Source organism: Labeo rohita, chromosome 7, assembly GCF_022985175.1.
Source record: "Labeo rohita strain BAU-BD-2019 chromosome 7, IGBB_LRoh.1.0, whole genome shotgun sequence".
NCBI classification, from domain to species: domain Eukaryota; kingdom Metazoa; phylum Chordata; class Actinopteri; order Cypriniformes; family Cyprinidae; genus Labeo; species Labeo rohita.
This window is the reverse complement of record NC_066875.1, coordinates 18,456,886-18,528,974: the sequence shown is the minus strand read 5'-3', so window position 1 is coordinate 18,528,974 and position 72,089 is coordinate 18,456,886. Positions and strand designations below refer to the sequence as shown.

At 38.0% G+C, this 72,089-nt stretch overlaps 1 protein-coding gene across 1 annotated transcript; it reads left to right on the top strand.

The window, feature by feature from the left end:
- The first annotated feature begins 37,555 nt into the window (after positions 1-37,555).
- Positions 37,556-71,836, top strand: lrrc4cb (leucine rich repeat containing 4C, genome duplicate b). Its single transcript, XM_051115203.1, has 2 exons — positions 37,556-38,535; positions 67,458-71,836. The coding sequence occupies exon 2, from the start codon at positions 67,508-67,510 to the stop codon at positions 69,401-69,403; it is 1,896 nt and encodes a 631-aa protein (XP_050971160.1). The 5' UTR covers positions 37,556-38,535; positions 67,458-67,507; the 3' UTR covers positions 69,404-71,836.
- The last annotated feature ends 253 nt before the right edge of the window (positions 71,837-72,089 follow it).

The window sequence follows — 72,089 nt, the reverse complement described above, 5'->3', positions numbered from 1 at the left end:
CAAACGTCCTTTACAAAAAAAGGTAAAACAGTGATGTAGGATGATTTTGACGTTGGAGGAGAAAATGAGATGGGAATTTTTTCGACATACCCTAACTGTATTGACCCGGATTACACAGAGTACCCATGCACATCACAGAGCTAGACAAGATGAGCATTTGAGGTTAAAAAGTGTATAAATTTAACATTTTTTTTTTTTTTTAGAAAAAAGCCGATCGTTTCACTAGATAAGACAATTCTTTCTCACCTGGGTTTGTGTAGAACACTTTGAAACTGCATTTAAACTGAACTTTTTTGCAGCCAACATTGAAGTCCACTATAATCCTGAAATGCTTTCCTCAAGAAATATAAATTCTTTATGACTTCTTGGTTTACAAAGGGATGAGTAAATTATCTGTAAATTTTTGTTCTGGAAGTGAACTTCTCCTTAAATGCAAAGACTAATTTTAAAAAAGTAAGTAAACAACTCACACACTTAGATGTAACCACACTAAAATGGCATGAAAACATGATCTGTGGGAATTTTTAGTGAGTAATATTGTTTAAATTGTTACTGCCTTGAGTTATTATTTTGGAATAAATGTAAAATGCTTAAAAACACTAACTTGATGAGATTCATACTTGGCTTTAATAAATAGAATATTAACTGTGTTGTTAATTTAAAAATCTAAAATAGGTATTTTTTTCTGATAGTGTAAGTAATGTTTATTTAATCAAGAAAATGTGACTGAGACATTAATTTACATTTTTTTTTTTTAAAACCACTTTTGTATTTACATTTTTGCATCTTGTATGCATTTCAAACAACCTCCTGAGGTTATTGAGCGATTGGATTGCTATCCATCTTGAATGCTTCTCTGAGGGCATTTATGCTTGTTTTTGTTTTTTGTTTGTGTTTTTCCATGATGATAGTTATTCAACCAGTAAAAATGCAGTAAGTGTAAATACCACCTCAGAAATAATGCTTAAAAGCCAAAATACAGCATCTTTTCACAGGAAAAATTAACATGTAAATCACATGCACACATATTAAACTACCAAATCAGGACAAGTGGAGAAAACTGATTGTCCTTGAAGGTTTTTATTTACCAGAGTACTGATAAATGGCTCAATATGTTATGAGCATCAGGCTTGTTAAAAGCATCTTGACAGGCCAAATCGTCAAGTACGTATTCATGTAAATCCAAAATCAAGCCTATTCTCAGCCAGACTTTAATGAAAATGTTTGCTGCAGCAGACTGGCAGACTGGAACAGAAAACAAAGCCTGCTGTTAAAAGAACTGTGCAAAGGGAAGCCAGGAACAATAGCTGGGTGCCCTAAAGTCTACTGAACATGTATCTAACAAGAAACCAATTTATACTGCTCCCAGTTTTTCCGATATTTTCTTTTGTCAACAAAATGTAGCCCAGGCTTTCTGCACTGTAAATACCAGGATAAAGAGAATCCAAGTTTATAAAGAGTATCACTGTACAAACAACATAGCGAGGTTTTTAAATGACTATAAAATGTAAACGGCTATAAAGTGAATCTTTTCAATACTCATAAAGCATGAGCTCTCAGCTGCTCTCTTATCAAGTGAAAAACCGGAAGGAATGTTTTTACAGTTTTATTTGCATAACTCTATAAGAACATTTTCCTTGCTAATGGAATCGTAGCCAGTGCCCATATGCACATGACATTAGCACGCTTGAGAAATCAAAGCCAATGATGTCATCAAAAAGCTCCCAGCTGGCGACTGCTACTCTCATTACGCTCTGCTGTAAAAGCTCGCCACTCTCAGACGTGCATCAAAGCATTTGTTCTCCTTACTCTCTCCACTGGCACTCTCTTTTAATTATCGGTTAATGAGACAAATGCTTTGTCAGATATAGTTGGGATCAAATCATGACATGGGGCGTAGTGCACAAGTGACCGTCCTAGACCGCATGATACCTGCTTAACCCTAAGACAGACAGGCTGTGCTCTTCTCTGCTGGCTTGCTGAGTGGATTAGCCTTCAGACAAGATCCTAAAATTAGCCTTCTGTCCAGTCCATCAGCCGTTGGATAAACAGGTTTAATTTTGTTTGGCAACATAATCCAAAACATAGCTTTAATTAATGGAAAATGAACACAGCTTTAGCAGAGGTAGGGTTTTGTGAACGGACAGCATGGTAAATATAGTATCTTTGTTTTCATAAGCTGTGTGTTTATCTTAAACTGTTTATATTGTGCTTAGGGGTGTTGCAATATACCAGTATTGACAGTGAAATGAAATAAAGCCAATAAAGCTGAGAACTGTGTAGTGAAAATCCGGTGTCACAATATATCAGTAGTGACAATAACCGTGATTTTTTTTATATGATTGTTTCAGATAATCCAATCATTGTCAATTATAGCAGGCATTGCTATTTGAGCTGTGTGAGCTAAAGCTGGAGGGTGAATAAACAACAGTACACTGAAGAGCTTTGATAGCAGTTACTTAACTGCATCCAACACATTCAAATGCATTAGTTATTCACAAGATACTTCATTATTTATATAGCAATATGACGGATAGTATTATTATTATAAACAATGACATTTTCAAAATGATTTTGATTATTATTGTGATTTTTTAGGCCATGATAATCGTACTAAAGAGTATTTTTATTGGTTAAATCAGGTAAAAATTAAAGGTTACTACTTGTATAATATTTACAATGTATAATAATCTATGCTTTAATAATCTATGTAAAACCTAAAAAAGTTGGCTCAGTGTGGAAAACAATTCACTTGAAGGTGACATCAGATGCAAAAAATCTCTTTTACATGGTGTTTGAATATAAATGTTTCTTAGCAGTGTGTGGACACAACCATCCTACAATGATAACAAATGGAGTGTCTATTAACACTATGTGCAAATAGCCCTCTTTGTTGGCAGAGGCTATTTACAGTAACTCCGCCCACCATTGTGTGATTGGTCTAGTCAACACTGCAAAAAAATGATAGTAATTCATCAGCTCTAGTGGCACAGAGGATAAAGTGTGTATTCTACATTTTTTAACGCGATCAACCCTGGTTCGAATCCACCTTCTGGCGAACTTTTTTTCTCCCTTTTCAAATCTCATATCATACCAAAAAGGCATTTATTTTCAATTTATATTTCAATAAAAATGAAGAAAATAACTGAAAAGTCGAAAATAAAGTATCAGTTAGGGTTAGGCTAGGTGTAGGGAAGGCTTATTGCCCCAATATGGCAGCATCCATTTAATAAATTGAATTAAAAGTATAATTTACACTCAATACATAATTACTGCATACTGTTTTAATGTACTACAATACTGAAAACACTGTATATACTGTAAATAGCATCTATCGCTATTTGCACTTGGTGTAAATAACATCTATCGTTAAGAAAATGTGCTATTTGCACTTAGTGTAAATAGCCTCTACCGTTATAGTAGCCGCAGCCTCGATTCATTCCTTTTTTAATCCCCAAAAATCATAAAAAAGTACCAATTCTCAAGGCATTTTGATTTTCTGAGCAGTATGATGTCATAATGCTTAAGCCCCACCCACAGCCACTGACAGACTGTCCTGTATTAGCATATTCCCGCTCTCAGCCAGTACGCTATCCGCCATTTTCTCCATGCTGTAGTGACAACGTCTTGTAAGCAATGCAGGTGTTTTGTAGTTGGATGTAAAAATGAACATAAAATTTTCTCAGAATATTTTTTGCACCACCAAATACACAAAGAAATGAGTGAGCAGTAGCTCATTATCATTTAAGGAGACATGCACCAAAACGGATCACTGTGAACAGAGCTGTTTTTGACAAGGTAAAGTGTGTGGTTTTACATGACCACTGAGTAATTTTGCAGACATTTCATGAAGACCCGAAAGAATCATACCAACTTGTGGAAAATGGGCATCTGATGGCCTCTTTTAAAGGTACTAATTGATAGATTCTTCACTCGTTTCATCAGCGAATACAGTGCAGTTCTGTATTCAAATAAGAAGTTCAGGAAAGCTCAGCTCAGCCTGGGAAATTGTTTAACATCAGCCATTGGAGCAGACCCAGTGCATTTTACATATTTAATTTAAGAGAGCCCTGCAGGCATAACATGGTCTCCAGACAGCATCGGCTATTGTGCTATCCACTGAAATGCAGTGCTTCTGCAAGTGACAATTGCTAGTTTCAAGACATCTTAATACACACAGTCAAACTTGGAAGCGTCACTGCAATACAGATTCAGAGGCAGCACACAAATCCATTACTATCCATCTTCGCACGTCTTTTGCCAGGCAGGGGATATATCTATGTTGTCTTCATCGCTGGGGTCTGTCAATGCTGCTGTGTGATTTGGTGGAAATCCTTCTGTGCTCTTGCTGTTTTGGTACTGTGAAACTCTCCAGTCTGCCAAAGCTATGACTTCAAGTCAGCTCTTAACACAATTGTCGTCTCAAAGACAAAAGGTTCTTGTCACAGCCGTGAGATGCAGTCACATCGTAATTCAGTCACAGAGGCGCGGTTGCATCCACAACCTGATCTGTGCTTTCAACAACTTGTGTCCTTGAGAGGCGGATGTGCTCTTCTTAGATTTCCTCTTTTCTATTCGAGACCACCATTTTGCCAATCCTCAGCAGGTCAAATGTTTCTTTTATTCGTTTACCATCATCGTTGCTCTATTTTGTTTTCGTGGATAGCAAATCATTTTGCACATTCTGCATTTTGGTTTGGATTTTGTTATCTATAATTTTCCCAAATACTATAAACACACACACTTGTCAGGACAACACAGACGCAGGATGACAGTGAACCTGATTTTTTTGCAGGTTTGGAAAATGATACAGGTGAGTAAACAGATCAACAGTGGTACTGGAAATGACTTGGCTAGGTGAATAACACCATCTTTTTGCAGGACAGTCAGCAGAAACACTCAGGGTTTCACACAAAGATAACAAGGAAGAATACCACAATAAGGATGGAGATACAGGTAAATGCAGAGGAGACTGTGTGACCAGAGTGAATATTTGTGCAGCTACTCATTGTAGGTAAAATGAGGAACTGGTGTGAAGTGTTTAATAGTGGGTAGAGTGAAGAGTGGAGAGGGAGAGCCCGGTGCAGGCGTGACACTAGAATTTGTGTAAAATTGTGTAAAGTTGTAGCATGATCAATATTATGTGTTTGGTAATTAAAACAGTTAAAAATGTTCCACCTACACTAAACCCTACCATAAACCTAACAGTGTTACCAAAAGCAAATGTGTTAACAAAAGCAAATGCTCAGTGCATTGTTGTGCCAGGTGAGCTCCTGAGCAATTTTACTACATCAGAAAAGCCATATGGAACTGGTTATGTGAAGCAACTGTCAGAATGTATTTGTTTACAAGTCATGCAGTGAAAATAAGTCTTTATCAATCAAACATTTGCCTTTGTTATCATAATTTGTGTGGAAAAGTATAAAAGTTGGTGTTTTGCTGTCACATATGGCCATTTCAGCTAGAAACTGTAGTGAGTTTCATAGGTAGGGAAGAGTGGGCTAAGTTGAGCCAGTGGGTAGGTTGACCCACCCCATGTGTCTTGGCATCTGTACACTTTTACTGTCATGTGACCATGTTTTTTTGGAATCACACATCATTTCTTCCAGACTGTGACAAGGAGAAACACATGGGAGTGGAAGGCACCCATTTACTATTTACTATTTTTTGGCTTGACAAATTAAAATTTTAGCATAACAGATGCTACATCTAAGCAAATCCAGGTCTAAAAATATTTATGATGCATATAGGTGATTTAGCAACATATAAAACCATGCAAATCATTTGGCTAAATATTAGCCTGAATTTGTAAGCTAAATAGTTTTTTCCAAAATGCCAGCTATGGGGCAAAGTCAGCCAAATGCTGTGGGTTAAGTTGAGCCAGCACTTTACCTTACCCCACCATAAGGCATTGAAGTTAAGTTAAATCTCTGAAGTGTAAATTGGTATTTTAATGTGATATTACACAACTGGTTTCGTTGATCATATACCGTATATACAAACTATTTGTAGTTTATTTGAGAGGGACAGTGTACAAGTGCACCAAATCCTTCTCTAAGAGCCAGAAGATGCTTTTCATCACATTATAATCAAATATATCTTTCCACCTGTAGTCCTTAATGGTCTGTTCGACATTGCAGAAAAGCTACCCTGCCAAGAATCTTTTGTCTAAAATGTTTTATAGTTTCAGTGACATTTTTTCCTTCATTCTAATTCAGTTTTTATTTAATTTTACTCAACAAACTCTCTGTTTAGAGTGTTTTTGGGAAAGTTAAAACTTTGGTGTTCGACATAGTATTTCAGAAATGCAAACAATTAAAGATTAAACTTCATATTGGCTTCATTTTGTTTAGGTTAGCTTTAAGAAATATGGCTGTTGGTAAAATGAAATTTGATTATTAAGTTAGTTTTTAAAAGAGGTAAGTTATCTTTAAAATTTCACATGGGTTTGAATCAAATTCAGTCAGATGGTCAGTTTTCACCCAGATGGTTCACCTTATCCACTGACTCGGGTCAACTTACCCCTAACTTGGGGCAAATTGAGCCACAGGAACACTTTTTTATAAGAAGCCATAATTTTAGAACCCTTTATCATAGATACATTCTGATCATTTAAAATGATAGGAAACATCCTAAAATTACTTTAGATACTTTCATTGTACTTCTGCCTCATTTTTCCCTATGAGGACCACATAAGTAAAAAATGGCTCATCTTACCCCACTCTCCTCCAAAAATGGCCATAACACCAAATGTAACAAGCTTGCTCAGTAGCTCAGCTGGCACAAAATTGGACTTAGGATGTGGAATCCTTGGGTAAGAATCCTGTGAAAAACATGACTCACGATGAAAGAGCTGAAAGATGAGAGATCAAAAAACAAGCTAAAACAGCATGCTTGCAATTGCATTTTTACGTCACATCTGCTTTTGTTCATACTATCGGGTAGATTTAGGTGTAGTGCATATGGTACGTTACAGACATTTCAAGTCAAAAACAATGTAACATTGTACATTTATCTGTCACAGGGAAAAATAACGAACACTATTTAGCGTCACTCAGTGGATATTTCACAGTGAATATGTCACAAAACGCACATATATTTTGCGTCTTGTGAAAAAATTTCCCACAGGTCATTTTGAGAACAGGCTGATTTTAACTTTCACAACAACAGAAGGAAATCAATCTAATGTTACTATATTTGTGCAATATCTAAATGTTCAACTGGCTTCTGGTGGTAAAAAAATAACTGACTACAGTATAGTGACAGCCTGTTAATTTTAGCTTGAGGTAATTTAGATAATTCTAACCACTGTTTTATATTACACACCTCCTTCCATCAAATGTACTGCCATTAATATGAAATTACAAAACAGTTACAAAGCCAGGAAATACATGAATTTTATCCAAACTGATTATCCTTAGTTTGGAGTAGCAAGAGAGTTAATTAAAATGTGTTATTGCGTAATATTTTAATGTTGTATCTCTCCTTGTGTATTCTGGGGTGTAAGCAGAGAGTCGGAGCAAATAAGACAAAATAATGTGGAGGCTTATATAATATGTGATATAATTCAGCATTTCTCTAAAGTCTGCAGATTCATCTGATAGCTGTCTGTTATCAGCAGTCTGGTTGAGCTGAAGCTTCATGGGTAAATTCATCGCTCAGTTTGGATCTTGATTCAATTCTCAGGTGAGAGGTCCTGATGGGCTCCTCTAGTGCCTTATTTAGAAGTTTTATCATTGCTTTAGGGTAAAGAAACACAGACAGAGATAAAGAGAGAATAACACTTCTCTGTTTCCCCACCACAGAGACATGTTGTCTTTTTTAGCAGCATGCACTGAGATTCCTTTCTAAACAATATGAGAGAAACGGGTAGATGTTTTTTCTTGCAGATTATTATTTACTGTATTAAAGGAGTGTTTATTATTCTTCCAATGTAGCATTTGTCATAAGCTGTTTTAGAATCCGGTCTGGAAGTGTTGGATTTCCATTTTTTGTTTTTGCTATATCAAGCATAAAATTGACAAGCTGGTCAGAGCCATGGTTCAACAGTAGCACATTTGGTTGGTTTGACTTCTGGTGCTTCAGTGTTGGGTATGCAGGTTGAGTCTGTCTTTTCTACTGTATCTACCAAAAACAAGGCCAAATGCAGAACAAATGCAAGAACAAATCTTTTAAAAAGAAAAGACTATACAAATAAATGGTGAGTGATGTAAAATTCTGTTGAATGCCTTACATGATAAAACACAGCAGTGAGCATTAACATAAAACAGATTGGTCCTGGGGAGTGCTAGTGGTCGTTGACTGAATATTTTTTCTCATGTAAAGCTGCTTTTATACATAATTTAATCCTACATTGACTGTGTTTTTTATTGCTCTGCTTGTCAAACAAGCTGTCATAAATATTTCATATCGTTCTGTTCTCTAGCCAAAACTATGAGGCGGTATATATTGAGGACTTCAGAGATATATCAGTAGTGATGTTACTCTTGAAAGAGTAACTGAGTAATTGCCTGGCACATTCTCCATTGGTTTTAGTGCTAATTATTTCAGCTTGAAGAATGAAGCTCCAGAGGATAAGCGCAAGCACAATGAGCAAATGTTGGTGAAAAACAGAAAATGTCTGCATTTATAATACTGTGAGCAGAGCTGCAATCGCTCAGCTAAACTCATTTGTGCTTTATACACAGAGTTGGTAATGGGAAATGAGCTGAGATAGTGCAAACATATTGTATAAATCTTATGAACCAGACATTTTGTGCAACATAGTGTCTCAGGGGTGATTTCCCTCTAATGTTTGATTTCCCTTAAAATGCAATTTTGTCCAAATGAAAATGCAATTGCTTAAATATAACAGGTTCCTAACTGCCATTTGGGGCTAAATGTAATCTAGGGTGTAAAGATGCACTGTGTATCGACACGTCTCACAGTAAACCCTTTGACATGCTGTCGATTGCATGCTGTCAGAAGATTATCTATCTGTCAAGGTGAAGCCAAGGTCAAGACAGTACACATGTTCACAGGAGGTTGAACAAACAAGACAGGACCAAGGGGGCTTTCCATGATTGCTTTGCATGTGAAGAAACAGAGTGTCATGCCCTGAGAGCCACCATGTCCATCTGTGACACACAGACCTTCATTTGGCAACTCCCTTTCACACTCTTGTGTCTCTGAACAACAGCCAGAGGAGTTGGATGGGTTAGCTGTGAATTGGATACTTGGAAAATTCAGCTTGACCTTTTGCTTAAGTAAATTGTGTTACATTTTCATAGGTCAGAAATGGTGACGCTGATCTGTCTGCAAAAGATGTAGCAATAGAATTTGTTATAAGAAGTCGATTTATTATACGGCTCTCTACTTTATTCTGATTGCTCAATTGCACCATTTGCTGGTTAGTTATTTCCTTATATTCTCAATTATATCCAGTAGCTATATATCTGTCTGCTCATCCAGGTAACTGAAATCAGTGCTACTTTCATGTTTCACGTATCATGTGAAAATGACCTTAGATGACTACTGTAATTAAGCGCATAGGCTTTTATTTGACATTAGTGTGGACATAAAAGTAGATTTTTTTTTTAATGATGTTGCACATCACTTTATTTTAAAGGCATCCTATTATGACTGTTGTACAAGATGCAATGTAAGTCTCCTCTGAGAAGTCCCCAGAAATGTATTATTCAGTGCTGTAAATATCCCTTTACCCATTCAGTTTAACAGCATCAAGGTAAAGATAAACATACATGTATTAAACACTTACCTTATGTTCTTACTCCATCCACGCATTAAATGCACTCCTAAAAGAGTGCATTTTCTGGCATTTTTACTTTAACTTTTTCAGGTAATGTCAATGGTATGACCCATTTCAGTGGTTGCATATTATTTCTTTGATCAAAATGATTTATATTGGTAGGGCATGTCCCTGTTGTCTCTATTAAATTCTGCACGCTTCACTGTAATATTGTTGCACTTTGCATCTATTTGTTCAGTGTTTTCTATGTTTGTAGTGGACTATTTCATGTTCTCAATGGAAACATTAAAGCGTTAGCTCACCCAGAAATTAAAATTCTGTCATTAATTACTCAACCTTGTGTCGTTCCAAACCCATGAATCCTTTGTTCATCTTCGGAACACAAATTAAGATATTTTTCATGAAATCCGAGAGCTTTCTGACCCTGCATAAACAGCAAAACAACTGAATTTTCATTTTTGTGTGAACTATCCCTTGAAGGTAATAAATGTTTATTTGTTTGTTTGATTGGAATTCATGTTGCGCTCCTGATCACCCTGTTTGGTTTATTTTGTGTTAATAATAGACTGACTGTACATTATTCATATGTACTAGTGAGTATCAGGTAGTAGACCGTTTACAGTAAAACAAACAAACAAAAAAAATATTGTTGTCCCTATTGTACTGGGAAAATGCATGGAGCTTCCTATTATGATCAATTACAGCTATAACAGCTCCCTCTGTGCTCCCTACAACCCTATATCGTACATCTGTTCCTCTTCTGATCATGTCTTTCTGCAAAATAATTACTAATCTACAAAACTTCTGAATTGAATACCTCATTCAACTACTCAGTCATTTCAAGGCTGTCTGGTTCCATGTCACCACAGTTCAATACATAGGGTATTCCCTCAGCTATAATGAAAGGAGGGGCAAAGAGCATGAATTAGTTGTTAATAATAAATTTTGTCACTCTCTGTGTCATGCATGGTCTCATGGGTCTGTATGTCACTGATGAGTGACACAGTGACTCATACTATTGAATTTCTTGCTTCCAACAAACTACTGCCACTATATGTTTTTTTTTTTTTTTTAATTATTATTATTTGTGGTGGAAGACAAAATTTTAAAGGCTTGAAGTGAATGTCTGAAGCCGTGTATTTAACTATATGTTGATTTAAATAAATCATTTAATACAATACTTACTATGTACGTTATGTTATATTTGAAAATGATTACTGCGTACCTGCGTATGATTACATCTGTAAATAATTTCTGTAATTACTTCTATAATTACACTGTAAACACTGCTCCTACCCCTTAACTCACTTTTAAATATAATCATACCACAAAACCTGTTCATAACCTTACCGTATCCCTCAACAGCAGAAGAGCATTTTGCAATACCACATGAACACAATAAATACATTATACCAAATAATACATTTCTTTACTTTATTTATTTACTGACATTGCATTATAGTTAAAGACAGCTGGTGAACATTCAAAATATTTAAGAGATTAAATGAACACTAAACTTGAGATTTAATTTTCACCTTGTATTTCTGTCGCCCACATTTCCACAGACTTATTTGTATGCCAAGGATAGGTCCTTATCTCAAGACGTATATTTATTGGCACCGTTTCAAATTTAAAAGAGAAGTATGCCAAAACACAGGTAAAAGCCTTCTTGAAAATGTTCCAGTTTTTCTCTCTGTAATGAGAACGCTGAACAAATAGAGCCACTACAGAGTTCATTAAGATTGCCTCACAACAATAACTTCCTATCAGGCTTAACTACAAAACGCAAATCGGCTTTTCCACATTTCTATGGGGTTTGAGAGCAGCTATATAAATAGAGGTGACTGCTGAGCAATGGGTCTGTGATTTGACCTGGTTTACTTGTGTTCAGGCTAAACAGTGCAGTTATCTTCTGCCTGCACCATATGATGACCATATGCTTTTCTATGAGAAGCCATGCCAAGAACCCTACAGCTTCGCCCTAGAGGTTGTGCTTTTTGCTGGCCTACTTCACACATTTAAATGCGTAAATCAAATATTTAAACGAGTATACTCTGACTGGACATAAGAAATATTATGGTTTATATGTAAATTACTGTGTTGTAGTACTAGTTTGTTGCAGGTGCAAAGATAAACAGATCATATCATTATACCAAATATATACAATGGCAAGGTCATGGGTTCAGTTCCCAGGGAATGTATGAACTAATGTGACGTGATGCTTGAATGCAAAGTCAACCACTTTGAATAAATGTTTCTGCCAAATGCGTAATAGTAAATATAAGTATTTAGATATCTCAATAGGCTCTGTTTGTTCAATTATTGTCACACCCTTGTGGACTGTTCTGTTGGTTTTTCCCTCATGTGTCCTTATTTGGTCTTTCCTGTTCCGTTTCTTGTTATGACGTCATTGTTTAATCACTTTCACCTGTCCTGTTCTCATTAGCCTGGTTATATAAGTTTGATTCAGTTCTTCGTTTCTTGTCGGGTCTTAAAGTCACTTCATGTTACTTTTCATTGTGTTAGCGTGTGGTTTCCCTGCGTTTCCTGTTCGTTCCTGTTCCCTGGTGTGGATTATATTAATAAAGTGCGTGTTCCTGACTCCCTCGTCCCTACTCCTCCTTCCCGTACACGACGCCTGACAATTATAAGGAAGTGGAAGCTATATTAAACCACCTACACTGTCTGGATGATGATGTTAGTTGTCACTCCCTATATTTGCAATTTGAAATCACTGTTTTAATACATTTAAAAATGTAATTCATCCCTGTGATAGCAAAGCTGGATGCTTCAACTGTTTTCAGAACTGATAATAATATGAAATGATTTTTGAGAGCAAGTCAGCATTTTTAGAATGATTTCTGATCATATGACACTGCAGACTGGAGTAATGATGCTGAAAATTCAGATTTGCCAAGACAAGAATAACTTACATTTTAATGGAGGTCCCCAGAATGTGTCTGTGAAGTTTCAGCTCAAAATATCTGACAGATCCTTTATTATATCATTTTGAAAATGCCCATTTTGAGTGGAAGCAGATGTGTGTCCCCTTTTCCAGAATAGGGGTGTGCTTTTACAGCTCCTGCCTCAGATACTCTGCCAAAAAACATTTGTTTGGTTTTGATTATCAAGTCTATCGTGCTGTTTAAACTTCTGATGTACGTTTTTCTAAGCGCACAGAAAGCGGCTGTTACGCGCAATGTAAGTACTAAACTAAGTTCTCTTCCATGTCTTATTGCACTTAAACTGTCAAATACACACAAGTTTATGATAAAAACACACATTAGTTGGTTGGGAAAGAAACTGAATGTTTATATTACATCTGTGTATTAAGTTACAACAGCATAATATACAGTACTTATACTGCTATCTACGCTGTTAATATGACCCAAACAATAAAATAAAAACAGAAAATTTGAATAAAGTTTGAATAAAGTATCGGGTAGGGTTAGGTGTATCTGAGCAGCAGATACGCTCAAACGCTTTGTTTACTTTGCTGTGTTTTGGGAGTGCAGCAGACGCGAATAACTTGTGAAAACACAAAATAGAATTTAATTAACACGCAGTGGTGTAATGCAGGGTATACCCACGTATACTAAGTATACCTACTTCTTTATCAGTCGGCTTTGCGTAGCCTACACCCACTTCTAAGTCCCCTCTGATGCGCATCGTACAGTAGTATCCTGTATTAGCCAAAATCATAACAGTCCACCAGTAGCTAATAAAATCGCATGTGAATAAATGCAAATATTCCCTAAACACACCCAGTAAAGACAGTAATGCGGTCAGAACCGTGGCGCCAGCTTCCTTTGAAATATGTTTGATGATTGCACCTGATGTGCCCACGCCCACGCCCGCTCCATCCACTCCTCTACCCCAGTTGCTGCCTGTTAATACATGTGAGCATAGAGCTTAATCTATTAGCGCATTCGTCATGTGGAATGGATTTGACTGATAGCGCTCTAAAAAGTGCGCAGACATATTCGCTAAATTAGAGACGGTAAAAGTGGGTGGGTCCGATATCATAGGTCTTCAAAAGTGGGTGGGTCCTGTCCCACCCACATTCAATGGTTCCGAAGCCCATGCTTGAATGCTGCTTTTGTGGGCGGGGCCTGTAAAATGTGATGTCACTTTTCTATGGATTCTGTGAATGGCTTGTTCTGAGACACTGCTTATGATTTATGGGAATAAAAAGAGGAGCGGGTGGATTTTTGTCATTATAGGGTGGTTGTGTACACACACTGACATTTATGTTCAAATAACATGTAAAAGTTAATTTTCCATAAAAGGTGCCCTCTAAAATATATTAAAATAGATAACAATTAGTGAAATTAGTAACAATTAGTTTTTTTAGGGTTTTAAGAAATTTTTACATTTACAGCTATGTTTAATTAATATTTTCTGTGGTTTGCAATAGATCTTTACATCTTGGACCAGATTTCACCATACTTTGCCAAATAAATCATTAAAAAATGGTGGATAGTATATTTATACTAGAATCATATATGATGTACACATATTGGTGCTGCGATGACACCTTCTGCTTCTCAGCACTGACACTCATCAATCACTATCATGGCTGCCATTTCTCATAGCTTGTCATAAACACATTTATCATGAAAGTAAAAGGAAATGATAAATACTTGAATGTGTTTGCCTCTCTCTGCAGTCACTTTCAGCATGCGAACCAAAGGACCGTAGTTTCACCCATGGCAGGGAGATCTGTCTGGTGAGTTCACGTTCTGCCCATCTAGGCCTGCACTGTTGAATGTGCATTTTTGTGAGATTTATATCAGTCTCTCTGTGAATCTCTGAGGAGGAAAAAAAGAGTAAAGGTGCCTTTCATTCCCCAGGCAAATGGTAGGAGGGAGATTCAATGACAGATAGTTATGGTTCACAGCAGACAAGACACTAAATAGATTTATAGAAGTCTACAGATGTCAGGTTGAGCCAGACTCCTGAACATTATGATTGTGGCAATTTTGTGATGATATAGTAGATGACACCCTGATTTAATGAGTCAGATCTTATCACTGATATCTTCATGCTTTTGTTTCAAAAGCAGACAAGACCTGAATCTAATTTCACCCATTTCACGCTCAGACTTTCATCATAAAGACCGCTTTGACGTCTGTTTGTGTGTGCACAGATAACGCTCTGTTCACCAAACAGGAATAAACAAAATTTATGCGACATGTTATGAATTCACCCAAATCTTTTGTAAAGTTCTGGTCAAGTTAGCATTACGCAATTTCATTCATCACTGAGAAGCAATTTCGCTTTTCCTCTTTCTTCCTGACTGCACAAACAGCACCCAAAACATAAAATTTGATCTCAAAGACACGGTGATTGCAAACATCCAAACAGCTTCTCGAGAAAAGACAGTGATATCTATTCAGAGGTGCCTATCGCGAGCGATGCACTGGAGAGCTTGATGTGTAACAATCATTTCCATCCTCCCCTTATTCAGCCCGAGGTCTGTTCTCTCCTGCTGAGAACAATGTGTTTGTCAATTAGCTTAGGAAGGTGTTTTTGCTCTGTGGGGACAATTTCTGTCTCCGGGCAGCAGACACCTTATAGAGTCCACCGTAATAAGGCTGAGATAACGCAAATGAGATCACACTGCATATGATTGTAGTGATGAGTGACTGAAACTCCCCAGGGTGTGGAAAGCCTGAGAGAATAGTATTCCCCAGTCTCTCTTCTAAAACAAACGCTCTGTTCAGTGAGACCTTATAGAGATGTTCACAAACCAAGGCAACACTGGGTAATTTCACTTGGGCACAACAGATAATGAATAACATCTGTGCTTTTGGGCTTGATAGGATGTTACCGAACAGGTTAGCACCTATGAATCAGATTTGGATAATTTGTAATACTAAACTCCCTCAGCTGACCCAAACCCAAAGCAGAAATTATGTTATATTGCTTTGAGGACTGAATGAGAAAATGATGCCAATTGTCCATTACTATGGAGCCCCCAAAGAGACATTTGCAAGATTAAAAAAAACAAACAAACAAACCTGAGGCTGAAAACACTTTAGTCAGGTTAGATGCTATATTGAATTTTACACGGCAAACAAGGCAGTGAGGTATTCCTCACAGACTTGCAGTCTTTTATTTTCACAACTTTCAAAACTGTTTTAGGGATTTTTGTCTATCGAAGGTTTTTTGGAAGTATTTTTCATCAGCTGAGCTACACTGACCAAAATTATAAACACAACACTTTTGTTTTTGTCCCCATTTTTCATGAGCTGAACTCAAAGATCTAAGACTTTTTCTATGTACACAGAAAGCCTATTTCTCTCAAATATTGTTCACAAATCTGTCTAAATCTGTGTTAGTGAGCACTTCTCCTTTGCCGAGATAATCCATCCACCTCACAGGTGTGGCATATCAAGATGCTGATTAGACAGCATGATTATTGCACAGGTGTGCCTTAGGCTGGCCACAATAAAAGGCCACTCTAAAATATGCAGGGGGGTCCGAAATCAGTCAGTATCTGGACCATTTGCCTCATGCAGTGCAACACATCTCCTTTGCATAGAGTTGATCAGTTTGTTGATTGTGGCCTGTGGAATGTTGGTCCACTCCTCTTCAACGGCTGTGCGAAGTTGCTGGATATTGGCAGGAACTGGAACACGCTGTTGTATACGCCGATCCAGAGCATCCCAAACATGCTCAATGGGTGACATGTCTGGTGAGTATGCTGGCCCTGCAAGAAATGGGATGTTTTCAGCTTCCAGGAATTGTGTACAGATCCTTGCAACATGGGGCTGTGCATTATCATGCTGCAACATGAGGTGATGGTCATGGATGAATGGCACAACAATGGGCCCCAGGATCTCATCACGGTATCTCTGTGCATTCAAAATGCAATCGATAAAATGCACCTGTGTTCGTTGTCCATAACATACGCCTGCCCATACCATAACCCCACCGCCTCCATGAGCCACTCGATCCATGACGTTAACATCAACAAACCGCTCACCCACACGACGCCGTACATGCTGTCTGCCATCTGCCTTGTACAGTGACAACCGGGATTTATCCATGAAGAAAACACCTCTCCAAAATGCCAGGCGGCATCGAATGTGAGCATTTGCCCACTCAAGTTGGTTACGACGACGAACTGCAGTCAGGTGCAGTTTTTTGAGGAAAACATTTCAGGATTTTTCTCCATATAATGGACTGGTGTGGTGCCCCGAGTTTGAACTTCTAACATGCAGGTTAAATGCGGCTTCAAACGATCCCAAATGCGGTTGTAAACGATCCCAGCCGAGGAAGAAGGGTTTTATCTAGCAAAACGATCGGTTATTTTCATAAAAAAAAAAAATACAATTTAAATACTTTTTAATCTCAAACGCAAGTCTTGTCTTGCTCTCCCTGAACTCTGTGTATTCTGAATCATGACAGTTAGGGTATGTAAAAAAACTCCAATCATATTTTCTCCCTCAACTTCAAAAATCATTTCAAAATCATCGCTGAAGAAGTACCAACCCAGTCTTTGCAAAGTGAACATGCAAAGAAGATCAAACACCCTTAACAAAAAAGGTAAAACAGCAATATACAATGATTTTGAAGTTGAGGGAGAACATGAGATGGGAGGTTTTCGGCATACCCTAACTGTCATGAACCGGGAAAAACAGAGGTCGGGAAGAGCAAGACAAGATGAGAGTTTGACATTATAAAGTATATAAATTGTATTATTTTTATGAAAATAACCTATCGTTTCACAACCCTTCTTCCTCAGCTGGGATCATTTGCAACCGCATTTGGGATAGTTTGAAGCCGCATTTAAACTTGGAATTTCAAACTCGGGGCACCATATCAGTCCATTATATGGAGAAAAATCCTGAAATGTTTTCCTCAAAAAACATAATTTCTTTACGACTGAACAAAGAAAGACATGAACATCTTGGATGACAAGGGGGTGAGTACATTATCTGTAAAGTGTTGTTCTGGAAGTGGACTTCTCCTTTAATGAGAATATTCATTTCATTTCATTTCCTTTTTCATTTCATTTCATTTTATTTCGAACAAAACATAATTTAAAACAATACATATAACACTAATACACATATATACATGTGTTGCCGCGACAACAAAAACATCCCAAAAAAACTTCATACAGTACAAAAAAAAATGTGGGATGAAGTGGGATGAAGCTAAAGCTTATTTATTCCCACCCCCTATACACGTACAAACTGAAAATCTCACATAAAGAAGAGAAGATAAAGTGTGAGCATGCATGTGCACATATAAAGGTTTCTTGTGTGTGTGGGAAAGCCTAGTGGTTTCGGATCCATGCGTTTCTTATTTTTAAAAATCAAAATAACATGCAGAGCCATCTGAAACAAGGGCAGTTAATAAGAGTCAAACGAAAGCCCTTATTGAGCACCGTGCTGTGATTCTATAAAACACTAAAAGATCCTCAAACAGGCCAGGCCGTTTATGTTGTGTGCTGAATGGTAAGAGAGAGATTGCTTGGCTAAATGAGTCTATGAATTTCTCATAACCTGGGACATTATTCTGCAGGCATTTTCTTCAATCTGTGGCTTTGTGCTGCTGTTTAACAACTGCAATAAAATGGTGCATTTCCTCAACTTCTATTGAATTACTTTTGCATTTGCAGTTACGTTTGTTCCACTATAGGCCACAGAAAATCATTTCACACTGTGTGTTTACAATAAAGTTTCATGATTCATATTTAAAATTAAACTGGACAGGTTTTCTATGTAAGCGTTTTCTATGTTTCTTCCATAAAATAAAAAAAGGTAATAGAGAATGCGACTTTATCTCACAATTTAGATTTTGTTCGGTTTGAAATGTGAGATACAAATTCAGAATTCTTTTTCTTGCAATTTCGGCACACACAAGTGTACATCTCACAATTCAGACTTTTCAGTTTATCTCATGATTCTGCTTTTTGTTTCTGCCACATAATGAAAAAAAAAAAAAAAGTGATCTTTTTATCTCACAGTTATCTCTACTTGCAATTATAGTCCCGGTGTAGTATATACACCGATTAGGCATAACATTATGACCACTGACAGGTGAAGTGAATAAAACTTATTTACTCTTTATCACGGCATCTGTTAAATGGTGGGATATATTAGGCAGCAAGTGAATATTTTGTCCTTAAAGCTGATGTGTTAAAAGCAGGAAAAATGGGCAAACGTAAGGATTTGAGTGGGTTTGACAAGAGCCAAATTGTGATGGCTAGACGACTGGGTCAGAGCATCTCCAAAACTGCAGCCCTTGTGGGGTGTTCCTGTTCTGCGGTGCTCAGTATCTATCAAAAGTGGTTTAAGGAAAGAACAGTGGTGAACCGGTGACACCGGCCAAAGCTCACTGATGCATGTGGGAAGCAAAAGCTGGCCCGTGTGGTCTGTGCTTATGCTGACCCCTGTCAAGCACCGAGAGTGCCAACAGTGGGCATATGAGCATCAGAACTGGACCACGGAGCAATGGAAGAAGGTGGCCTGGTCTGATGAATCATATTTTTTTTTACATCACGTTGATGGCCGGGTGTGTGTGATTTGCTTACCTGGGGAGCACATGGCACCAGGATGCACTATGGGAAGAAGGCAAGCCGGCGGAGGCAGTGTGATGTTTTGGTCAATGTTCTGCTGGGAAACCTTGGGTCCTGCCATTCATGTGGATGTTACTTTGACATGTACCACCTACTCAAGCATTGTTGCAGACAATGTACACCCATTCTTGGAAATGGTATTCTCTGCTGGCTGTGGGCGCTTTCAGCAGGATAATGTGCCTGCCCCAAAGCAAAAATTATTTAGGAATGGCTTGAGGAGCACAATAAGGTGTTGACTTGGCCTCCAAAATCCCCATATCTCAATAGAATCGAGTATCTGTGGGATGTGCTGAACAAACAAGTCCAATCCATGGAGGCCCCACCTCGCACCTTACAGGACTTTAAGGATCTGCTGCTAACACCTTGGTGCCAGATACCACAGCACATCTTCAGGGATCTAGTGGAGTCCATGCCTCAAAAGTGGGACCAGCACAATATTAGGAAGGTGATCACAATGTAATGCCTGATTGGTGTATATATATATGTCATCATAATTCTGACTGATTTCACAGAATTGCAAGTTTATTTCATTATTATAAGTAATATAATTGGGTAAGTAAAAAAAAGTTTGGTATGAACCTTTGACATTCAAGTGTAAATGTCATGAATTTAATATATTGAACACGCGTTTTCAGTTAGAGATTTTCTTGAACAAAACTCTTAGCACAACTACACTCCACAGGCAACTCTCAAACTCTCTATCAAAATGTAACTTGTTAAGCCATTTGAAATTCAAAACAAAAGTCATATTTAAGAATACTGATGTCAGACTTGTCATAACAATGTATGGGGGTTGAAGGCACGCTATAGGTTCGATCATACAGATCTCACTGTTCTATATCACTCGTTTTCCAACCTGGTTGGAAAGCTGGGCTAGATTTGAAATTTGCTGTCAGTTTATGTCCATGTCGTTTATCTCGAACTGTGTCACCATCAGGTCTGATCAAACTGATGAAAGAGTCTTCCGTCACCAGTCCGTCCTTCCCTGTCCAGACTGAGGGGAAATAGGGGAAGAATGGGTGCCTGCATCTTGATTTAGGCATGATGGCAGTGGAAGGACCTGACTGAGTCTCTGGGCTTTCAAGAGGCCAAGGAGGAGGACATCCATCATCTAGCGCTGAGCTCAGCCGGGGAGTCTCTCCTCCAGCCACTCCATGCAGTGATGGATGAGCATATCACATAGGATTCTTATTATTTCAAAAGAGGCCAAAGGAAAGGCCAGTGAGTTCAAATACTGAGCGATCAGTCGCAGTGGTGGATCAGAGTTTTATCTCAGAATCTAATCCATTTATGGGCCACTTACAAATTCTTGAAGTGTTAGTTGGTTAAGAACCGATATTGTGTGTCGAGGAGAGTGAGAGAAGTACACTATTCTTCAGAGAGCAAGAACGGTGTCAGGAATAGCCCAATGCTTCCTGTAGCACTGCTGTGTACCAGGGTTATTTTAAAAAATTTTATTTAGTTTTTATTTCTAGTTTATTTTCAGTCCGTCCTTCCATTTTGTTTTACTCTATGACAATGATTTTTTATTTTATTTTAAATTATTATTTTAGGTAATTTAGTTTTTAACTTATGTTTTACACTACTGTGCAAAAGTCTTAGGCCACTAGTATTTTCATTAGCTAAAAAATGGTTTAAAGTCAGTTAAAGTCGGTCTTTTGCTGTAGTGTGTCAGTAGGAAATATCAGATTACATTTCCAAACATTCATTTTGCCATTAATCGTAATAATCCAGTGAGAAGGAGTCTGACAACAGCGAGTGCTCTGCACAGAGATCTGATCTCATCATCATCCAGTCTGTCTGGAATGACATGAAGAAACAGAACAAACTCAGACAGACTAAATCCAGAAGAACTGTGACAAAGTCTCCAGGATGCTTCAAGAAACCTACCTGCAAAGCTGCAGCACTGTTAAAAGTTTTAGGCACTTGTGTAAAAATGCTGTAAAATGAGGATGCTGTCATAAATAGTTTTTCTTTATCAATTACCTTCTATTATCTAAATGAAATCAACATTTGGTGCGACCATTCTTTGCGATTACAGCAGCTTTTGCCCTAGGTGCAGTTGCGCTAAATTTTTCAGGTAGCTTTGCAGGTAGGTCTCTTGAAGCATCTTGGAGACGTTGCCACAGTTCTTCTGGATTTACTCTGTATCAGTTTGTTCTGTGTCTTCATGTCATTCCAGAAAGACTGGATGTTGATGAGATTAGATCAGTGTGGAGCACTGGCTGTTGTCAGACTCTTTGTGCAAACAAAAATCTCACTAGGTTATTACAATTAATGACAAACGGAATGTTTGGAAATGTAAAGCGATATTTTTTACTGACACACTACAGCAGATAGAAATAACTTACTTTAAACCATTTTTTAGCTGGTGAAAATACTAGTGGCCTAAAACTTTTGCACAGTACTGTATATTTTTGTGCTGCCAAAGTTAAAGAATTAGCTTACCCAAAAATGAAAATTACTCACCCTCATGTTGTTCCTGTCCCCTAAGACTTCCGTTCATCCTTGGAACACAATTGACCCTTTGCAAAAAAACCAGCCCTCCTTCGTTACTGTTACTATGTCCGACAAACAATGCTGCTCTCACACTACACATCATGTTCTAATGCAAAAGAGCAAAGAGGAAACTGTCGACATTCAGCATTATGATTGGTCAGATCACCTGTCAATCAAGCTGTTTGTGAATGGTCAATTGACCCTTCACAGGGAGTTTTACTGACAGACGATCTGACCAATTATAATGTTGAATCTGCCATTTTGTCAGACAGGGGAGTAGATTCATGTTGGTAGACTTGAACTTGAAAAATGATGTGTATTGACATTATTCCACGGTTAAAACCAGATACCTTCTGATGCTCATTCATGTTTATTTTGTGCTATAACTAGTAAAGATGAAGAAATGATCGGTTCACGTGCCGCTTGAACTGAGGCACAACAACGCCACAAAATAGTATTTATTGTTTGAATTTCTTAAAAAATGACAACATTTGAAAGCTAAGACTTAGTTTCATACCAACTCAGTTTCATTGCTCTGCAATGTATTTTTCACTACGTGAGAAGGTGATGTGTGGCATGAGCACTTGTTGGATATACCAACAGTAGGGAGTTATTTTTCCTCCGAAACATCCTGGCCAGGATTTCTATATTGCCTAAAATATACAAGTTTTGGCTTAGTTTGCACTGCGCAGACAGATTGGTGTATGACACGAAATTACCGTGAGAGCTATAGAGAGCAGACGGCTCCTTATGCTTTTGAATCGCTCTCGTGGTACTTCAATGTCAAACACCAATCTGTCTGTGCAGTGCCGCTTCGAATTGAACACACGTAATATGTATGCGTATTTGCATCGCTTTGACCATTCTCTGTTGATTCTGCCTTCTCATGTGCCATGACTGGTCGATTATATACAATGCCTGCATGTTATTGATCAAACTACTGTTGTATCATTACCTTCCACAAGTATGAAAACAGGAAAACAAAGCCAAAACCTGGATATTTTAGGTAATATAGAAATCCTGGCCAGGACGTTTCTGGACAAAAATGGCACATATGGTCACCCTAAGCAAGAATAACAAAGGGGAGCAGGTTTTGCAAAGGGTCAGTTGAAGTTGTTTTAAAGGGGTCATCGGATGCAATTCTCACTTTTACATGCTGTTTGAACATAAATGTGTGTTGGCTGTGTGTGTACACCACAACCCTATAATAATAAAAATCCACCCAGTGCTATTTTTTTTAAACTTTATAAGAAATATCCCCTTTTTCAATTCAACTGAAGACACAGAGGATTAACGTTACTTTTGTTTTTGAAGGAAATGTGCGATCCCCGATCATTCGTGATTCAGTTTCACAGCAGAAGTGAGTATAATGGTTATTATGCATCTTTGCAAATCGCCTTTCTTAATAATGTGCTAGTTAGCAAGTTTTGCGGCTAAACCCGGCTAAATGTGGCTAAAGTAAACAGACCAGCTCATCACCCCACAGAAGAGAGGGGCGGGGTAAGCAGAGCTCATTAGCATCGAAAGGAACATGCAATAGAATGGCTCGCTCTGAACAGGGCTGATTTTGACAAGGTAAAAAGGGTGTTTTTTACACTACCACTCTGAAATTTGAACCAAAGTATGTTATAGACTTCTCATTAAGATCTTAAAGTATAATATCAGCTTGTGGAGAATGAAGAAGCTTTCGTGAATGCAAGTTGGAGATTGAATCAGAAATGAAGAAAACGTTGAATATAGTCGCTATTTTTTTTTTTTTTTTTTTTTTTTAGCAGCAAACAAAAAGCTTTCCCATCACTTCAGAAACTGTTGAACCACTGGAGTAACATGGACTACTATCTACTATCTTTCTGGTCCTTCGAGGTGAAAGATGCTTAGGCTGTCAATGGAGGGCCCGAAACCTCTTGAATTTCATTTAAAATATCTTCATTTGTGTTCCAAGCATGAAGTTTTAAGGCTTTGGAACAACATGAGGGTGAATAATTAATGACAGAATTTTCATTTTTGAGTGAACTATGCCTTTAAATACCTTTTGAATTGTTGCATTATATTTTCAGGGACACTTTTGTTTAATTGATATAGTATTAATCAGTAGCGTTGTTATGTTTAATGTTTCATGTTTATAAAGAAATAAAAAAACCTTTATAATATATTCTATATATAAAACCTAATTGTGTTGTGACTGTTATTTTATTTGACTTAGTTATGGAGTCATGAACCATTTTTTTTTTGTTTGTTTGTTTCTGTTTTTCCACTACTATTAACATTCCTGTGCATAAAAGCCTTTTGCTTCTTAAACAACCTCAGACAGCTTTGTTACAAAGTGTATTATTAATGCCAGTGTATTATTTATAGAAAATTCAATAAGTATGAAAATACAAGGAGTATAAAAAAGAAAAACAAATGCCTGTGAATGTAAAAATGTGTGACATTATTTAACTCATGGATCACAGCAGCTTCTATACCTGATGATCCATGAAGTCCAATGCACTAATTAGCACCCACAGTATGCAGCATCAGTACTATAAAAATAGACTACGTGTCCTCTAAATCAGGGTTTATGTATTATTCTTTATAGTCTGTTTAATAAAACAAAGCAATAGAATATCCTAATTCAATTTGTTTTAAAAAAAATTGTTCTAGTTTTTCTAACATAATGCAATATGGCTGGGAGAAAAGAAGCCTTAGTTGTTTTTGAGACATATGGGCCACAGATCTGATTTGTAGTCTAGACTGTCCCCTCGCGTCCTCACATGTTCTTGAGTGAGAGAGCGAGCAACAGAGAGACATAGAAAGCGGGCAATGGAGACGGTTGGGGATTTGGGGCAGAATGCAATGCAGCACTATGTCACAGAAGTGATTCTCCAAGAGCTGTGGCATTCTAATAGTGCCGCAGTGCTCAGGTAACGTTATAAACCAAAGAACGGATTATTCCACGGTTCACTTCGGCGAGTACAATGTTTCTTTCTTTCACATCTCATTTTTTCTCTTCACATGCTCAATTGGGAATATCTTAGGACAAGTGTAATTCAGAGTAGCAGCAGTTCTTGTTATCTTGAGTTGTAAGGCTGTGTCACCAGAGGACTGCTTTTTTGGGGGAAGTGTTCTTTGATTCTAGTCACCATCTGGTATGCCTTCATAGCCTGGGGATACAACTGATAAAAGGCACCATCCCAGATGAAAGTTTCATGGGCTACTGTACCTGGATGGGTGAGACGGAAAGAAAGAGAGAAGAGCTGGGAGAATGATCCATGCCCCGAGGTAAAGATTTGAATGATTTATTTTGCCAGTCTATTTAGTGGGCCGGAGAAGCTTTGTGGATTTCTTTAGGGGCTTTGTTGTGTTATTGTATGTCCTTTGCTGATGAAATTGTATGTGAAGGAAACCAACCTGTTCAGGACTAACTAACTCCTGTTTTTGAACATAGGTTTGCTTTAGATTTAAAAAACCTTGGAAATAAAAAACGTAGTTGTTATTTTTAAATTGCTTATTTAAATGTAATGATTTAATGATATTATGATCAGCATTGGAGAAAATTACTTTTAAAAGTAGCGCATTTAGTCCCTAAATTGCATTACTTAGTTACTTTACATTACATTACTTTTGTGTTATTTTTTCGCATCTGGCCTGGGCTTGCTTGTATGTTTTTAATATTAAAAAAGCTATATTTTTGGCATATGTAAAAAGCACTTTCACACCAAAAGTGAAATGAATAAGACCCAGGCTGAAGGAAATGTAAACTCAGTTATTAACATATTGGTCACACTTTATTTTCATGTCCAATTCTCGCTATTAACAAACCATTAACTATGACTTTTGTCTTAATAAACTACTAATTTTCTGCTTATCAGTAGTTAGTAAGGTAGTTGTTAAATTTAGGTATTGGGTAGGATTAGGGATGTTGAATATGGTTATGCAGAATATGTGCTTTATAAGCACTAATAAATAGCCAATATGTTATGAATAGGCATGCTAATAAGCTACTAGTCAATAGTGAGAATTATATCTATACTAAAGTGTTACCAACATGTTTAATTATTGCAGGTTTGCATATTATTTGAAAAAGTAATGCATTACTAGTTACTCGAAAAAGTAATCTGATTACATAACTCAAGTTACTTGTAATGCATTACCCAGTATGCATTATAATTTGATGCTTGTATTTGTATTTTCAAATCATGCTTTAAAATATGTGAAAATAATTAATAAACAATCATGATGTTTTTTTAATCTACTGAAATCCACTCATCCTTACTCAACTTACCGTCTTTAGATTCCAAGTATCTCATTTGAATATGTTTTTACCTCAGAAAATTAATACCCAACAAAAAAACGAATGCCAATCAAGCTAATTTGAATAGGCTCCTAAGCTTAACACCATTAGCAATTAAGCGCCAGAAATCCAGAGATACAAAACACTTCTGCGTAAAGATCAAAAGCACTTTGCCTTGATGTACAGGAAGAATCAAGGACACAGACTTGAATAATTCCAGACGTTGACCAGAAAGCTGTTCCCATGTGTGAAACATCAGTTTCACAGCCCACTTGTTCTATAATACATTGGGTACCTTTTTGAATTGGAGGGGTGATTGTGTAGTATATTACATCTCAAGGCAAACAGAATAAATCAAGGACTGAGAATGAGAGATGGAAGCTTTGCTTTTCTTTTTAAAGTTACTTTAATTTCATAACAGTCTCTAGGGAAGGCAAGACATGTTTCACTGCAATATAGAGCAGCCTAGACCCACAAAAAAAAACAAAAAAAAAACAGGTGACTGAAGACAAAAGCTAAATGCTCTTTTCCTTACTTCTTTTTTTATTTTATTTAGTTCATTTTGTCTTCATGCTCCAGTAGAGAGGTCACAGCTGCTGTAATTCAGAAAAACTGATAAGACAGAATGATCAAAGAAGGATGACACAGACAACATTAGATCTGTTCAGCTCTATGGTGCAGTTATTTTAGGATGAACAGGAAAGGTTAGTTTCACTTCAAACAATCCAAATTTTATCGTCCAAACTGCATCAGCAACATTTAAGTAAACCGTAAATAAAAAGCACAAAGTGATGATATTCAATACCATAAAACTGTTGACCCATAAGATGAGATGTACTCCAATTATAATTGCATTGAATTCCATAATAAAAACATATCAAATCCAAACAGAATATCTTCATCAGCTAAAGATGATGAAAATGTCTTTAATATTTTGCAAGGAAAACTTCAAAATGTCTTAAAGTTCATTATGCAATGCATGCAGTAAATATGCAAAAGACACTGGTTCAGCAAAATGAACAGAAAGGCCCTCTAGGGTCCACAGTGTGTTAGATCTAGTACTCCATTAGGATAAGATTAGAGCAAAAGCCCTGCACTTAAAATTCCATGCTGGTTTTATTTGGAAAAATCGTTGGTTTTTAATCAAGTTGCTAAATATTTGCAATATTTTGATAAAGCCACAACACATCATTGGCATTCCTCTTCCACCTTAGCACAACTTTACTTAGAACTTTTTGAGAAGTATGTACTTTGCCTTAAAATGAATTATAGATGAAATGTTTGGTTCTTTTGATTTGCTGCACCGTTCAATGCTAATATGCTGAATGTGGTTGCTGTTTTCACGTAGTTCAGTGCTGTGCCGCTTTGTGCCTTTGCTTTCCTCTTATCGCTAAACTCTAGCTAGACCGCAAAAGTGCAAGTATTCCTTTTAGTTTTTGTTTAATTTACTGTTGTCTTTGTTCTAGTTTTTGCTGTCTATAGCAATTCATTTGATCATCACACCTGTCTTTTAATGCGTTATCAGTGTATACATATGTTCCTTTGTTTTCCTTAGTTCATTGTCAGTTGTTTGTGTATTCTACACACTGTTACATTACCTTGGATTACCCTGTGTTTATTCTTTTATTAAATGCCTTGGAACGTTCTGACTCATCTTTTGAGACTTTTAAAACTGTGAAATTAGCACTTGCCTGTGTTCATTAGTGACTCATCACCAGCTTTAAACAATATAAGATTTAATCTCGATATCATAGGACCTACTTTACTCTTAGTGACTAGACTTTTTTTTGTCCAAAATGCAAAAAAAATGGCTGACATATTAGTGCTGCATATTCATAAGAGCACGTTTGATGAGTTAATGGCTTATTACAGAGGGAGACATATAAAGGGAAGAGGGTTTCATTCTCCACTGAAAAGCCAGCCAAGTCTAGTAGGGAATATAATTAATTTTGAGCTTACCCACTTCCACCAACTTCAGCCTAACGTGGGTCACAGCTAATTTACAAAGTAACTCCTACGAGGCATCACATCAGAACTTTTTGTTTAAATTTAAATAATAAAAAAAAAAAGTCAAACAGCTGAAACTCCTATGGTCTTACTCAGCATAAATGATTTTTACTTAGATGAGTACAATATTACAGCTTTAAGCAATCTGCAGTGGATTAAGACATTTCTCTGTTACCCAGGTGATTATTTTTAATGTCAGGGCCAGTGGCCAATCTTTCATTGCACATTACTGTAAGTGAAATGTCCACGCCAGTACTGCAGTATTATTTTTATGTGGCATATTTTCCATGCCCATTTTTATTTGACGTATAAACCAATGTGATTATGATAAATGAATTATAGAATATGTCAAAAGCATTTTTAAAAATAATTAATATAAACCTGTTAGTAGATAGCAGTGGGAACTGAATCAATTTACTGACTGAAGTACCTTCATCTCAAAGATGTGCACTGTTTAATTCAGTTCCTTATTTAGGTGTATTAGCACACTGATTTAAACTCACATGCCTCAGAGGCAAGAGGAGTATTTCTACAGTGAAAAAGAAGAATGACATTTCAATTTATTAAATTAATAAATATACTGCATTAGAACATTTAATTTATCACTAAAATGAAAGCAATAAATTAAACTATCTATGTCCTCAAGCTAGTTTAATGACACATTGAACATTGAGTTATAAGTTTAGTTATAAGCGGTAAGCTGCTGGATTCTTTGCTTCACCAAAAAATCACTGATTCAAGCAATAAATGAGTACCATAGTAATTTTCAGGATCCAGTTTAGTTCCTCTGGTAAATTATAGCCTTCCGATGATCCTAATACCTAATACTCCTAAACTGCACACCATATGCACGTCCTAGTGATTTGGCATTCACCTTAAATGTGTGCTTCAAGCGAATTTTCATTTTCTTTTCAAATTAATGTTCTTTCTTTGTGAAATAAATCATTCTACACAGCACAAAATAGCTACTTGCAAAGCCAGCATGTCAATTTCTAGTTGTCTAGGTCTAGGATTAATAATGGCATGTTAAATATAAAAAAGGAAAGGAAAACTCTGAGTGAGCAACTCTTTTTTCTATACTGCAGTTCAACTGTTTTTATTTGTTAATATTATGCAGTTGTCCACATGATGTAGCCTATCTGAGTAAACACTGTTAAATATAGCCTAATAGCACATCATTGCCTGCTTTTTACCTCTTTTTTTTTTTTTTTTTTTTTTTTTTTTTTTTTTTTTTTTTTTTTTTTTTTTTACATCCTGTCTATTAGTTACTCCAACTTACACTTTATTTTGATAGTCTACTTTAGACATTCTACTAATTCTAAGTAAGGATGTGCCAGAAGCAGAATAATGTGTTTGGAAAGGAAATTACATGTACTACAGAAAAATATATTTCAATGCTTCCTTGCAATTATATGGTTAGGTTATTATACTGTATAGAAATGTCAGCCATCAGGAAGACGTTATTAATATGTGGGACATCGCTTGAATGCACACTTGCTTTTTACTTTCACTTTCGAGATTCGCAATCACATGTACTCTGTGTATACTATGGAGTGGCAGTACTTACCACACATTTTACAAGATTAGATGTTTATCACTGGTGCTCTGGATCTGCAAATCATTCGCCATTGTGCTCAGTCATCTCTCCTTACTCTGTTTATGTGGTAAGTGGAATTTTATGTCCTGTGATGTAACATGTAACACTCCCAACACTGGAAACTGGAACTGGAAATTTTATCGTCATGATTAAATTATTTATTGTGTAATAATATTGCCATTATTGCATATATGTTGGGGCGTGATTTTTAAATGTAAACAGTCACAACAGTTTTATTTACATTACATTATTTACATATTTATGAGCACGTAACACAACCTGCCCCTAAACCTACCATTTGTCAATAAAACACAAGATATAACAGACAGATACAGATATGGCTACAGTCATAATTTATTCAAAAAGTAGTCTCAATTCAAAAAAATGCCGCCAGAAGAAGCGTTACGTCAGCCTTGGTTGTGAAATGTCATTGGCTCTCATTTGTCTCGTGACCGACTGCATCATGCTAATGTTCTGGAGTATTTTTTTTTAATCAGATGTGAGCATCTTAAAGGAGCGGGATCATTTTCAGCGATTGAAACCTTATGTTTTACTCTCTTCTTCGCATAAAGATATTGTGTGGCTTCAGAAGACTCGGAATGCAACACGACTTGTTTGTAATGCTTTTATACTGCTTGTTTATGGTCCGTTTCTGCAATAAATACCTGGGACTGTACTTACATTTGCCTGTTGTGTGTTTTATATTGTTCAGAAGTGGGTAAGTTTAGGGTAACCATGTCCCTTTAGTGGCTCCATAGAATGCTTTATTAGTTTTCTGTGCCTTTGCGAATTCAGATTCACTATTCGTGCACATCCCTAATTATACGCAACTTTGTAACTACATGTCAAATAACTTTATTTAATTTGCAACTACATGTCAACTAACTCTCATTAGAGCATTAGTAGACTGTTAGGTTAGTGTTAGGTTTAGTAGAGTAAGCTGACGTCTTGCAAAGTTATAGTCAGTAGTGTTGGGAGACGATTGAAATAAACTGTTAGCAGACAGTCTACTAACTACTCTGGAAATTGACATGTAGTTATTTATTGTATATAGAAGTGGACTGTCAAGGTAAAGCGTTACCGAACTATATATAAAACTTTGCTCACTCGCAAATCCCTGCTGGTTTATGTAAGTTACTGTGACTTATTACATGACCTGCTCATTATTTGGCCTTTTAGGCTTCTGGCCAAAACTGCACAGTGTCGTTAAGCATTGAATGAACTCCTGACGTTTTTCACACTATATTTAGGAGAAACGTTTTCTTACATAACCGAAAGAATTATTACACTAATGATAATTTTATAGAGTCAAATTAAGGATAAAACGAATCCATCATCATTTAATAGTCTCTTCGTCAGTTTCCAATTTTATACAATTAGGTTGGTCATGAAAGGTGCTCCTTCTTCAAGTTGTAACATTATGTTTTGGTATTTGTATGGTACAAATCTGAGTTTAGGTTTGGCAGCCTCATTTCTGCTCTCTGCGTGGTCCTTATCATATGGATATTCTACACTGAGGTATAAGTCATTTAATATTAAAGTGAGACAGGAAAAAAACAAGAGCAGTGGGACAGCAGTGTTAATAATTTAAAGCTATAGCCTTAGCAGCTTTAGAAAGTCTCTCCTCTTGTCTTTCTGTCTACTTCTTGAAGTCTGTCCCAGAAAGCTGACAGGTTTCTGAATGCAAGCTAGCTGGCTCTGAACTTCAGATGTGTGGGATGTAGCAAAAAAGGCTTAAGAATTAATGCTTGAGGTACAAGAATGCTAGAGAGTTCAATCACAGAAGCAACTGCTGGAAAATGACAGATTTTACAACAGATTTTACAACCCATCCGTCCGTGCAGCTCTTCAGCCACATCTGACAAACTGCATTGCACCATATAGCAAATTAAAATCATAAAGCCTGTACCTGCTGTACCATTTTCTCACTCCATAGAATTTTATCAGAAAATGAATTCATTCATTTTGTCAACATACCATAAACTGCTGAGTTTCCGAAAACGTATTCAAAGAAAGCAAAATAACTCTGCATTTTGAATATTAAAGTGTTATCAATTCAAGGTACAGTCTTATAGATGCATTTCATTTCAACATTTGCTTTTTTCATTCAGCACAGTCTTTTCCCCGTACTACAGGTATTACAGCCTAACTCCCACCCCCATAAAGAGTAAAAAAAAAAAATCTGTTTATTTGCAAAGCAGATGAACCATAGTAGTTGAGGCAGCATTTTTCCTGCTGTCTTCACTTGCAGCAGAACCAGCAGAAAGGAAACTTCCTATAGCCCATCCTGTCTATTAAATCATTATCAGTGAATGAAAACGCAACAGACGCATAAGACAATAGGGGGGTAATGAGGTTTGATGTACACTAACAGTCACCCGATGGCCTTCACTGGATATGGGGGAAGGATAAAAAAAAATCACCAATGATGTGAAATCATTGAAGGACAGTTACAAATTCAAATTCAATATCAGTTGTTTGTTTAAAATAAAATCTGTAAATATATAGAATACCTAAAGCATTAGGAGGATTATGAGAGAAATTTGCTTATTAATAGTATTAATACATTTGTAACAACATTTTGGAAATAAGTGAATTTTTTTTTTTTTTTTCCCACTACTTTAACATTTAACCACTTACAGAATCAATCAATAATAATTAGATTTACATTTGATCAGTCTTCTTACAGAACTATTTATTGACTATGTATCATTTTAAAGAAATGGATACTGTATATAATTGCCATTTTTTAACCTTCCTCCTGTGGTCAATTTTTCAGCATCCCTCTGAACTTTAAACTGTATTCTGTATTCATTTATTTCATGTAATTATTGCTGCTATATTTGAAGAGAAGGCAATACTTACTACTATACTTACAGTTTAAGTCAAAAATTTACATACACCTTGCAGAATCTACAAAATGTTAAGGAAAGGAAAAGGAAAAAACGTGACGTGTGGCCAAGTATGGTGACCCATACTCAGAATTTGAGCTCTGCATTTAACCCATTCAAGTGCACACACACAGTAGTGAGTAGTGAACAAACACGCACACACACCCGGAGAAGTGGGCCACCATATTGCTATCGCTGCGGCGCCGGGGAGCAGTTGGGGGTTCGGTGCCTTGCTCAAGGCCCGACTCCCTAACCATTAGGCCACGGCTGCCCCCTGAAAAAAAATTGTCAAAAGAGCCTGAGATGGGATTCAAACTCCAGAACACAAGTTGTCAAAGCTGCAGCTGCACTGTGGGTCAGTACGCTAACCACTAGACTATCAGCACTGACATAATTACTAACGTTAATTATTTTACCAAAATACCAAAATGATGTCTTGTGGACATCATTCAAAATGTACTGACCTGAATATTTCACATAAAAGACGTTTACATATAGTCCACAAGAGAAAATAATAGTTGAATTTCTATAAATTACCCTGTTCAAATACTGTTTGCATACAATTGGTTCTTAATACTGTGTTGTTACCTGAATGATCCACAGCTGTTTTCTGTTTAGTGATAGTTGTTCATGAGTCCCTTGTTTGTCCTGAACAGTTAAACTGCCCACTGTCATTCAGAAAAATTCCTTTGGGTCCCACAAATTCTTTGGTTTTTTCAGCATTTTTGTGTATCTGAAACCTTTCCACTGTATGATTTTTACATTGAGGACAACTTAGAGACTATTACAAAGCTTTTTAAATTTGAAGGTCAGGGTATATTTAACTTATTTTATCTTTCTGGGAGACATGTAAGTATCTTCTGTAGCTTTTGAAGAGCAGTACTACTTGAAAAAAAAAGATATTTAGACAAAATAAGAAAAATGTACAAATCTTCATTATGTTCAAACGTTTATACCCCTGGCTCTTAATGCATTGTGTTTCCTTCTGGAGCATCAGTGAACATTTGAACCTTCTGTAATAGTTGCATATGAGTCCCTCAGTTGTCCTCAGTGTGAAAAGATGGATCTCAAAATCACACAGTCATTTAATGTAAAGGGTTTAAATACACAAAAATGCTGGAAAACCAAATAATTTGTGGGACCTGAAGGATTTTTCTGAAGAAAAGCAGGCAGTTTATCTGTTCAGGAGAAACAAGGGACTCATGAACAACTATCACTAAACAAAAAAACACAGCTGTGGATCATTAGGTAAAAACACAGAATTAAGAATCAAGTGGATGTACCTTTGAACAGAGTCATTTTTATAAATTCAACTATTATTTTCTCTTTTGGACTATATGTACACATCTTTTATGTGAAATATCTTATTCAGGTCAGTACTATATAAAAAATAAAATGCATTTTGTATGATCCCTCGTATTTTGGTAAAATGATTAACATTTTGCAGATTCTGCAAGGTGTATGTAAACTTTTGACTTTTGACAACTGTAGATCCACACTTTTCACTGAATAACTAGACAGTCAAGGTGAGACTTCTGGAACATGTTGAATCGATGGCCAACCCAAATGCTAAAAAGCAATGTATAAAATCATGGTGGATGGAGATATCTTGCTATATATTATATATGGTTGTATTATGTATGATATATTACAAATGGTTAAAAGATTTAGGATTGAGTTTTCATTAATTCCTATTACAAGACTGATGGTAACCCACTAGTAATGACTCAAGTGTTACTACATCCTTCTAATGGAATTACTAGCTAAAAAAGTAAATATCATCATAGTAATGACTCAAATCCATCAGTAGGAATTGCAATAGGAAATCCAAAAACCTTACAAAAGCCTCAAAACCTTACAATGACTTCAGTCATGCATGCTTTTTGTGCTCCATGCATTATTTGCATTAATCACAAAACTGTATATAGTTTCTTAGTAGTTCTCTGGCAGGTATGAAAAATAGTACAGAAGTTATTAATTAGCTAACAGCGAATTCACACATTTAGCTGAGTGCTATTATTTACTTGTTCATTAACTGGAGATTGTTGTTAGTTAATAATAGCTACAGGAATGTTAATATCGCATTATTCATTTGTTCATGTGTAGTTATTCATAAATGTTGGAACAGTATTCTGTAGTGTTAATTAAACTAAAAAAGGAAACCATAGCTGTATACTAACACGTTTTCTCAAACACATTTTCTTTTTGACGTAATTGTTACATTAAGTATTACCTATTATTTGTGGAGTTAAATCACAAAGAAACATCAGAGAATGATTTCATCTACAAATAAGGCAGGAGAATGATTATTTAATGTCAAATTTCTTAGTTTTCATCTGTGATTTTGATTTGTGCCTTTGACCTTGTTCTAAGCCAACATGCTGCGCTTCAGTTTACAGAGTGTATCTCTGTTTGGTTGCATCATTGAAAAGGTGTATTGGGACATTACTTACATTAAAAAGTTACCACTGGTTTTATGGATGCTGCAATAAAAAATTGACTAGAAATATATACAACATCGCAAGGTTTTTCACCCATGTTCAAACTTACACAGACCACATTATATAAACCTGTGTATATGAGATGTGTTTTAAAAGTCTGGAGTGATGGTATTATGCTTTTTCTATTTACATTAATTGCAGCAACAGTCCTCCCAAGTTAGCTATGGTTGAGTGGCTTACTCTAAGCAATAATGGTGATAAAGAGAGTGCTATCAGTAACTCTCCTTTCATTAGATCAAAGAATAGTGGAATAGGGTGAACAGTATATTGCACTGATTAAACTGAAGCCTGATCTAATGGACCATGTCACTACAAAAGACTGCTGTTACAATTTAACATAAGGTGATCTATGCAAAAGGACAGTTTTTAGTAGATTTGCAGTGGAGCACTAAAAACAATCTTTATATTCTCAATCTATCAAGTTAACCCTCTTAAAAATAAATGTACTGAAACAATGATTAGTATTATTGTAATATGATAATCATAGAATTTCTAACAAATGTAGATAGTGCATTTAACTGGTTTTCTGAAAAAGCCAGACTGGTTTATTGCAGATGTTTGGTGGTTTCGCCGGTAATTTGGTCTAGATGATTGATCGGTTGGACTAACAGGACTGACATTGACTTGGTCTGAGAGACTCTATCAGACTAGGTTAATGTCAGCCCTGATAGTCCAATCGATCAATCATCTAGACAAGCGAATTACCATAAATGAGCGACTTGCTCAAAGTCACACCAGTTGCCATCATAAACTGCATTTCCCAGAAAGGGTGACACAAATTAGCTTTAGCACTGCTATACAATTAAGCTATTAAAGCATATTACGAAATATCCAGGCTCTAACTTGTATGACATACTATCTCATAATAGCATGATGATTAATGATCATCGCTGAACAATTATACAAAGTGTTCCACTTTGTATTCTTTACAGAAGCTTATGATTAAGAGCATTCACATTTGCTAGTGCATTTTCCATGTGATCGATGAGATGTTGAAGTTTGAGTAATTAAAGAAATGTTAAAGAACTTTAGGATACAGCTTTATCAAAGGCATCCCTTTTCTTAGTTACTTTCCATCACTTTGTCATTTCATAATGTCCCATATTTTATAACATCTGAATTATTTTGTATTCTGTATTATTAAGATGTTTGCGAAAGAGCTATTTTAGGTCATGTGTATTTCACAAATAAATCATTGTGATTATCAGTCAATATGAATCCACTTTGCACATTCTTTGCAAATATTTATTCCCATCCCCTACTGATATAAAAATGCTTGTGTTTGTTGCCATGCAGTGTTTTAGGAGAAAATTACATCCACGGGCCTTTTATCCCAAAGGGCTTTTAGCCTCATTGTACCCCATCATCGAGAACAGTATGTGCGAGGGACTAAATATTAGAAAATGAAATCAGTTGGTTCAAAGACCACATTTGGAACATTTAAAAATATACACTGCCAGTCAGAAGTTTCTGAACAGTAGGATTTTTAATGTTTTTTAAAGAAGTCTCTTTTACTCACCAAGCCCACATTTATTTGATCCAAAGTACAGCAAAAACAGTAAAATTTTGAAATATTTTTTAATGTAAAATAACTATTTTCTCTGCATTCTTAATCTCTGCAATCATCTTTCCTAATAACGTGGTAGTTAGCAAGTTTAGCGGCTAAACGCAGCTAAACACGGCTAAATTTTTTTGGATCTTTCTATTCATCAAAGAATCCTGACAAAAATGTGCTCAGCTGTTTTAAACACTGATGATAACAACAACAATAAAAAATAATAATAATAAATGTTTCTTGAACAACAAATCAGCATATTAGAATGATTGAAGGAATGAAGGATCATGTGACACTGAAGACTGGAGTAATGATGCTTAAAATGTAGCTTTGATCACAGGAATAAATTACATTTTAAAATATATTTAAATAGAAAGCCTTTTTTTTAAAAAAATAAAACTATTTCACAATATTACTGCATTTGCTGTATTTTGGATCAAATAAATGACGGCTTGGTGAGCAGAAGAGAATTCTTTAAAAAAAAAAAAACAACAACAACATTAAAAATCTTTTGACTGGTAGTGTGTAATTACTTTTTATATAGGCCTATAAAATAAAAATAATTATTTGTTCATTAAGATACAGTATGTTTCCCTAAATATACAATTTAGAAATGTAGTGTTATCCTGCTGATGCTTGGCAGAGAAAAGAAATATCGAGAGGGCGATGCATGCCGGTAGGTGGCAATCCCACATCAATTTGTGCCAAAAAAAAGGAAAAAAAAAACATTTCGGAGAAAATCCACATATTATAATAAAGCCAAGTTTAAAGAAAGATATCACGCTGCTCTTTTTGGCTTTTAGACGTAATGAGTAACTACTGCGCGCTCACACCGTGATGCGCATCATTCAGCAACAGATGCGTTTCAAACGCGCAGTGTCAGGTTTAATACATCATCCGTCAGTCTCTGCAAATATTCCTTTCTCCTAAACCACATTTTCACAGACGGCGCCTCTGTCCGTGTGCTTACACTTTCCATTTACATTTTCTGACGAAACATAGAGCTGACCGGCGCAACAGCGATTTATAAGCAATACGAAAGGAGCAGAAAACTGCAGCGCCAAACAAACGTCGCTTCAAATGAACCCAGACAAGCTGAGCTGAGGTTCACGAAGGGTACACATTAAGTTTAGTACGCTGACATTAAACGGCAGAATTAGCAAGAAGGTCCCTTAGCTACACGAATTAAATCGTTATCGCTGGATGTTGTGACTGAAGTATTCAGTCGAGCCGACGGCTCAACTTTGAGGAGGCTCTGCAGTGGACATCGCTCACGAGAAATGATGAAGGCGAGAGGAAGGAGTGCACACTCAAGGAGGCTCTGAGGTGATGCTGTAACACATTCAACAGCATTCAGCGGAGTCAGCACGTTGTGTTACATCTGTGGACTGCGGTGGTGGATGTGGGCAAGATCTGAGGAGCATGGGGCCAGTACGCGTTGAAGAACGGCGGCGTATGGCAGTGGTTTTAAAGGGCACATCTCCATCAGAGAAACCCACCAAGTACTAACTCTACTGGATTTTACCCAAAGGGAGGCTGTTGAAAACCCATGTGCTTTAGACATTTCCTTCCCGGATGTGGATACTAGGCTTATTTTATGTGTCCAGCACAACATATCAACGGTGGTAGATTTATCCCCCATTTCTTTACAGATTTTGTACAAGATTTGTTCTCTTCCAGCCCCCCTCCCCCTTTTTGCACCTGCTTTGCTTTGTCAAAGCTCACCGAGCGCTTTAGAGCGCGCTGCTCTTACTTGCATCTCCGTACATCGTGCATGGATTCTACATGAACTGGGGGTTTTGTGAGGGCTGCAGTGATGCTCCCATTTACTGATATCGCCTCACAGCTCGCATTTCCTGACAGAAATGGGTAAGGAACCGTAGCCTAATCGAACCGGTCTGTGCAGATCTGTTTTAAAGCGAACCTGTTTTCTTATTAAGTTGACGTTGAATGGATGCGTTTCATCTTTTGAATTTGTTCCCATCCATCTATCTATTTATCTGTCTGTCTATCTATCTATCTATCTATCTATCTGTCTGTCTGTCTGTCTATCTATCTATCTATCTATCTATCTATCTATCTGTCTGTCTGTCTATCTATCTATCTATCTATGCATCTGTGCTGCAGGGGTTTATGATTTGCATTATTTCAATGGCTGTGATGTGGTAGATTTAGGGATATTTATTCAGCTGTCTTATGCTTTTCTGTTGCTCTACTTACCATTACTTTTGCTAGAATATGGCGTTGGGTCATTCATATTCTGTTCACATGTGCATTGCTATGCTCTAAAGAGACAAGGGGAAAGAGGCAGTGTATCCATGATGGTCGACACAACTGTTCCTCATTGCTTCTAATAGACCCCAGTGACTTTTTGAGGCTTCCTGAATACCGCATAAGTAAATGTTATTAGTTAACACACTGCATCATAACCCATTTTATAATTAATTTGTGATTTTTAAAAAAAAAAAAAAAAAAAAAAAAAAAAACAGCAGGAAGTTCCAGGAAGGCTGGCAGCTCACACTGGTGTTAATCTGCATTTAACATTCAACCCTCACAAGGCTTCAGAACTTCACTAAGGTGCTGTAATGGACACTATATGCAAGCCTGATTCATTGGAAGAGCTTCTGTGCCTTGTATTGGTTTTTGAGAGAGCTTACGTAATTTATGATGGATGATTCATGGATTCGTGGGTTGTTGCTTCACCAGTGGTGTTGAGGATTGAGGAGCTGTCTTTTTTGGGAAGGTGCTGAAAAGCATTACTGTTTATGGTAGGAGAAAACATTATGAGAAGATTATAAAATGAGCAGCGATGATTATTGCATTGTGTTCAGTAGGTAGACAAAAGTATTGGCTAATTTCGTTTTATAAAAAGTTGAATTCACCAATTCACGTTTTTATGGATGTCCTTAACGCATACTTTCCTTCAAGCATTTTTAAGCTCCTAAAATGAAAGAGTTGCAATAATAAAAGAGCAGCAACAATATTTGACAAGCTAATGCTTGCAGATATAATAAAGATTCTCTCTGTGTTAGATAAATATACTAAATGGGCTTTAACTTTCCCTTTCACTGCAAATAATCCATGACAGATGTTCTGAGCATTTCCAGTCCACTGTGGACCATAATCATCTTAGCCAGCTTAAATGAAAGCATCAAATAGCTCAATTACAGTATTTTAGAGAAAATGAATTCTCTAAAATTAAATGTGTGATTAAAATCACATAACCACTTGGGGTCACAATTTAAAAAAAAAAAAAAAAATCATTATATTAATTTGCAACAAAACATTCTTCCTTATTATATGATTGTGACTGGTAATTAATTCTTGGGCTGGACATTCCTAATCCCCATCTCTTTTTTTGATTGATAATATGTCAGAAGCAGTTCAAAGAAACAAGACTCAATGTGTAATGCAGGCACTGGTGTACTGTCATGAAGATGAGTGTTAATGTATTGAATGTATCTGCTGAGCCAAAAAAACGCCAGATACCATTCAGTTCCCCTAAGGCAAGGAGAAGCCTGTAAACGAGAGCATTTAGCCAATATTGCACACATTAACCTCCGTAATCTCTGCCATTTAGAGAAAAATGAAGCAGTTGAAATGCTTCTGCCCACCCTGATGCTTCATAAAGACAATCTCTAATGTGGGTCAAGCTGTGCAAATAAAAAAAAAACTTTAATGACATAGACTGAAGGCATTGTATAGACTAGCTTCTTATAAAGATGCACAAGATGTACTAGTAGAAACGATAAGGATTGCATTGTGGCAAATTTGTAAATGTCTTTTTTTTTCTCTCAGTGCTGGAGTGTTAATGCAGTGAGGCCGAATGAATGACCGCACCGCTGGTGTACTGTTCTCGGGTCAGAGGAAGTGCTGTTAGACAAGATATAATCCAGCCAGCAGTGAGCCCTACTTCTGCCAAACACACAGCCACACTGGCTTTCTCTTTAAAAATGGCGTTTTATTAATCGTGAGGCGTCCCTATTAATGTCCCGGCAGAATTTAAAGTAACAATAGTACAATGATGGAATTTTAAGTGGGATAAATGTCTGACTTCCTCTTTAGATAAATGCTTGACCTTTGGACCGTTACTGTAGAATCGATAGCACTTGTTAGATAAATTCATGCTTATGTCAGCCATTGTGAAATGGCAACAACAACGTTCAATTCTTTTGTGGTTATTAATGAAATCTATCTGTTTAAAGACAATATAATCTACATTATACATCCTAAATACCATACTAGAAAAGATAAACTATAAAAATGAATTTTGTAAGTTGTAAATAAAATGTTTCTACTTTAAAATTTCACGTTTAATTCAAAGTTTGCTGTTTCTTTGTGATTATTTGTGAAATTTAATAGCACATTTTTCAGTGTAGTCAGTCAGTTTAATGCAAATTAAGTCCTTCTAAAAGTTTCATGCATGAGTACTGCCAATGAATTAAAGAAATACTGGACACAAGGCTACAAGGCACAAGCTTGTAAAGCTTTGTTTATCCTGTAACTTTTAACAATCCTCATATCTGATCTAGTACCCAGGATAACTGAGCTATGAAGAAACCCTCTGGTTTTTATGTGTTTTATTCAGGCTTTATGTTTATGTTTAATAAGGTCTCCAGTGGCAGATTCTTGCTGATGATAATTCTGGAATCACCGAAGGCTGTTGCTGGGTCATGTGGCCTCTGTGAATGCCTGTTCACATTACTCTTCTGTGAATTTGTACTGGAGCGAAGATACCGTGGTTTATTACCTGCAGTATGTTGGTTGTCACAGTAGATCTCCCTTAACAATTTAGACCGCGCTGAGGTGAATGTGCTCCTGGAATGGCCTAACCTGGTTTCCTTGCTCATTGCCTACTTGCCTGCCGAGTAATATTGGGGTCACGGGTTCAAAACCCGCTTGGAGCCATAGCAAAATTCATCAAGCATATATGTAATGAGCTACCCTGCGTAGTGACACAAGCTAACAATTAGATCCATCCAAAATGGCTTCTTTTATAGACCTGTGAAGCTGTGAGAACTGATATATAAGCGTGCCCTATTGATGTTTTTTGCTCGAGCGCATTTTAGATCCTCCATCGTCTCTTTTATAACGTGAATCAATTGTTGATGTAGATATCAGTCTGTGATTCATAATTAGTCCGCCTGATCGCCTAATGTGAATTATGTAAGAAAAAGATGTAGGTCTTGGGGAACAGGATGCAGCCCAAATGGCTAGAGATGAATGATGGAGCGAACATGCCGCACTGGTTTTAGTTCTGCAGCAGATGTCTAATGCCATACGCGGACGCGAAAACCCTTTCTGAGAGACATTTGGTGCACTGGAGAGGAGCCAGGGTGTTGCACAGATGCATAGGAATGGAGGGGTTAGAGTTTGTGCATTTTAAATCTATGGAGATAGGTCCTTTGAGCAGCTTATTAAGCAAACCTCTCATTTCAGTGAAAATGAAAATTGACTCCCATGCCCTCAGGCCTCGGTAACTGTAATAAATGTCTGTGCGTTTGAAATGCTCCAGCTTTGCAGGTTCAGTCAGAGCCGGCGCGGAGATTGTGCTGTCACACAATAGCGACAGCCTCTGTGTTGATTGTTAATTCAGAAATCCTATGTCAACACTATATCCTACAGATGAGCCAAATGGCATAAATTGTACTGTTCAGTGAGATTAGTCAGTGGAGACAGAGAGGGAGGTGTTCTCAGCTCAGCTCAGCTTATAAATATCACTTTGCCTTGATTGCACTGTATGTTTGTCATCACCGCCGTGGAAGGCACAGTACAAATCTGGGTTGCTCATTATATTGGAACCCCTTTTCAAAACAGCCACCCTCCCCTCCCCTAGAGGATGTCTTCTCCCACTCTCAGCATATTTCGGATATGGGAGAGGAACTTGAAGGCAGTTGGCTTTTTCAAGCCTTTCAGATCAGTTGGCCTGGATTCACAAACAGAAGTGTGTCAAAGAGATCCGTGTCTTTGAGGCTGATAAATCACAGACTTCCTAGAATACATACTGTTGTGACAGGGTCCGGGGTCGAAGCTTGTTCCACAATAAAAAACATGTGCCAACCAGCAGACTCTCCTTAAATGATGGCAGAGGTGGATATAGATCGAAACAGCTTGGCATCTCGGCAGGCATATACTGACATGTACTGCTATCCATAAGACAGTGTCTGGACAGAGTGGTTGAGCGTTAGTGAAGATGTGAATACATTCACTCTTTATGTTTTTGGTTTAGGTGAGCACATTGCCATTTATTCAATAAAGCATCCAGCTTGGTCTCATGACAAAAACGTACCTGGGGGCACTTTTTCGTGAGATGCAAAATACGTAGCAATAAGTACATATCAATGTAGTTTTCAGAAGTTTTCATATACAATTACGATTACAGCTCCATATGTTTCGCTTTCCGGTGTTCTGACAAATCATGCTATCAATGCTGTATTTTTAATACAGTAAGGGTAGGACTTGGATGTGGAAATCTTGGATACAAATTCCTTTAAAAACATGACTCACGATGAAAGAGCTGAAAGATGAGAGCTCAAAAAACAAGCTAAAATGGCATGCTTGCAATTGCGTTGTTACGTCACTTATGCTTTTGTTAATTTACTATTGTGTAGGTTTAGGTGTACTGCAGAAGGTACGTTGTTTTAAAACGTCAAATAAAATACATTTTCTGTCAATTATATTGTGTTTTATTAACGTGTACACCTACTCCAACCCTAAACCAGTACAATTATTGTACTGTACATCTGTATACCCTCTAGCCTTTACCTTGAAACATACCATATGTACATTCATCTGTTCCGGGGAAAAAAAACAAACACTCTTTTAGTTGGATGCTACTCAGTAGACATTTCTGTTGGAAACTGCAGTGATATGTAGTTATTTTTACATATTTCGCGTCTTGTGAAAAACTGGCCCCAGGTACGTTTTTGCCATGAGACCAGGTAGCAAGCATCTATTAACTGTTTGTCTGTCTATGATCTTTTTCTCAGAATTGTGAGCTATAAGCTTGAAGTTCTAACTTTTTTTCTCAGAATTGCATGATATAAACTCACAGTTGTGAGTTTTGAAGTCAGTAATGCAAGATTTCAACTGAAAAAATTGCAATGTTTATATGTTAGGTTACATTTTATTTTGATGCTCCCCTTAGTTTACTGACTATAATCGACTATAAGGAACTTTGCAACTACATGTCAACTAACTCAGAGTGTTAGTAGGCTTATGTTAAGGTTAGGGTAGGTAGAATGTTGATATACTTGTAAAGTTACTTATAGTCAGTTTGTCTTTTGGGGAACCATCAAAATAAAGTGTTAGCACATATTTAGCAGACATGCTACTAATACTCCTATGACTGCTAGTTGACATAGTTGCAGAGTTACTAATCAACAGGTGACTAAAGGGTGCCATCAAAATAATTAAACTGATATTACAGTAAAAATAGTTTGAAGCTAATGTGTCATATTACACATTCATCTGATCTAATATCTGATCTTATGGCTGTTTGAGAAAAAAAAAAATATTATTATTATAACTATACTTATAAGTGGTCATTGACTGCTTTAAGTAAAGTAGCATACGAATGATGCCAAGATATGAGACTTATAATACATTGTAACTATGAGAAATATAATCCATTGTAAGTTAAGTGAATGCAACATGTTCATTGTGTGTTATAAATCATCACTCTTAAGCTATAACTACAAGTAAGTAAATATTATAATACATTAAAATTGTTCTTATGAATATTCATAAGATGATATAACATATTATAAGGTTTTTTTATAATGCATTATACATTCATTAAGAATACCCTTATAATGTATTATAAATGTGGGGTTCATAGAAAGTGTTACCAAAAAAGTTTTGTGATGGTAATTCTTAATAAAATTCTGAACATTTATTTCCCCACTCCTGCATCAAGTTTAATTTAAGCATTTATTCAATATTCAGTTTCAGCTGACCCTGAAATAGTGGGCAGCAACTTCTGATTCAAATTTCAAGTCTTTGAAAACTTGTTTCAAATGTTTTTTGACAAAATTTGTCAAAAATTGCAGTCATATTAATTTCTTTGAATTTTAATTGCTTCCTTACATTCAAATTTGTAATTCTATAACCAGTTTACCACCTCTTTTAAATTCACTGAAATTAAATAGGCTTTCAGTTCAGTTCTTAAGGGAGACTGATTGTTCACATCACTGAAAATTAGTTTTTTTGTTCACACCAGATTCTTATTAATTTAAGTAAATTAAATGTGTTTCGGCATATGTGTGCAAAAGAGTACAGTATAATTTTCTGCAATTTGCACAATAACTAAATAGCTTGCTAACCAAAACTAATGAGTTGATTCTCAGTGCAGTCGCCAGTGTAATCTTCACAACTTGTGAATATTATTTCAGTGTATGAGTCATCACATGCAGAATTATATATTAAAAGTTACCAGGCATAAATTTATATTCCATAAATATCTAGGGCATGAAATGTTTTCTGTTTACTTCTAACACAGTGCTGCAAAAATACATTTACTCTATACATATAACTGTGTGTATTTTTGGAGAGTATTAAAATCTGTATCTAAAAATCTTAGTGTGATACACAGTAGTCTTCAGCTAAACAAAATGGACAGTCAGTGGCAATAAAAATGATAAATGGTAATATACACAGCAGTTGATGTGTGGTCATAGGCTTCAAATGTTGCTCATCTAGCCAGATTTTAGAAGCAGATCTGTTTAGTAATTCTTAAAAAATATTCCTGAAAAGGTTAGAAATTCTTTCATCATAATTGATTTCATCCTAAGCCACTTCAGTTGGTTTCTGTCGGAGGTTCTACCACACTCTCCAAATATTCCAGTTGTTTTATGAAATTGGAAAGCAGAACGAATTGAGGTAATGTACCGGCCTCCTCAGAGATCCACTCAGGGGCTTGAAACACACTGGATTTATGTATGCCGGCATGCTTGCAGCTGAGTGCTTCAATTGGCCAGGCTTCATGCAGATTCAATACTAATGACGGAGGAGACTATACGGCCACAGTCAGATTATAGCTTGGAGGCCCTCAGCTGCTCCTATCGTCATCTCAAGCAGGGAAAGTAATGGTTACCACTGTTTGCCTCCCCAGTTCTCTTCTGCATTGTCTGTGTTGTGCAGTCATTAAGGTTAATGACTAGGTGGAAATATTTGTTTTGAACAGTGAAAAACATAGCTCACAGGAACATGTAGGTGTGCTGAATGAGATTTGGGGCAGTGTGCTGCTTTCACACCATGTTTCTTCACCAGAAGTAAGATGTTGGGCTGCTGTAGCACATTCACTTAGGTGGAGAGAGTGCTGCCGCTCGAGCGCACGTGCAGCAGAAGCTCACATTGTAATTCATGTTTTTTGTACGTGACAGCGCCGTGTCGGTGTGATAGATACCTCGGCACAGGCGGCGCTTCAGCCACATCTCATTCCCGCAAATGGATGCCGAGTGTCCAGCTGGATAATCCCTCTGCTGACAGGAGTGCAAACAAATGAGGGCGTTCCATACGTCGCTAAATTAATCAAGCAGATTGTCATCACCAGCCACCCATCTCATTTGACCACTTAAACACAGGCCTCGGTTCATCCGCCGCAAGTCAATATAAGAAGCGTCAGCCACTATATGTCCTACTTTTTTCAGAGAGCAACAATGGTAGGTGTGAAAATGACAACGGCTGGTGTCTCGCTAACGGGGCCTTCATCGATATTGAGCAGGGTGGTTGATAAGTAAAACAGTCTCCCTTGTATTAATGGACCATGGGGGACCACTTAACTGAGTGAAACTGGCCGCTTCCACACACTAAGGCATATCAGTGCATTAGAGGAGCAAAGGCTCTTTGAGTGGATTGGCTGTGTAATGCAATCTGTATGCACGGGATGAGCACCATGCTAGCTGTGGCTCCTTCATTTGTGCCCAACCAGGAGGGTCAGGCCGTTGTTGTCTTTTTCCTCACTCTTCTTGGCTGCTCTATTTTTGCCTTCCACAATCATCGGGTTTCATTTAAGCAGATGCACAAAGAGAAAACGCCAAGTTCTCATGGCAACACTGAATCTGCCACATCTGTAGTATGTGTGCAGTGACACACCACCATTGAATGATTCCTTTTTGAATGCCTGATGTACATTCAGACAACCTAGCTATGTTTCCAATGTCAGAAATGATTTTTAGAGTTCAGTGTAGAAACTTCTAGTAAAGCAGTTTCTGTTTTAGACAAAGATTTTGTGTTTTAATTATACTACACGTGGTAACTTAGCTAATGAATAATGAATGTAGCTCTGCACTGTATGTGCTCTGCCTTTTAATGCACCACTATCACTCTTTGCCTCAGTCTCCTGACTCTCTCTATTCTGCTCTATCTTCCTCTGTCTCGAGTTCAGTTTAAGAGGCAGACAGAATGGATATATCATCACATCAGCTTGCCAGAAAAAAAGTGGATTTAGGAGATATTGAAAGGAAAGTGAAGCAAAGCAAAGCTAATGGCTCTTTCTGATTGTGGGCAGAATAACATAGACTCATTAGTAAACCTCACTTTAGCAACTTTTATGCTGCACCACCAAAACATTGCTCTTGTATTTGAAATAAACTGGAGTCAGTATGATTTTTTAAAAGGTGTCTTTTGTGTTTACCAAGGATTCATGTCATCAGAAATATTGTAAAATACAGTAATATTGTAAAAAATTATTAGAATAATTTTTTTTCTATTTCACTACATTTTAAAATTTAATTTATTTTGGTAAAGGCAAGAATTTTTACCAGCCATTGCTCCAGTCCTCAGTGCCACATGATCCTTCAGAAACTATTCTAATATGCTGATTTGCTGCTCAAGAAACGTCTCAGTTACGTATGGTAACCCTTGTTCCCTGATGGAGGGAACGGAGATGTTGTGTCGAGTGTACGACACTATGGGATGCTCTTGGGAGCCCAAACACCTCTGACAACATTGAGAAAAGGCCAGTGAAACTGGGTGTGCAGAATTTGCATAGCTGGCCACGCCCCAGGTATCCGGGTATAAACAGGCCAGCGTGGCATCTGCTCACTTGTTCCGTTCTGAGGAGTCAAGGGCATCTCAACCCACTCAGAGGCAAGTTTAGGTTAAATTCGTTTAGGACTCCGGAAGACACTGGCTCCATACCAAAGCTGCTGAGGCAGAGGCATCCCTGGTCGAGTGGATCATGTCCACAAACCAGTGGGAGATCCTATTTTGGAGACAGCGTTCCCCTTCTGCTGTCCACCAAAACAAACAAGAGCGGTTCAGAACGTCTGACCTCTGGGTATGTTCAGTACCATATGTAGGGTACGGGCTGGGCAAAACAAGACAGGTTGGGGTCCCCTTCTCAGAAAGGGGTAGCTTGCAAGGTCACCACCTGCTCTATAAGAGTGGCAGGTAGCTCGTAGCACGTATTCAGGCCGAGTTCTCAGAACACCATGAGAGTTCACCGGCCCGAATTCCAGGCACGAAACGTTGACGGAGAGGGCTTGAAGATTTCCTGCTCTTTAACAGAGGTGAGCGCAGTCAGGGAAGCCATCTCCATGAAGAGGACACAGAAACCAACTGACTGAAGGGGATCAACGGATCTTACTGTAGGCCTGAAGGACCACAGATAGATCAAGAGGGGATGTGGTGCAGCCTGGGAGGGTTCAACCTCCGGGCACCTCTAAGGAATGTGGTAACAAATCATGCTACCCACCGATCTGCCTTCCACCAAGTCATGGTTAGCTGCCACATGGATCTTGGGTGTAGAAGCAGAAAGGTGCCTATCCAGGCCTCTTTGGAGGAGGGATAGCACAGATTTGATGCCGCATCTCCGTGGGTTCTTCTCTTAGGAAGAACACCAGCGCCATTTCCAGTATGTACAGCCACCCAGTGGAGGGGGCTCTGGCCTGCATAAGGGTGCTTACCAGTTTCTGGAGTCCTCTTGTTCCAGAGATCTGGATGGGAGTACCAGATTGTGCCTATCCCCTGAGAAAGGAGGTTCTTTCTCAGAGGAATGTGCCACAGAGGGATTGATGATAGGAGCACAAGCTCTGAGAATAAGGTTCTGTTGGTCCGAAACAGGGCTACCAGAAGAATCTGTTCTATATCCTCCCCGACATTGCACGGTGTCTGTGCAGTAAGGCTCACTGGGGGATAAGCATGCTTGCGTGAGCCGCTCGGTCAGCTGTGTGCCAATGCATCTGTACCGAGGGGGGCCTAGATCAGGCCGTACCACCACTGGCAATGAGTAGATTCTGGTGAGGTGAACAGATCTACCTGTGCCTGGCCGAACCGACTCCAGACCAGCCAGACTGTCTGAGGGTGAAGCCTTCACTCACTTCAGAGCGAAACTTGTCACCCGGAATGTGAGTGGCACACAGAAGCTTGAGTCTGTGCTGGCTCCAGAGCAGGAGATGGCAGGACAGTTGTGACTTGCGAAAGGAGCATACAACGCCCTGGTGGTTGATGTATGCCACAGTCACTGCGTTTTCTGTCTGAACCAACACATGCTTGCCCTGAACTAACGCCGAAACCTCGTCAGGGCCAGAAGCATTGTCAACAACTCCAGGCAATTGATATGCCAAAGCAGCCAAAGGCCTAACCTAACCCCTGAGGCTGCATGCCCATTGCACACGGCACCCAAACCTGACTTGGAAGCAACTGTTGTGACAACAGTGCATCTGGACACTTGTTCCAAGGCACCCATGCCCGTAGAAACAAAAATGTGTCCCCAAGGGCTGAAGGTTTACAACACAAAAGTGTGAAGTACACGCAATTAACTTGTGAATCAAAAACCTCAGATCTGAGATTGGTGTGAGTCCACCCCCCTTCCTGGGTACAATGAAGTAGGGGCTGACAAACCCCTTCTACATCTTGGCTGAGGGGATAGGCTCTATCGCACCCTTTCCCAGGAGGTTTGCGATTTCCGCTTGAAGGACCACAGCATTCTCACTCTGAGCCGATTTTTTAAGAGAATGCCATAGAACTTGGCGGATGCCTCTCAACCTGAGTCGTGTAGCCTTGTCGGGTGGTCCTGAGAAACCAACGGGAGGGATTGGGGCCCCCAATTATCTCGGGACTCTGCTAGCAGTCTCAGAGGAACTACACCCTACATACCTGGAGTGGGGATGTCGTGGCTGAATAGAGCAAGAGGCGCCATGCCTGGAGATGAAAAGCAACGGTTGCCTTTGCCAACATGTAGAGACACCAGGTGAGTGCCCAACACATCCTGGTCTGCAGTCTCAGCATCTGGCAGTCTCATGGAGGGCCATAGTGCTGTAAGATAACCAAGAGGAGGAATGCTGTTACTGACCATGTAGTGGCTGTCTGCCACTACCTCTGCCACTACCTCACATCCCCAGGTCGAGAGTGGATCTGGGTAGGTCAGTTAGCCCGCCTCCTTTGGGTTGCTCATCTGAGGAATACTTAGAAACCTATCGAGGGTTCTAGGTAACTTACTGATGAGCTGACGTTGCCACCTTCCTGCAAAAAAAGGGCGGGTCTGGCCACAGGCCCGGCTATTGCGGGGCCTAAGCAGTTCTGCAGGGGGCCATCCGAGGCAACGAGCAGTCGGGGGTTGTCGGGGGTACAGGGCTGGAGCCCGACCCACGCCTGAGGCAAGATATATGATGGCCTCTGCCTGCCTTTTTTTTTTTTTTACCATGAAGAACTGACGCACAAATTCTACCACAGTGTCGCCAAATGGACCGACGTGGGAATTGGGGGTTCGAGAAGCAGACTTCTTAACTACCTGCATTTTTGCCAGGTTAAGCCACAGGTGGCGCTCCTGGACCAACAAAGTGGACATCGGCCATCCCAGAGCCTGCGCTGCAACTTTCATAGCTCAGAGAGCATAATCGGTCGCTGAACGCAGTTACTGTAGCTCTAGCTTGGGACCACCCTTGTACATCTCATAACACCTTGGCCTGGTACACCCACAGGATGGCCATGGTGTGCAGGGCGGACACAGCTTGTCCAGAAGCCATGTAAGCCTTTGCTCGGAGAGAACTTAAAGGCCCTGGACGGGAGCCTTGGGGGGATCCTGTCAAGCGGCGGCATTTTGCGGGGAGTGCACCACAATCACCCTCTCCACTTGGGGAACCTCCGTAAGCCCCCTCGCTGGACCCCCATCGAGGGTGGTGAAGGAGGAGGAGTTGGTATATATCGCGTTCTGGCCAAAAACAGAGCCTTCTGTGATTTCATCAACTTCTCTTGCTCTTCCAGGAAACAGGCACTGGAAACAAGCCTGACGGTCGTTACCCAGATGTCTATTATTCAGCCCTGAAGGTTCGGGACTCATTTAGGACTCAGGCGTCTCCGCCCATTTAAGCACGGCCGCCATTTTAGCGTCCGCCTCCAACTGAGAATCAGCCCCCCGCAGAGGCCTGCTCAGCCGAAGCCTCAGCTTCAAATAGCTCATGCCCTCTTAGCGCTGCTGCCGCTGCCCATTCTGCCCGTTTAGGAGCTCCAAATAAAAAATCAGCCATGCTGAGACAGACTATCAAACTCATCCAGGAACTCATCAGTCGAGGTATGCCGCAGCTTCACGTAAAAGCATGCAACTCATGAGCAAAGCGTGCACATGGTAATTTTTTTGCAAACAAAACATGAACCATCAACGAGCACTGCTTCAGCGTGAGCATAGCCCAACACTGAACACAACGATCGTGTCGATCGTTTGGGGAGGTAAGCAGCAACCAGAAGGACACGGAAGGAAAGGCATGTTTATCAACACACAATCCCAACCGCGCCAGCTCTTTTAGAGAAATTACTCTTTTAGGAGGAAGATTTGCTCTTCAAGATCGCCGCTGAAGCACGCAGGGTAACTCTAACAACACTTATCTGTGTTTGAGAAGGGAGAGACCACTGCTTGTGCCATAGATCCAACGACGAAGAGGTGAATGATGCTGCTTTTCAAAGAGAGACGCTGCATTCTACTCCGAAGAATAGAACAAGTGAGCAAATGCCACCCTGGCCTGTTTATACCTGGATGCCTTGGGTGTGGCCAGCTATGCAAATTCTGCACACCCAATTTCATTGGCCTTTTCTCAATGTTGTAAGAGGTGTTTGGGCTTCCAAGAGCGACCCCTAGTGTCGTACAATCAACACAATGTTGGAGTGAACGATAGATAGGGAACATTTCTTATTATCAATGTCGAAAACAGAAAGTTCATAAGAATAGCATTTATTTAGAAATATTTAGAAATATATAGAAATATTTTCCAACAATATGAAAGTCTTTATTGTCATTTTTGTTCAATATAATGTACCCTTTCTTAATAAAATATCAATTTCTGTCAAAAACATAGAAAACAAACAGCTGAACACAAATAAAGATATTTTGCCAGCAGTGTCCAAAACAACACTGGACCCTATTAACATTCATTGTATGGATCAAGTGAGACATTCTTTATAATGTCTTATTCGTTGTTCCCAGAGATGGGAATAACAGCGTTATAAATAAATGGCGTTACTTACTGTTAATTACTGTTACAACACCGTTACCGTTACTGACAATAAAATGCGACATTACTACAATTGAGCTCACTGAAGCTGTTTTCCTCCAGGTAGGCTCTCTCTCAGCCATAGGACCTGCAAAGGTTTTTTAATGACACAATAACAACAGATGCAATAATCTTAGGATACTTATCAGAATGATTTCCTCCACCGGATCAAGCTGGCGTTCTTCTTTTGAGATGAATGTTCACATTTGTTTTATAGAGATGATGTCATATGGATTACTTTATCAGAGAATATTTGTTTTCGACATGACTTGCTTTTTTAGTTTAAAGTAGACATTTTAAGCTTTCTATGTACGATCAAAAATATTTTTAGTTCTTTTCGTGGTCACCGGTCATTGGGTTAGAAGTCTTCGACCCCAGAAGGTTTAACAGTGTTGCCGCGGGAAGTTTTCACACCAATAACGTGATATTTAGCCCCTGGAAGGTGTCTCTCACATTGTCCCACAGCAACATTAAAATAGTGTAGATTAGTGTACAATGTTTTATTCTTTTAACATATTTAATATTGGGGGCATCCAGGTTATTTGACATATTTGAACATTTTTTAAAGAAATAGCACAATAATTACTTTCCTTGATAATTTGTCACTTTTATAATGATGTAACTCAGTTACTAACTCAGTTACTATTTGTGAGAAGTAACTAACTATAAGTAATATATACTTTTTTAAAAGTAATATAATAATATTTTTTAAAGCAATACAGTAATATAATAATAACACTGGTTGTTCCACAAAAAGAAGTCATAGACATCATACAGGTCGTACATGAGAGTGAGTAAATTATAACATTTTGGGGAAACTGTCCCTTTAAGCTGGTATTCCAACACTCTCATGACCAATTTTCCGAACTCTGGACGCCCAGTGCACTGTCCACAAGGCTATCATGCCGACCAATTCGTACTACTTTACAGAATGGCTAATTTGTATAAATTCATATGAATTCACTTGTATGATTTTGTACGATTTCTATGGTTTGGGGTTGGGATTAGGGGTGGTCCTTTGTACAGAATCCTTAGAATTTGCCACCTTGTAAAATACGTACGATTTTTCTCACAAATCATACAAATTCGCCTGAATTAACCACCTCGTAAAATATGTACGAAATGCTATGAGATCGGGTTGGATATTCACTGAAAATCTTTCTCTCTACCACTCAAATCCCACACTCATTTAAATATTCAAAAGTTTCTGCCTCAATAACATTACAATTCATTTGTTTAAATGTTACTGAAGTAATGTTTCCCTTAGGAAGTGCCCAAGACAGAAATAGTAAACATGCTGAAGCTTAGCTCTAATGACAGTTCTGTGACTCTCAAGGTCTGTCAAAGTGTTTATGTGTCCACAGAGACAGTATAGATAGAGGATGGAAATGGGCCACACATAGAAATCTAGAAGCTGCAGCACAGGAATGAAAGTTCTGACCTTTAGTTAAAAAAGCCACATTTTTAAGTTATTTTTTTCAATAGAGTTTGTTTACTCTAGCATGCACATGAACAGCCAGTTAACTGTGTGATTTGAGTTGAAGAACTAAAACTTATGGTACCATTGTTGTGAGATTTCATTCCAGTTTTTGTAGCTTTCGGTCTTTCCCATTCGGTAGCTGTACTTGTATGCTCACTGCCCGCACTGAAAATAGCAGCCCAGGGGCATCACCAAAATGGTCGCAGAGTGACTTGCCTTAAAGGGACACTGAATATGAGAGGTACCTTGCACAAATGGAGGAGAAGGACCCCAGGTGTTTACATAACATATTGTGCCATGCAGCATTGTAAATTCCCATTCCGTTTGATGTGAGATGAAAACAGTCATGCTGTATACTCGTGACAGTATCTCTTTCTCATTGCCAGAGCAATGCTTTATGGACTGGCTGTGCGATAGATTTAACAGGAAACAATGACAGGCACTTCAAAGTGGAATTGAACTTGGTTGATCTAAGCCATTATTAAAACACCCGTTTCGAAGATACAGACCATAAAAACTGTAAACAACGGTATCAATTTGCTTTTGCAATTGTTTAGGAGTGAATGTAGAGGCTCTAATGCAAAGCCATGAATTATTCCTAAGCAAGCTGTCTGTGTGAGAGAAAGGGAGACAGAAAGAGGTAGACAGACAGACAGAGAGAGTGAGTGTAAGCTCTGACTCACAACTGCTGTGCAACAGCCTGGACACGATGTGGGGTCCAGTCGTTGAATTAAAATCACAGCAACTTGAAAGAGGAAAGCCTGCATTCACTGCAGCAAAACATGGCACGCTTCTCTGAAAAACCATGATACATAGTGTGTTTCGCTCCACCCGCCCCCTTGTTCTTAAATCATACTAACGTCAAACAGGGGCCTCAGCAGAGCAGAGCTGGTCAGACATTTTAGCCCTGGTTTAAGATGTCTTTTTTTAGACTTTAAGCTTGCCTTTGTACTATGAGACTTGTGAGGAGAATAATTGTAAATAGACTTATTTTTATACATCTACTACCTGAAGACAGATTTTAGCATATGATACTACATATTTTTAGCATCTTTACATCTTTAGAACATTTTTGCCCTGGAGTTAAGAATGGACATTACATTTACAAGTCAGTACAGGCAGCTCAGAATATGTGACTCTTAAGTTAGGCCTATGAAAATTCAGCTAGTTAAAGTTTTAAGTTAATATCAAGCCAGAAGGCTTTTAAACATGCACTTAGTTAAGTCTTTAAATGTTATTGTACATATGCATACATAGCTAGATATCTCCACTGAGAAGGGTATTAGCACTACAGATACTAGATTTTTACAATTATAGACAATTATACCACAAAATTATCCTAGACAATTATATAGTTGCCATCGGCCTAAAAAGCTGGGGTAAGCTTCAGGATCCCTGCGACCGTACATAGGACAAGCAATTTGGAGAATGGTTGGATGGGATTAAACTGGTATTAGCCCTGGGTTGACATCAGGTGGTACTATGAGGTAATTATTCTATGCAGTTGCTTACGTAATAATGTAAGCAGTTTGGTTTTAACCCACTGATGCATCGTGGTCACTACAGTGGACAGCTATTTGGAGGCCATTTAAGAAGTAGCATCATGTCCCAAACACCAACTGGTGAACCCCCAAAGTGCTGTCTGCAATTCCATTTAATTGTTATCTTTGTATCTTTTTTTGTTTTGAGATATTACATAATATATCCAAAATGGCGGCAGAAAAAGGGGATGTACCATGTTCCTCAGGAATAAGTGTTTTCAATGCTTACAGTCTGTATTTACTAATTAGGTCTTATAAAACTGTAAGCATGAAACATGTACACTGAATGAGTGCAGATATATGTGTTCATAATTGCGTTCAAGTGTGTGGTGGGAAGGTGTGTGTGCTTGTGTGTGTTTGTATTTGTGCTCACTTGTGTATGAATAGCCCGCCACCCCCAATACAAAAATGTATTGGCATGATTTTTCACTTGTTTAAAAGTAAAACAAAACATGTGAAAAAAAATATTACTGTGTGATATAATAATTCATGCACTTTGAATTTATTTATTTTTTTGTTTTGTTTTGTTTTTTTATTTTAACTTTATGCTAAGTATACTACAAATAAATTTACATATTATGTTCTTAACAAAAAAAAATACCTTTTAATTGCACTTTTATTATACTAAACTGGTATATTTAAAGTCTGCTAAATTGAAACTAATTTTGTACTAAATGCACTTTAATTGTGTGGAAGTAGTGCTGAAGTCCAACTAAAGATATCTTTAAGTATATTTGATTGTGCTAAAGTGGAACTAATGCAAGAATAAGTACACTTTAAATAATATTGGTCACAACTGTGCATTGTGCACAAGCAGTACTCCAAATAAAGATTTTAGTCTCTTGCTCGAGACTAAAAAAACGTGTTGAAAGCGTACCGAACCACGAAAGAGACAGCTGTTTCTCAAGCGTTTTCCATGAGCTACGCAGCTTTGCGTAGGGCCCTCTGAACTCCAGGACTGGCACTCTTTAAGGCACTGACATCACCAAGATTGAGCAGATTGGGTCGAGTAAGATTGTTGAAGTGGGCAGCTTCAGTACTTTAGACTGCATTGTTGCACTCCTCCATCTCACGATATTAAAAAATAAATTAAAAAAACTTTGTGTGCTGTAGTTTAAACAGGACTGGCAGGGAATGCGCATTGATACGCCTTTATTAAATATGTAATTTTGATAGGTAAACTGTTTTTGTGGTGTTCAGAGATTCTACGCAGCACATTCTTAACATAAGAGAAAGACAGTCATTCGTGCAATCAATCGCTATTTTTCTGCACTAAACAAGTGAATTTTGCCAAGATATTTTTAAAGATGATAGACAAGATGTTATATAATAATAATTTAATGAAAACCTAATTTTGACAAAAAAATTTACATTCCTGAAAACATCCCTGCGTGATATCCAACGGGTTTTCCCAGATTGCATCACACACACACATATATATATATATATATATATATATATATATATATATACAAAGTTTCCTTATTTTCAGTATTTCAGTCAGGACCACACTGATTAAGATTAGGAGACTGAGCAAGATTAAGCAATGGTTAGCTGATAGATGATTTCCGTGGACAAGATGCTAAGTGATCATGTGCCTGAATAAGGAGGAGCTGGGCATGGAGGAGGGGTCACTGTCACTTGTCTGTGCGACACACCAAGGCAAGCCTGAGAACGGATGAACTTATAGATCTTATTTAATTGTAGTGGGAGGAGTTACAATGTCAGCTGATGCTGGCTGTCACCCTTTGGTCTGCCTGAACTGTGCTTGAGCTCTATTCGTCACTCAAACCACATGTAGTGATAGCCTTAGTATTGGATATTTCCCTCACTATTACAAACAGGCATCATTGTTTGTTACCACGGCAACCATTTGCGCTTCATCGCTGAACATGTTTGTAGTGTGTAAGAAGCACCTGCACACATAATATGTGGCAAAATCAGAGGATGAGCTTTCCACATACCATTTAAGGCGATAATACAGAATTCAAGGCTATTCTGTTTATGTACTGCAGATTATAGATTTTGCATTGAAATAGGAAGTGTCAAAACACATGGCAAGTTTGTGTGAATGCATACAATGTGTACTAAGTAAGCACGAAAGTCCACTGGTCCAATTGGTATTACCGTATACTATCGGCGTAGCTGGAACAAAAACATCAATTATTGCATTTTCTAATGTCATTTTTCATTATTAAAAAGTACATTGGCAGCATAACAACTGGAGTGAAAAATTAGAATGTCACTCTTTTATGCATTTTTATTTATATATTTGTTTGCTTTAATGCACTTGAGCTGGCTGAACTCCACGGTTTGTGTAAAATCTGATGATCATGTTCTCCAGCAATATTTGAGATTATCCAAAGAGCTTCATATCTACTGGCATAATTGACATTTAAATAATTACATATGAATAGTGCCGTATCTTTAATATTTGTATGCATTTTTTTCAGTGGATAAACTTTCCAGGTTAAAAAAAAAAATACAGTATGAGATTCTCATTGTACACCATATTTTGTGTACATGGGCATAGTGTGAGGTCTAGAATACTGCAGGTACATGTTGAAAGGTGACTTTTACATTTCATATTTCATGAGGTACAGTCCCTGTGATTCTGGATTCGTTTATATTGCATTCAGGGGTCAGTGCAGTGCGCTTTTAAAGATTGCTGTCTGCTGTTTTAGCATGGTCAGCACTCTGCCTCCCTGATTTTCAATTTGAACACTGAAGTAAACTGAAGGGCCCAGGCCAGGAGTTATCGCTCTGCTCACATAGTCTGAAAGAAGCGCGTCTTGTGTTCTGTCACTACAGATATTACAAGTACTTTGACTTACCCACGGGGGGAAACAGCAGGGACAATATGTGTTTAACTAACCGGGTGCTAGTGTAACTAGCCAATTTTTCCTCAACCTGTCTTTGGACTTTTTGTACTGTATGTTTGTGTTTTCACACAGAGAGTGTTGAGTTGTGAACAGCTTGCTAAAAAAATCCAAAACACAATGAGAAAATGTGAGATCCTCATCCCTCCAGCTGTGTATTTCCACCCAGGCCGACTCCTGCCAAGTCTCTCTTTGTCTAGTAATTGTATTCTTACTCAACAACTTAGCCCATTACAATATGGATTGTCTCCCAGGGATGTGGTTGGAGAACCACATACGAGTCGTTCGAACACTTCCGCTCTGAAGATTATCTGCTAGGCTCTATTGTGATGAAGATGACTAATGCCATTATATGCACAAATCTGATAAAGTCCTGCTGTTCCCACGTAGCGTGTTCAGAATAGCTACACAGAAACGTTGGGTGCCGCAGCGACATCAATTTGTCGAGACCTGCTTTCAGTAACCGCGTTAACTGGCGCAACAGCTCTATACCTGCTTTAGTTTCATTTCCTATGGTGTTATGTTTTCAGCTCAAGAATATGATGAAGATGGAGATGAAATCTTCACTAACCAGCTTTTTTTTCACTAACCTGCTGCAGTGCTGTGGGATGTGGTTTTGGCAGAATTCCTGACAGTTTAAAAGTGCACCAATATTTTTGCTAACAAGGCCCTCACGACATCAGGAAACATGGGGGTGCACCATCCCACAGCCACTAAATTACCCCCCACGGCTTCTGCCTCCGCCTGAATTTTGCAGTCACATGCTTAATACAGCACTGCACCGTCTATTCTCCAGCAAATCCAAACAGCCTTCTGTAGGACATTACATGCCATATCTCATGGTTAAATGATTCCAGTCAATATTTAAGGCCATCGCAAGACCATAAAACTGACTATCGGCATGAGGCCCTCTAATGATTTAGCAACCGGCCGTAAATATAGACAGCGGATTTGATTTAAGTCAATATCTGTAACTCATCTATAACTGTGAGTTTCCCTGTAGTACTGCAGAGTTGAGTGTTGTTCATTAGAGAATGCAAGTTCTCTTTTTGCTGTGAATATAAATAGGTGACTAAATTAACTGTGGAAGGTCATAATTTCCCAAGTGAGAGTTGCTAACATGCTTACAAGTAATGATTGCAATTTCATTTTCTTGATTTAATAGGCCAGAGGAAAAACAATTAAATTGCAAGTGATTCTCTGTGTGTTTGTGCCTGTGTTTATCTCCGCAGACTCAAACTCTTGAAAGTTTGAGCTCTCGTCTGAAGGCCCAAGGGTATCTGGGCTGAGCTAATGACAATTCCGAGGTAGTTTCTTTAACAAGTTCATCAGATTGATACTATTAGCAGTGATATTAAAAGCTGCAAGACTAATGGAATGATCAAATATCAATAGTAATTACATGACCGTATAATTAAAGTCTAGATAATTGTAGATGAATGTTAGCAGGATACCATGGGGGGATCCTAGTGTTTGTAGTCAAGACCACCTAAACCGAGACCAAGACCAAGACAAGACCATGGCAGAGTGAGACCAGAGACCAGTCCAGCACTCCTTAAATTCGTCTGAAAGATCCACATTTACCGCCTAAGAAATGTTTTAAAAAAAAATATAAATAAATAATAATAATAATAAATGTTCATTACACTTACAAATGCATAAACAATGTTATGAGGTTCATGTTTTAAATATAAAATTTTGAATACAGAAATATGATGGAAAAATAAGTATAACTAAATAATATGAAACTAACATCAACAGTAGGTAGTCTGTGAAAAAATGAGCTGCTCAGATTTCGCTCCCCCAGTGACTTAGAAAGGGGGTCTTATTATAATATTACTGCCCCTCAATCTGCACATTTCCACCCACGGCGCCACCATTCTGTTTTCGCAAGCGACAACGGTGTACCAGTTCTAAAACCATGGCAAAAGTTTGAGCAAGGCATGCTAACTGTTCTGTTGTTTGCTGCACAAACGAGCACAGAACACTATTTAGAGTCCCAGCCTCAGAGGAGACAAGAGAGCAGTGGATTAATAGATTTATTTACTGTATATTACACTGCTGCCACACAGATCTAATATAAACATGTAATTTCTTTCCCAGGTGTTTACTTTCACAGACATAACCGACTGTTTTTGTAACTCATGTGTTTTACCACAAACTTGTGTGAATTTGACAGTTTAAGCACAATAAGACATAAAAACTCACATGCCGTGTGACAGCTGCTTTCTGTGCATGTGCTTTGGAAGTGTGCACTCAGAAAACCATATTTCATGAGTTCACGCTTACATATAATTAGCTAGAGTATAGTAATGCATATTTGTGCATTTATATCTGTCCGGGGAAGGGCTCCGAGCTCGGGAATGGCCCGAACCCAGAGTGAGGAGATGGGGTGGTGGAGGGATGCTGATAAACCGTCAAATGGATAGAGGCAAGTCAGCTGTATTTAAATTTGTAGCGTTGATTAGCTTGAGTGAGCTCCCCTTGTGATAACTAGGCAAGGTATCTGACGCGCTCCTCCCGAACCTTGTTAATAAAACATCATATCTAAACTAATATGGTTTAAAACAAATGATTTTAGCATGATAGACATGATAAACAAAACCAAACAGATGTTTTTGGCAGAGTATCTAAGGTAGGAGCTGTAAAGGCACAGCTCTATTCTGGGAAAGTGGGCAGGGAGCAACAGCTCATTTGCATTTAAAGAGACATGCACGAAAACAGTGTGTTTCTGCTTCCACCAAGTGGCAACCTCCCGGTCTCCCACTTGAAGCCAACACGGAAGTGACTAAAACTGCAATTCATCGACTGGCTGCAGTCAATCCCATAGACTCCCCATGTTAAAATGTCCAACTTCACAGCAGAAAAAAATATGTTTACAGCCTGGTTCAAAAAGTGGTTTTGGTCTATATAGCTAATTCTGCCCTTCATGTCAACTGTGAGGGGGATGAATTTTTTTATAACTCATCCGTTTAATTTATATTAAGCCTTAAACTTCTGCATAATTTAGGGCGTGGCCACTTAAGTGACAGGTGGATTGCCACTGCTGTCACCACCGTCGCACTAGGCGGACGTGGTTTCAGCAACCAGCTCAGCCCACGTCCCACCTATTTGCCCATTTTTGATTATCCGGGAGTGACGTGCAATGACGCGATTCCAAGATGGCGACGGCTGACTCCCGCCCACTAAGAGCTTCAAAAATGCTCTTCAGAAACCTACAGGTGACGTCACGGACACTACGTCCATGTTTTTTACAGTCTATGGCTTCCACAGAAATACACAACAGTTCTGCTATGGATTTGTTTAGAACTGTTTTCATTGGTGCAAAAAAGTCACATTTTAATAAGTTTTTATTTACTGAATGTTAGTGTAAAATCAGTTCTCTTCCTCTTTGTGTAATTACATCATATATTAGAATATAAAAACATGATCTCATACAAGTACTGTTTTTGTAATCATATCTTCAATTTTGTTGGCGTTCGTATTAATTTTGGTGATGTTTTTGACACAATCTCCCATTAATTTATTCAGCACAACAGTAACAAAAGAAATCACATTACAAATAAGTGTATATATTTACTTACAATATGTCGACCTAATTTAAAGTGAGCTCTACATCCAGTCACAGCAATGATGTTAATAAATGAATCAGACAGTGCACTGGGAATGAAATGATTTGAAATAAAATACTAAATCTTCTTAAGCCAGGTATAGAATACACAATTTAAGGCTGATTTCACTCTCTGACACTTTTCTGAAGATTGCTAAATGCATGTAATCTATGGCAAATCTCTGCTTGTTAACCTGAGTGACAATCGCAGAGTCTGAATTATCAAAGAGGCGATCTAAGAGATCTAGATGTCTAGAAAATTTTTATCAGCTTATATCTGTCTCTGAGCCTTGCAGTGTGAAATGTGTTATGACTGTAAATGGCACCAGCTACAACATACAGCTAATGAGAGAGCAGGATACTGGGAAAAGTATATTTCTATTTTTTTCCGCTGCAAATCAGCACACAGAAAACCTGGCTCACAAGTTTCTTCTAGCGCATACGTTTTGTAAACGAGACAGTATGGGATTCTTCCTTTAGTGAATAATTGTGTAATGTTCAACCTTTGGCTGCCAATCCGTTATGCTTCATAAACATTCATGTTATGTGAAAGGAACAGCGATCTGACTTTGAAAACCATCTAGTGTATTAGTCTGAGACCAAGACAAGATCAAGTACAAATGTGGCCAATACGGTGACAAGACTGAAACCTTCAAAAAATAGTCTTGAGACCAACTATTAGTAATATCGTAATTGTAATAACACTATTAGTAACATTATACATTTTTGGCTTTAGAGGTATTTGGTGGGAACATTAGATCGATGGACAATATCTCCCTGCAGCCTGATCCACCCACACAGCCAGAGAAGAGCAAGGGGAAAAAAAAGAGTGATTACGGCCATTTCATCTGATTATTCATCAGTGTCATTATGATAATGGAGGCAGCATAAGTTATTTTGGCACAATCCAGTGATTATGGCGATTATACCTGGCCATAGATGCTTCAGTCTAAATGACTTTACAGCCTAAGACTCCTACTGGATGCGCAGAGGAAGCTGAGGAAGATCTATGTGGGAGTAATTTGCATTACTCCCTCATTTTGTATCTATTTTCTCTGGCTAAACTGCTTGAAAAGCCCTTCTAAGAGGCAAGTAAGCTATTGATTTTTTACTTGTTTAAACACACTGGTAGGATGGGGCTTCGATCATTTGAAAGATGTGCATCACTCTCTTTAGAATACACTGAGGTTCAGATGCTGGATTTAATTGCGTTGTTTAATGCGGTACAGGATTTTGGTTTTATTTCTTTGAGCTGGAACACTGCAGTAGTTCTAATGAGCGTGAAATAAATTGCAGAAGGATCATACTTTTCATAATTACTTTGAAATCACACTCTTTCAGAATAAAACGTCAGTTTTATCCCATTGTTTAATGTTGTTGTGTACTCAAGGTGAACATGACATGTACTTATTGTGCACTTCAGTCTTTGTAAATGTAAATGGAGGGCTTCCATTTCTAAAGCCTCTGCATTGGCTTCAACACAGTCTCTCCATTTAAGTAAAGACCTTGGCAGGCATCCCATAAGCAAAATCCTTTCTGGTAAGCCATTGTTTCCAGGTCCTGAGGAGCCAACACAGTGTCTCCTGAGAACTCACTTTAGTGTGTTGTTTGGTTTGTCCTTTTATACTTCTAGGGCAAATAAGCAGCGCACACTCCAGAACACTGTACTGTGTTTTTACATAATATTTAGATATAGTTAATAACTGCTCATGCAATTTTATGTTGCCTCTAACCCCTACAATAAAAATGCAAAAGAGAAATTATGCACATACCGTTTATACAGTTAAAAGCGTTGAATATTGAATATTTTATTAGGTGCACATTTGTTTAGTGTGAGCTGTTCATTGCTTTGTACTCACAACACAGCCATGACTTGATGGCATTTGGATATAAATTCCTCTATAACACTGAATCGATCGATGTCCTTGTGGAGACCCTCGGTGTCCTAAATGTAGGAAACAGAGATTTACTGAGATAACAAACAGAGGAGCACAGTGTACCAAAGGCCTGCTCGCAAGGATAAGCTATAAGATTCTGTGAATACAAAATAATAAAAAATAAAAAAAAAATATTCAGATCATTATGAGCTGTTTTTATTTGTTTTTAAAATCTGGGGTAATCTGGGGATAAACAACATAAAATGATAATGAGCAATAGTGCAATAGAGTGCAGTTGGTATAATGACTTTAATCAGCATCCCTCCCAGTGTCCTATAGGAGCTGATAAAAAAAAGAAACATTATTCATCATTTGCCAGTCCACTCATTTAACCTCTAAATCAAAATAACTTCATCTCTCTGATGTCTTAGCATTTCAAAGGGTTATCAGATTGACTCTGAAGTAAAAATGCAGAGATCGATTGAACTTACAGGACTCTTTCATCCATGCTTTTTGATTGCGAATAAGCTTAGATTGTAACACTTGTGTGAACATACTGTTTGAGCGAGAGCAGTTGTCAATAGACAATATTAAAATAAATTAGCTGAAAAAACACAATTTCAACAGCTCTCTGAAAGACGTTCATGTTTATTGATTTTTATACTGATGTTGCTTTATTATATTTATCTTGAATTTTATAAGCAAGCTTATTTTAATTTGTTTACTCTAGAATCTGTTTCATCAACTTCATCTTTATCTTTATTTATTTGTGTGTTGGTGTGTGTGTGTGTTATATATGTGTTAAAGCTTTATCTGTGGAGCGCTAAAGTAATTAATTTGATTGGCATAAGAGGAATACCTCAAGGAATATGCAGGCTTTGGAAAGTGTACTGCAGGGAAAAATTCAGTCAAAACGCATTAAATTAGCGCTTCACTCTCAAGATTCATCAGCAGCAGCAAAGAGCAAGGATCAGACTTGTATGTGTGTTTGAATAATTATGAAATTGCTTAGGATTATGAAAATGCTGCTATTGCTTGTGATTAAAGCAGCAGTTTTCAAAGAAACAAATCATTATGCAAATATCGAATTATTTTGAATTTCTCCCTCCAGCATATTTATATCTTCATGCTATAACTTCTGTTAATAAATGCTGAGTATATAACAACATAAGGTACATATAAAAAAAATGTACCCCTAAATGGTACATACAGCACAGCTGAGTTCAAAAGTTTCCATCCCCCTTTCAGAATCATTAAAAATGTTATTTATTTTACCAAAATAAGAGGGATTATACAAAATGCATGTTATTGTTTATTTAGTACTGACCTGAATAAGATATTTCACATAAAAGATGTTTCATACAGTCCACAAGAGAAAATAATAGTTGAATTTATAAAAATGACCCCTTTCAAAAGTTTACATCCCCTTGATTCTTAATACTGTTACCTGAATGATCCACAGCTGTGTTTTTTTTTTTTCGCTTAGTGATGGTTTGTCCTGAACAGTTAAACTGCCTGCCATTCCTGAGAAAAATCCTTCAGGTCCCACAAATTCTTTGGTTTTTCAGCATTTTTGTGTATTTGAACCCTTTCCAACAATGACTGTATGATTTTGAGATCCATCTTTTTTACACTGAGGACAACTGAGGGTCTCATATGCAACTATTATAGAAGGTTCAAATGCTCACTGATGCTCCAGAAGGAAAAACCATACATTAAGAGACAGAGGGTGAAAACTTTTGAAAATAATGGAGATGTGTACATTTTGCCTAAATATCTTTTTTTTATTATTTAGTATGGCCCTTCAAAGGCTACAGAAGATACATGTTTCCCAGAAGACAAAATAAGTTAAATTTACCCTGATATTCAAATTCCAAAATTTTCCAAATTTTGATAAAATAATTAACATTTTAATGATTCTGAAAGGGGGATGTATGACCTCAACTGTATTAGTACCTACCTCACATTAGAACCTTTTGAAAGGGTATGTCCTCAGTGACAATTTTGTACCCTTTTTATGAGTGTATAATGACATCTTGACAAAAACTGTGAAAATGTCATCTTAAGTGTGTGTCAGAAAACTTAATTACTGCCTAAAACTTGCTGTTTTATACTTGTGCTTGTAGGATGATGTGTGGATTGCTATTATGTAATTAATAAGCTAAAAATGTCAAGTTTTACGTTTTAGACTACTTCTCGTGTCTCTAATTTTTGATGCAGGCCTCGAGCTAATCACTCAATCAATACCTGAGAGATTAGTGTGTGCCTCTGTAAATTCCTTGGTTATTTTTGGTAATGAAAAAGAGGCTCCTGCCAGGACATGCCCTGATTACCTCACGCATCCCATTAAATGTGCGTCCACTGGAAGTTCTCTCAGCTTCTCACAGTAAGGTGTCAATTACTGCTGCTGCTAACTAACATTCATTGCCTACTAGCGAGATTAACGTCTCGCTGTGACTAAATCAATCAGAGTCCTGAGTTTTAACAATTTTATAAGATGATCAACAGCACAGATGCACAGTGAGACCAACTGATAGTATAATAGGAAATCACAGACAAGAAGATGAATAATTCAAATTGAATCATTAAATTTATTCTAAGGAGACTGAGAACATGAAAGACAGAACTATTTAGACTTGATCATCACTGACAAAGCATGTGATATTTTTCAGTCTGCTTCTAACAGCAGACTAATCTAATACTGACAAAAGTCAAGTTCAAAACCATCTGCAACATTTATTTACTGCATAAAACTGTATATCAACCAACATGCGGCCCACTCATGCATTGAGGTTGTTGTTATTACTGGTTTCAAGCGACTTACTGATTGCAAAGCTCTCTATCTCATACTTTATTTCATTTCCTACTATGTTAAGAGGTTCTGAGAGTAATTATAACATAGCTTGCTTGAATAAAAGCATTTCTATGTATTTCAAAATACTCAATCGCTAATATACGGAAATTCAATTTTCCTCGTCAAAGCGAGTTTCACGGGTCCTGACTGTCTCTCCTTTCATTTCTCTCTCATTATTTAGAACAATACTGATTATAGTAACCTATTTGCAAACCGCGTAGGTAATAAGACATCTTATTTTTCATAAGAACACTTGAGCAGGTAATGAGAGCAGAGACTTGCAGGGTGAAGGGATTTTAAATTTAGTGTGTGCTGTTGCAGTGGCACATTTCTTGTGGGTTTTGACAATTCGGTTGCTATGTATCTTCATAGCATGTGCAAGCACATAGCGCTGAATATACAAGCCAAATACACATCCTTATCTCCTAGATATGCCCAGTGATGGACCTGTCTGCACCTAAATCCATCTTTCTGACAGCTTGCTGTGACATGATTTCCATATATCTCATTTTACTGCATAGCATTAAAGATTCAGGAGTGGTTTAGGGGATTTCACACTTAAGGCGCATGAAACAAATGTACAAAAAATATCTTGTTTTTTAAGCATTACAGTAAAGTCACACATGCATTTTCTTCCTTGGTTGTGGTTGTTTTTTCTTTGGAAATGATGTTCCTCCTAAGAAATAGTTGTCATTATTATTTACTTTTGAAAATAATTAATTGCAGGAACTTTTGCACAGGTCTGCTAGAAAGAAATCAAGAAATGGCAATGTGTTTTGATGTGTGCTTTTATGTGGAGGCTCATTTAACAGCTGTGACAGTAAAGATGCTCAATTCATCAATCACATTGCAAAACTCTATTCTGCATGTGTATTTTTCTTTGATATCACCAGAAGATCAGAAATGTACACGCATTTACATTTGACAGAAGAATGTTCTTCTTGATAAATTGCAGAACATCAGCAGAATTTGATGTTGTGTTTGACTGTCATCATGCTATGCTGACAATTTGACATGACACACTTTGCTAACAGATTTATTTTCCTCTTTCCTCTTTTTCAGACTGCCTATAAATGTTTGGGGAGAGAAAATCAGCGGGCATTAAATTATGAATGTTGAACAAGATGACCTCTTACCATCAGCGCCAGATGTTGAGAGGTCCTAGATGGAAAGGGGCTTGGTTTGACCCCTTGTTTCTCCTGCTTTTAGCCCTGCAGTTGCTTGTCGTCGCCGGATTGGTACGAGCGCAAACCTGTCCTTCCGTATGTTCCTGCAGTAATCAGTTTAGTAAGGTCATCTGCACACGCAGAGGTCTGAAGGATGTCCCTGACGGCGTCTCCACCAACACACGGTATCTAAACCTTCAGGACAATCAGATCCAGGTCATCAAAGTAGACAGTTTCAAGCATCTGCGACACCTTGAGATTCTGCAGCTTAGCAGAAACCACATCCGCAACATCGAAATCGGCGCCTTCAATGGGCTGACCAGCCTTAACACTCTGGAGCTTTTTGACAATCGCCTCACGACCATCCCAAATGGCGCCTTCGAGTATCTATCAAAACTGAAAGAGCTGTGGCTTAGGAATAACCCTATAGAGAGCATACCGTCTGATGCCTTCAGTCGCTTGCCCTCCCTGCGGCGCTTGGACTTGGGAGAGCTGAAGCGTCTCTCCTACATTTCAAGCGGAGCATTTCAGGGCTTGAGTAACCTTCGCTACCTGAATCTGGGCATGTGTAACCTCAAAGAGGTCCCCAATATTCAGCCCTTGATTCGCTTGGACGAGCTGGAGATGTCCGGGAACCAGCTCACCGTCATTCAGCCCAGTTCTTTTAAGGGTCTCGTCCATCTTCAGAAGCTGTGGATGATGCACGCCCAAGTCCAAACCATAGAGCGGAACTCCTTCGACGACCTGCACTCTTTGCGAGAGCTCAACCTGGCTCACAACAACCTTACCTTTTTGCCCCACGATCTCTTCACGCCTTTGCACCACCTGCAGCGAGTGCATTTGCATCACAATCCCTGGAACTGCAACTGTGACATCCTTTGGCTGAGCTGGTGGCTGAAAGAGACCGTGCCAACGAACACCAGCTGCTGCGCCCGCTGCAATTCCCCTCCCAGCCTCAAGGGGCGCTACATCGGTGAGCTAGACCAGAGCTACTTTCAGTGCTACGCGCCCGTTATCGTTGAGCCGCCTGCCGACCTCAATTTGACTGAAGGAATGGCGGCAGAGCTCAAATGTCGGACGAATTCAGTGACCTCGGTCAGCTGGCTAACACCAAATGGCTCCATCATAACACATGGGGCGCTCAAGATGCGCATCTCCGTCCAAAACGACGGAACACTAAACTTCACCAACGTCACCATCCAGGACACGGGAACCTACACTTGCATCGTCAGCAACATGCTAGGCAACATTTCAGCCTCTGCGGTCCTCAACGTGACGTCCGTTGACAACAGCGGCTTTAGTTACTTCACTACGGTCACTGTAGAGACAATTGAAACCTCTATCGATGGGGAGAGCAGGACACCTGTGCAGCCTTCTTTCGGCTGGGCGTCCTCCTCAACCACAAAGGGAACACCTATCGCCACAGAGAGAGCGTACACCATTCCCGTGACTGACATAGACATTGACGGCGCTCTCAATGGTTTGGAGGAAGTGATGAAAACCACCAAGATCATCATTGGCTGCTTTGTCGCCATCACACTCATGGCGGCCGTCATGCTCATAATATTCTACAAGATGCGCAAGCAGCACCACCAGCAGGATCACGATGGGCCGGCCCGCACCATCGAGATCATCAACGTACACGAGGAGCTGACGAGGGTTCCGGCCATGGAGAGTCACCTGACTCTTCCGCCCCTGGAGCATGAGCATTACAACCACTATAACTCCTACAAAACTGCTTATAACCATGTGTCTGCTCTCAGCTCGCTGCATAGTTCAGTGCATGAACCTTTACTAATCCAAGCCAGCTCAAAGGATAACGTGCAGGAGACGCAAATTTGACCATGTTTGACGAACTGAACTACTAACGCTGTTTCAATTTTGGTTGTGGACACGCTGTCGTAATGAAGATGACAGCGTGCATTAAGACCTTCAGCAATGTCACTGAGAGCCAGGGTGTATGTATAATTATTTTAACAAGTGTCTTTACAAATCTTATTTATTTAAAGATATGTGAAGTGACTGAATCATGAAATCACAACACAAAAAAAGTTAATATCTGCTTTTTTTCTTTTTCATTTCTATATTTTGTAAACTAGGGGAATGAATGATTTGCTTTCATGTGTTGGTAGAATTAAGCAAGAGAGTCGTGCGGGGTTTTTTTTTTTTTCTTTTTAGTTGTGGCATATTACATCCCGTTGCACCAACGTGTTTTCATTTTTTGAGACACTGGAAACAAAAACTGTCCACTGAAAACAGCAGACTTTAAATCGCATGGAGCACTTAGATATGAATGGTGGGCCTGATGGATGGCGCAGATCTAGAGAGGTGTATAAATGGTTACATTCCCCCATGAAAAATCCTGTTACTGAGCAAAAAGCTTTCATTGTCAGGGCCTGGATTATTCTGCAAATGCAGCTTGTGGGATAGGAAACATTTTTAGTATTTATAGAAGCCAGTGTTCCGAACACACATCAATTAACTTCAATTCAGAAAATAGGTTTGCATAATTGCCTTGAATTACAGTTCTCAAGTCAAGGTAGTATCTAAAATGTGGCGCTGGAAATTCAGCATTTTTTGCACAAAATCTGTAAATCTAATTTAGTACTCTAAATGCCAACAACCTGTGAATAAAAAATGAATTCTATACATCAGTGCACATCAGGCACGTACTATTATAGCCCCAATGCCACACGTGTGTGGGATATAATAGTATGTTAATAAAATGCAAGGTATGAAATAACCCTGAGTGGCTGAGGACTGAGGGAATATGATTTCTAAGATTGTTTCAGTTTCAGACAAAAATGGCTATGAGAAAATAAATAATGAAAACACACTGGACAAAATCAGAGTGCAGCCCAGTGCTTTGTTTATTTGCGAACTGCATTATTTTCAATAGAAGTGATTTGTAAACCACTGGTTTACTAGTTACTGTGTACGTGTGCTTTTGTATGTTTGTGTTGTATCTGTCATATACCATGAGTTATTATTTGTCTATGGAATGTTATGTTCATTCTGTTGTGTATTTAAAAATCACTTTTTTCTGAAACGGTTTATTTGACTCGCAACTGCATACCTCACCTAACATGATGATGATGATAATGAGTGTGCGAATCTGTCTGTGTCCATACGTGCAAAGGTTTGTGTGTTTATATGCCCTACCATGAAACTCTCTTGTTCATCGGCTTGTGTATTGCTTTCTCAAAATGTTTCTCAGCGTTGATAAAAGCTGATGTGTGATGTCTCTTTCCCCCCTTTTAATCATTTTGGACGACATGATAAGAAGATGTGATACTGGTCTCACCAGTCAACTGCTGAAGTAAACCTAATAGGTTCATATGGCAAAGGCATCAGAACGGTACATGAAGTATATACCTCTAATTCATCACGTGTGCTGACAAGTTTCATTTTGAATAGATGTTTGCCAGCAGGGAATTCATCGCATAACATTGTGTATGTAAGGTTTTAATCTTACATTTTAGCATTGAATTAACAGAATCATCTACTGAATGTGATAAGTTTCAAGAAAACATATTTCATCTTACATGATTCTTTTTATATTTAATTTTACGTGTTTCATTTTTTGTTGCACCAGACTTTTATTTTCACCCTCATTGCTGTTCATGTGTGGAAGATGAATTGTAACATTCATAAGCATTTCATGAAGGATAAACTGTTGCTTCCCAGCATATGTGTTTTTTTAATTAATTAATTTTTGTATCCAATTAAAAATGTTCCTACCATTTTTATTGTACATAATAGGTGGGATAAATTGGGACAGCAGAAAAAAAACAGCATTGTGCTGTTGAAAAAAAGACTAAAATGTCTCTGTTTTCAGAGGGTCTGTATATGAACGCTAGCTTGCTCCTATCTGCTTCAGTGTTCCCGAGCACTGCATCAGTTACAGAAGCTACTACGACTAGATCATTGATACCTACATGGCCTACATAGAAAATCTGTGGTGTTGGACTAAGCGGATTCTCTTTTGTTTTCTTCTTGTGATTTGTTTGTTATTGGTAACTCATTTTAGATTTCTATGCTGAACTGAAGTGATTTTTTTGGCAAGAGAATGTCTCTTTATTGACATATTTCTACAAGAACTGTTATTGAAAAATAACCAATAATATTTCTGTCAAACTACATATTTGCTGATCAATTCATAATGCTACTGTATGGGGATACAGCTAACTAAGCGTTAACCATAAAAAAATATATAAAATACCAGAGATTGTAGTTCATACGGTACATGCTGTAAATGTAAATAAAATGTTTTTTTCTAAAGTGTGAAGTGTGGGGACTTTTAAACACTTTTTAAATACTTTTCAGTATTATCTGCTTTGAGTTCATGCTCATTTCCACAAAACCTGTCATTTATATATTTCTTTTTTATTATTGTTATTCTTTCTCTCTCTATATTCAGACTAATAGAACCTGGAGAATCACACTATGAAAAGCCATACCATAGAATCCCCTTAGGTCTCTACTGGGATAGATGTTAACCACGTCTAAGTCTGAGATATACAGTATC

What these genes read in the sequence shown, in the direction of transcription:
- lrrc4cb (XM_051115203.1), top strand. Translation starts at nt 67,508, where the DNA reads ATGTTGAACAAGATGACCTCTTACCATCAGCGCCAGATGTTGAGAGGT.